Source organism: Cibotium barometz, chromosome 43, assembly GCF_041138505.1.
Source record: "Cibotium barometz isolate CiBa-2024 chromosome 43, ASM4113850v1, whole genome shotgun sequence".
Classification (NCBI taxonomy): Eukaryota; Viridiplantae; Streptophyta; class Polypodiopsida; order Cyatheales; family Cibotiaceae; genus Cibotium; species Cibotium barometz.
Window position 1 is genome coordinate 16,854,198 of NC_141088.1, and position 72,089 is coordinate 16,926,286.

The window sequence follows — 72,089 nt, forward strand, 5'->3', positions numbered from 1 at the left end:
TATTATATAGAAATGATATACATAATATACATACATGTATGCACATAGATACATGTATGTGCATTGATGATGAACATTATCAAAGGTTATCTAGAATAGAAAAAAAAAGGAATCACTCTATGGTTCCAATTAAATGTTCTAACACTATCAATAGTGTCAGAACTTAATTATGAATCTAGGCATTGTACATATGTTGTACAATGCCTAGATTGTTTGTCTTGAAGAAGCATGCTATCAATTTTTTAGATCCAATGTTTTTCATGGCATTATCTTCTACATTATAAGAAGCTCCAAGAGGGCAAGAGGGTAGAACTCTCACACACACTCACTCTCACATAAGCACTATGAAAAGAATATGAGGATAGGGTAGAGAGCTAGAGCACAAGGAGCAAGAGCACACTCTCAATCAACACTCAAGGGAATGTCCCTTTCTCTCATTAGATAAATTCACTCATATACAAGGGAGTTATAAGTTTGGGTGTCCATACCCAATAACTCATTGGGCACCCACTTATTGTCTAACCTTGTCTAGGCTAGTCTAAGCACACATTGAGTGGATGCCGGCTCTTTCACTTTTCTTGGTCATCCCTTGACTACATAATTAACAAAAATTATGCGGGAAATGTAAGTGAGGGTGGAAAAGGATATTTTAAGCGGTGCACCCATTATCTGTGCACATCCTTTAGTGACTCTGCGCTCTACTTGTGCATGCTCATGGATTGTTGTAGATTTCTTATCTCCAATGCACATGTGTGTTGTTGATGTATGTCCATGGTCTATCTTAACCTTGAAATAACACACTGCTTCACTCCGGAGCGCGCTTTGTTAGTTGATCGAGGTTGAGATTCAAGCATATGATATTGGAATGTAATTTTTGACACATAAATTGCAATCTAAATTTTAAAGTAATAGTATTTCAGTCAGTTTTTCGGCTTTCAAATGAAGTTGTAGATGAGGAGGGTATATCTATCAGAAGTCCCTCAACTTTAAATAGAGGTAAGTATGATAGCCTTTTCCTTCGAGCATATGCTTACTTTACCTTGTCATTCATACCAAGTTGCCTAGAGATACACTTCGAGGAATGTCTTAGTTTTTATTCTTAGTTGACTCGCCTTAAGTAATATTATGAGGTCAAGCATGTGTGCTTATACATTTGGTTTGTCTTGGAAACGTAAGAGCTGTATGAAGTTTCGTACCCCTAATTTCATTGCACAATACTCATGATAATAAACATTTTTCATTAGACACATGAATGTCAGAGGGAACTCGTCACGTCACTGTAGTCTAAGAGCCCAAATCATGATATGGAAGTTCTCTCTCTTAGATGACACTCCTTGACTTGGAAGGAGAGTTTTTTTGGATACTCTCAGAATCTATTAGTGTGTGTAGTGGTGCGAACACTCTAGGTGTGAACTCTCTCTTATTAAGAGATCATAAGATGAGGCTTGATGCCTATAAAAGAATTGTAAATGGTCAAAGTATTATCATACTACAATCATGCCTATTACCTCGGCTGAATTTGAAAGTGCATTCATGAAAGAATTTCATCCTAAGAATGAGATGGATCATAATTGGGAAGCATGGGACAATTGTAAGATGAGAAAAATCTCACATTGACTCAACATATCTCCAATTATAGAGAAATCATTCTCAAATTGAGAGGAATGTATGATTTTTAAAAGATTCATGGAGTAGACTCGGACTATAACCATCAAGTTAAGCAAAATGAGTTGAAAACTTTAGAAGAAGTAATTAAGTTTGCTCGACAACATTGTGGGAAAGAAAAAGCTTTCGTAGAATGCACAACAAACATCTAGTGTGTCCAAGGGTTCCAAGCATCAAGGTCAAAATAAAAGAAAGGGACCTAACCAAAAGAATCTAAGAAGTCTAAAGGACCACAGAATTTTTAGAAGCATGAAGATTTTGAAAGAGCTAAAAAAGAGAATTTATGTTTTCACTACATGGAAAAGGGTCTAAGTAAACTACAACATCCTAAGCTAAAAGAAAATGAGAAGAATCAGCGTGATCAAAGTAAAGAAAAGCAAGTGCGCACTATTCAAGTGCTCCCTCTTGAGACTCCTCATAAGTTTAAAGAGGTACAAGTTTATCATGCCGATTCTACTCATGTGTGTTGTGTCACATCATCAATGTGGGTGCCAACATTTGGACCACATGAGTTGCTTTGAATGTATGGTCACGTTAAAGGTCACAAGGTATGAGTTATGATTGATGATAGTGCCATGCACAATTTCTTGAACTAAACTTTAGTCAAGAAATTAAAGTTTTCAAAAAGCTCAAGTGACCATAAGTATGTGGTTTTTTTGATTAACGGCTATGATAAAGATGTTTGGGATACAATAGTTCATGATGTTCCATTAGTCGTTCAAGGTCATGAGATGCATTTGGATTTTCAAGTTATGCATATCACTCGAGCGGATGCTATTCTTGGTCGTAAGTGGTTATATAACATTGGTCCATCTTTGTCTAGAAGTTATTTGCATAATTCTTCTGATGGTCATTCATTATATGACTATTTTCAAAAGGCGATTCTTGAATGGGATGAGACGAACAAGAACATAACAAGGGAAGGAGGACAAGATGCTCATTCAAGCTCATCAAGCAGACACACTCCATCGGGTCAATGTCAAAGACACACAACATATACTAATGTGGAAACAACAAGTTAAATCCGTGCTCCATCTGTTCATCTAAGTAGTAGACAACTAGTGATATTGCAAGAATTCCTCGAGTGCCGACACTAAAAGACATGGAAGCAATGCTCTATGCTCAACAACTAGGATATAAAAAAAGCTTCATCACAGGACCTGCAGCTAAGAGTTATATATTGCAATTAAAAGATTTTTATCAATGTAAGCCACCACCAGGGAGAAACTAGGTTCTTTTTTCATGAACCCTTCAAATGTGTAGGAGGAAGCATGTAACATTTATGCTATATATGGTATGTAGTTTACGTAAAGACTAACTTGTGTTTTTTCTTTTTTCATGAACCCTTCAAATGTGTAGGAGGAAGCATGTAACATTTATGCTATATATGGTATCTAGTTTACGTAAAGACTAACTTGTGTTTTTTCTTTTCACAGAATTCAAGGCTTTAAGAAAAAATCAAGATATCTTCGATATGTGAATACCATATCAAAGATGATGAAATGCGACCACCGCATTTACCTATCAAAGTTGCAGAGATCTTCTACATTGAAGATGTGGCTTACATGGTTCAACCTTCATCAATCCAAGGGGCTGGGCTTGGATGATTTATACATTCAAATGTGCAAGCTGTAAGGCCCTTGTTGCACTATGGAGGGTCAAAACATTCTCATGATAATTGGATAAAATTATGTGTAGAGAATCCTAGAGCACACAATTACTCGATCATTGAGGACCCTAGTGTGTGTCCTAAGGAGGAGAGAGTTTACATTGTCGGTGATGTTCAAGATAGAAATGTGGCTCGTTATATAAATAGCTATAAGGATTACAAAGAAAGAGATAATGTGTGTTATGTATTCTCACCATCATTACCTCCATGGTACAAGCATAGAGAAAGAAATGTACATTGATTATGGCTACATTTATGTAGAAGCATTAGAAGATATCACCGCCGCTGGAGATGAACTTTTTGATGGTTATGATTTCTAATGTAATCTCAATTATAATTTATAGTTTTTTTTCAACACTACTACTTCTAAGAGGTTTTGAATGTAGAATTACTAAGTAATGATCCCTATAATCACATGGTAACGTATGTTGTATTGTAGTATTTTAAAATCTCTCCAATAGAAATATAGATTATTATTTGTTGAGCATGTTCTTCTTGCATTAGTGAAATATAGTCTAAATCAAAAGGGCAATTCTTCTCAAGTTTCACTGATATAGAATAAATTTACAAGTAATACAAGCTTCTTTCTAGTCGATTTTAATAAACATAGTCCAAATCTAGAACATTTTATTGATTTCATCTAGCCAATTTTAACAAATATAGTCCAAATCTTCGAAAGTGGGAATCGGGATTTCTTCAAATTCCCTAATGTGATGTTAACGGGATTTAGTCCATTTATGTTGATGTATGGTTTTCAACCACGAGCTCTAGTCACCATTGGACTCGAGAATCGAAGCCGTTGTCTGAGGCGTCTCCACCACCTGCCCGAACGCCTTGCCAATGGATGAAAAGAGGGGCAAGTACTCCCTACGGAGTACAGGAAAGCAGATAGTGACGGGGAAACCTGTCGCGCCTGCTAGCGGGTCAGAAGCGGGGTCGAAACCATGAGTCCATCGCGCCAGGAACGCCCGGGATGAGTGGAGGGCAATGGGGCTCCGAGCCAGCACCATCTGAGCTGCCTGGGGGGACTCGAAATCCACCTAATAGTAGCCACGTCCCAAAAAATCTACGCTGACGATCTTGGCGGGCACGCCAACAAGGCTGCCTTGCAGAAGGTCGCGAAGCTCTCTCCGCATCGGACGACTACCCACTATCTTGCAGACCAAGGAACTTGGAAGGAGAGATTTGTTGGATACTCTCAGAATCTATTAGTGTGTGTAGTGGTGCGAACACTCTAGGTTGAACTCTCTCTTATTAAGAGATCATAAGATGAGGCTTGATGCCTATAAAAGAATTGTAAATGGTCAAAGTATTATCATACTACAATCATGCCTATTACCTCGACTGAATTTGAAAGTGCATTCATGAAAGAATTTCATCCTAAGAATGAGATGGATCATAATTGGGAAGCATGGGACAATTGTAAGATGAGAAAAATCGCACATTGACTCAACATATCTCCAATCTTAAATTGAGAGGAATGTATGATTTTTAAAAGATTCATGGATTAGACTCGGACTATAACCATTAAGTTAAACAAAATGAGTTGAAAACTTTAGAAGAAGCAATTAAGTTTGCTCGACAACATTGTGGGAAAGAAAAAACGTTCGTAGAATGCAGAATAAACATCTAGTGTGTCCAAGGGTTCCAAGCATCAAGGTCAAAATAAAAGAAAGGGACCTAACCAAAAGAATCTAAGAAGTCTAAAGGACCACAAAATTTTTAGAAGCATGAAGATTTTGAAAGAGCTAAAAAAGAGAATTTATGTTTTCACTACATGGAAAAGGGTCTAAGTAAACTACAACATCCTAAGCTAAAAGAAAATGAGAAGAATCAGCGTGATCAAAGTAAAGAAAAGCAAGTGCGCACTATTCAAGTGCTCCCTCTTGAGACTCCTCATAAGTTTAAAGAGGTACAAGTTTATCATGCCGATTCTACTCATGTGTGTTGTGTCACATCATCAATGTGGGTGCTAACATTTGGACCACATGAGTTGGTTCGAATGTATGGTCACGTTAAAGGTCACAAGGTATGAGTTATGTTTGATGATAGTGCCATGCACAATTTCTTGAACTATACTTTAGTCAAGAAATTAAAGTTTTCAGAAAGCTCAAGTGACCATAAGTATGTGGTTTCTTTGATTAACGGCTATGATAAAGATGTTTGGGATACAATAGTTCATGGTGTTCCATTAGTCATTCAAGGTCATGAGATGCATTTGGATTTTCAAGTTATGCATATCACTCGAGCTGATGCTATTCTTGGTCGTAAGTGGTTATATAACATTGGTCCATCTTTGTCTAGAAGTTATTTGCATAATTCTTCTGATGGTCATTCATTATATGACTATTTTCAAAAGGCGATTCTTGAATGGGATGAGACGAACAAGAACATAACAAGGGAAGGAGGACAAGATGCTCATTCAAGCTCATCAAGCAGACACACTCCATCGGGTCAATGTCAAGGACACACAACATATACTAATCTGGAAACATTAAGTTGAATTCGTGCTCCATCTGTTCATCTAAGTAGTAGACAACTAGTGATAGTGCAAAGAATTCCTCGAGTGCCGACACTAAAAGACATGGAAGCAATTCTCTATGCTCAACAACTAGGATAAAAAAAAAGCTTCATCATCACAGGACCTGCAGCTAAGAGTTATATATTGCAATTAAAAGATTTTTATCGTCAGCCACCACCAGGGAGGAACTAGGTTCTTTTTTCATGAACCCTTCAAATATGTAGGAGGAAGCATGTAACATTTATGCTATATATGGTATGTAGTTTACGTAAAGACTAACTTGTGTTTTTTCTTTTCACAGAATTCAAGGCTTTAAGAAAAAATCAAGATATCTTCAATATGTGAATGCCATATCAAAGATGATGAAATGCGACCACCGCATTTACCTATCAAAGTTGCAGAGATCTTCTACATTGAAGATGTGGCTTACATGGTTCAACCTTCATCAATCCAAGGGGCTGGGCTTGGATTATTTATACATTCAAATGTGCAAGCTGGAAGGCCCTTGTTGCACTATGGAGGGTCAAAACATTCTCATGATAATTGGATAAAATTATGTGTAGAGAATTCTAGAGCACACAATTACTCGATCATTGAGGACCCTAGTGTGTGTCCTAAGGAGGAGAGAGTTTACATTGTCGGTGATGTTCAAGATAGAAATGTGGCTCGTTATATAAATAGCTATAAGGATTACAAAGAAAGAGAGAATGTGTGTTATGTATTCTCACCATCATTACCTCCATGGTACAAGCATAGAAAAAGAAATGTACATTGATTATGGCTACATTTATGTAGAAGCATTAGAAGATATCACCGCCGCCCGCTGGAGATGAACTTTTTGATGATTATGATTTCTAATGTAATCTCAATTATAATTTATAGTTTTTTTCAACACTACTACTTCTAAGAGGTTTTCAATGTAGAATTACTAAGTAATGATCCCTATAATCACATGGTAACCTATGTTGTATTGTAGTATTTTAAAATCTCTCCGATAGAAATATAGATTATTATTTGTTGAGCATGTTCTGCTTGCATTAGTGAAATATAGTCTAAATCAAAAGGTCCACTCAATGTGTGCTTAGACTAGCCTAGACAAGGTTAGACAATAAGTGGGTGCCCAATGAGTTATTGGGTATGGACGCCCAAACTTATAACTCCCTTGTATATGAGTGAATTTATCTAATGAGAGAAAGGGACATTCCCTTGAGTGTTGATTGAGAGTGTGCTCTTCCTCCTTGTGCTCTAGCTCTCTACCCTATCCTCATATTCTTTTCATAGTGCTTATGTGAGAGTGAGTGTGTGTGAGAGTTCTACCCTCTTGCCCTCTTGGAGCTTCTTATAATGTAGAAGATAATGCCATACAAAAACATTGGATCTAAAAATTTGATAGCATGCTTCTTCAAGACAAACAATCTAGGCATTGTACAACATATGTACAATGCCTAGATTCATAATTAAGTTCTGACACTATTGATAGTGTTAGAACATTTAATTGGAACCATAGAGTGATTTTTTTTTTCTATTCTAGATAACCTTTGATAATGTTCATCATCAATTTTCTTAGATGCACATACATGTATCTATGTGCATACATGTATGTATATTATGTATATCATTTCTATATAATATAATAGTAAGGCTTCTAAGGGCAACCATGGAATCACGATCTTCTACCCAAATGAGAAGGGTGCTGAGAGCTCTTTGTTCACCTCCCAACCATAGACAAAATAAACATATGACCCTTTTGTACATGGACTCCACTCTTTTATTAGCTAGTATGCTCTTCACATGTACCTGCCCACTCTCACTAGTGTCCGGCTAAGTCTTGAGTCCTACCGATCATTTTTCGCTCCCCTAAACACCGCCTGTGTCTTGTTTGGACGGTCGAGGTCTCTAGGCTCCCAATAATTCCATTGTCATGACATTACTCCGCCCTTAAGAGGAGTTTTCGTCCTCGAAAAAAAAATTCGAGAACCTCTTTCTGAGTGTGCTTACCTTTTCCCACATAGAACCTTCTTCTTTTATATCCTTCCACTTGACTAAACACTCCTGCGGTATAAAGTGTCGAGTTCTTTTTTCTTGGAAATCCAAGATCTTTTTTCTGGTTCGTGTGGTAAGGATGGGGGTTTTATAAGCTTTACTAGGATCTCTTGACTGACGAGATTATCGTCATCACCCAACTTCTTTTTAAGTCTACTGACGTCAAAAAGTGGCTGGACTTTAGAGCTTTCTTATTATAAAGCTAACTTATAAAAGCAGCGTACCTACTTTTTTAAGTATTGCAAATGGACCACAATACCTTGGAGATAGCTTCGGACTTCTCCCCGTTTTCAAAGATTCGGAAAGTGCAAGAACCTTTGAAAACAAATCACCTTCCTCAAAGATGATTTTTCTACGATCTTTGTTTGCATAATGTTTAGCACCGTCCTGTGCTCTCTTAAAATTATCTTTTGCAATTTTTGTCATCTTCTCGAGGACTTGAAGAAAATCTTTAATCTTTTGTATCTTTTCTTTCTCGAGTCCAATGGCTACTAGAGCTCGTGGTTGAAAACCATACATCAACATAAATGGACTAAATCCCGTTAACATCACATAAGGGAATTTGAAAAAATCCCAATTCCCACTTTCGAAGATTTGAACTATATTTGTTAAAATTGGCTAGATGAAATCAATAAAATGTTCTAGATTTGGACTATGTTTATTAAAATCGACTAGAAAGAAGCTTGTATTACTTGTAAATGTATTCTATATCAGTGAAACTTGAGAAGAATTGCCCTTTTGATTTAGACTATATTTCACTAATGCAAGAAGAACATGCTCAACAAATAATAATCTATATTTCTATCGGAGAGATTTTAAAATACTACAATACAACATAGGTTACCATGTGATTATAGGGATCATTACTTAGTAATTCTACATTCAAAACCTCTTAGAAGTAGTAGTGTTGAAAAAATCTATAAATTATAATTGAGATTACGTTAGAAATCATAATCATCAAAAAGTTCATCTCCAGCACTGATCTCTTTTCATGATTCTACATAAATGTAGCCATAATCAATGTACATTTCTTTCTCTATGCTTGTACCATGGAGGTAATGATGGTGAGAATACATAACACACATTCTCTCTTTCTTTGTAATCCTTACAACTATTTATATAACGAGCCACATTTCTATCTTGAACATCACCGACAATGTAAACTCTCTCCTCCTTAGGACACACACTAGGGTCCTCAATGATCGAGTAATTGTGTGCTCTAGGATTCTCTACACATAATTTTATCCAATTATCATGAGAATGTTTTGACCCTCCATAGTGCAACAAGGGTCTTCCAGCTTGCACATTTGAATGTATAAATAATCCAAGCCCAGCCCCTTGGATTGATGAAGGTTGAACCATGTAAGCCACATCTTCAATGTAGAAGATCTCTGCAACTTTGATAGGTAAATGCGGTGGTCGCATTTCATCATCTTTGATATGGTATTCACATATCGAAGATATCTTGATTTTTTCTTAAAGCCTTGAATTCTGTGAAAATAAAAAACACAAGTTAGTCTTTACGTAAACTACATACCATATATAGCATAAATGTTACATGCTTCCTCCTACATATTTGAAGGGTTCATGAAAAAAGAACCTAGTTCCTCCCTGGTGGTGGCTGACGATAAAAATCTTTTAATTGCAATATATAACTCTTAGCTGCAGGTCCTGTGAGATGAAGCTTTTTTTATATCCTAGTTGTTGAGCATAGAGAATTGCTTCCATGTCTTTTAGTGTCGGCACTCGAGGAATTCTTTGCACTATCACTAGTTGTCTACTACTTAGATGAACAGATGGAGCACGAATTTAACTTAATGTTTCCAGATTAGTATATGTTGTGTGTCCTTGACATTGACCCGATGGAGTGTGTCTGCTTGATGACCTTGAATGAGCATCTTGTCCTCCTTCCCTTGTTATGTTCTTGTTCGTCTCATCCCATTCAAGAATCGCCTTTTGAAAATAGTCATATAATGAATGACCATCAGAAGAATTATGCAAATAACTTCTAGACAAAGATGGACCAATGTTATATAACCACTTACGACCAAGAACAGCATCCGCTCGAGTGATATGCATAACTTGAAAATCCAAATGCATCTCATGACCTTGAATGACTAATGGAACATCATTGACTATTGTATCCCAAACATCTTTATCATAGCCGTTAATCAAAGAAACCACATACTTATGGTCACTTGAGCTTTCTGAAAACTTTAATTTCTTGACTAAAGTATAGTTCAAGAAATTGTGCATGGCACTATCATCAAACATAACTCATACCTTGTGACCTTTAACGTGACTATACATTCAAACCAACTCATGTGGTCCAAATGTTAGCACCCACATTGATGATGTGACACAACACACATGAGTAGAATCGGCATGATAAACTTGTACCTCTTTAAACTTATGAGGAGTCTCAAGAGGGAGCACTTGAATAGTGCGCACTTGCTTTTCTTTACTTTGATCACGCTGATTCTTCTCATTTTCTTTTAGCTTAGGATGTTGTAGTTTACTTAGACCCTTTTCCATGTAGTGAAAACATAAGTTCTCTTTTTTAGCTCTTTCAAAATCTTCATGCTTCTAAAAATTTTGTGGTCCTTTAGACTTCTTAGATTCTTTTGGTTAGGTCCCTTTCTTTTATTTTGACCTTGATGCTGGGAACCCTTGGACACACTAGATGTTTGTTGTGCATTCTACGAACGTTTTTTCTTTCCCACAATGTTGTCGAGCAAACTTTATTGCTTCTTCTAAAGTTTTCAACTCATTTTGCTTAACTTGATGGTTATAGTCCGAGTCTTATCCATGAATCTTTTAAAAATCATACATTCCTCTCAATTTGAGAATGTATAATTGGAGATATGTTGAGTCAATGTGAGATTTTTCTCATCTTACAATTGTCCCATGCTTCCCAATTATGATCCATCTCATTCTTAGGATGAAATTCTTTCATGAATGCACTTTCAAATTCAGCCGAGGTAATACGCATGATTGTAGTATGATAATACTTTGACCATTTACAATTCTTTTATAGGCATCAGGCCTCATCTTATGATCTCTTAATAAGAGAGAGTTCACATCTAGAGTGTTCGCACCACTACACACACTAATAGATTCTGAGAGTATCCAAAAAATCTCTCCTTCCAAGTCAAGGAGTGTCATCTAAGAGAGAGAACTTCCATATCATGATTTGGGCTCTTAGACTACAGTGACGTGATGAGTTCCCTCTGACATTCATGTGTCTAATGAAAAATGTTTATTATCATGAGTATTGTGCAATGAAATTAGGGGTACGAAACTTCATACAGCTCTTACGTTTCCAGTACAAACCAAATGTATAAGCGCACATGCTTGACCTCATAATATTACTTAAGGCGAATCAACTAAGAATAAAAACTAAGACATTCCTAGTGACATTAGACTTAACCAATGGGGAATAAATTTCCTAAGAGTTCTATACATGTGATGATGGACTCTAACATTATGTCATAGAGGTCTATTGATCATGTCCTCTATAGAACTCAAACATAAATTTTTATGCTCCTAGGTAACTTCTTTCTTTTAGTATTTCCAAATCACTCTATCACTTCTCCTTCCATCATCCGAGGCATACAAACTACTAAAAACGTGTTGCATTATCACATCAAGGGCTTTTAATGACTTTAACTTAGTATGCGTATTAATCTGAAGATCACAATGAGGTCTAGGAACCCCAAGACATTGCCACTATTAAGCTTCTCTACATGCAAGACACCGTAAAAGAGAGTGGACATTGAGCACCCATGGAACTCACACTAATCATGCAATTCTTCCTTGGTGATGAGAAGAAACAAAGTCTATAAACTTATTTGGCAGACGCTTGCGCTTGCACACCCTCGATGGTATGGATAATGCAATTTTAAATGAGGTGAATTGGTAGGTGTGCCTCAAAAGATCATGCCTCTGTGAGTAATTAAAGAAGAAATATAACCTTAGGAAGATGTGAAAAATATAATCCATATGAAGGTTGTAGAGTGGTTGGTTTTAAAAGCCTCGTTATATAATATGGAAGGTCACACATGTTAGAGTTCTCCACGCACCATCTACCGTCTCTATATATATGCCTCCCACACCCTTCCTCTATTGCAAAGTTGTTGCAGCTTTGGACAACTAGCCATACCATCTCTCTCTCTCTCTCTCTCTCTCTCTCTTGATGGATTTTACTCATGATACGTGGATGGGAGGATTCTGTCACATGGATTTTAGTGAGAGTACCAACCGAAGAGAATGCCTCACAAGAGAGTACCCATAGAGAAGGTGTTTGATGAGGGCATGCACTGAGGGGGGATATGTATAGAGAAAGCCTCAAAGGTCGAGGTGATGTGCAACTAAAGCACAAAGTTCTAAGCATTAGGTATTGGCTTCTTTCAAAACCTAGTTACACAAAGGGCAAAATAGCAATGTCATTATTCAAAAGGAATTCATGCCACTTATGAAGAATTCGCGCCACTTGTAGTTTGTTCACGCGATGACGAGAGTGTGCATGCACGGGGTAAAGTCTACGCTTTACACATTAGGTTAGGAAGATAATAATCTCAATTGGCAAGTTAGATCATACTCTGAAAATGGGATAGGCTTCATTTCAAACCTGGTTACACAATCGGAAAGATTGAAGTTTAAAAAACAATGTCTTTATTCAAAAGGAATTCATATGCCACTTGTAGTTTGTACACGATGAGGAGAGAGGCAGTCTAATAAAACTAAGAGAGGGTTTTGCGGACGCTGGCCATGAGGCTTTCCACCTCACCCTTGTCAATGCCGAAGGCTGTCTCTAGCACCTCCTCGGGCAGGGGTGGGTATGCGTCGAAGAGAGCGGCGGCGAGCTGCGAGGTGCCCGGGTTCTGGCTATTGAGGGCGGAGATGGCGAGGGCGGAGTGGTGCTTGTCGGGGTTGAGCTGGAAGTGCACGAGGCCGCGAGGGAAGACAAAGAGATCGCCGGGGGAGAGGGTCTGCTCGAAGAGGGTATTGTTGGGCGTGGCGGTGACGAAGCCCACCTTGAGCGTGCCCTCGGCCAGGAAGAGCACCTCGGTGGCACGGGGATGCACGTGGGGCGGGTTTAATCCCTTGGGGTCAAAGTCGATGCGGGCGATGGACAGGCCCTGCGTGTTGAGGGCAAAGAAATTGGCCGCACTGGCCAGGTTGACGGACACGCCCAGCCCTTTCATAGGTTGGCCGGGATGCTCAAGCATCGTGAACTTGAAGTCCGCGTCCTGCACCTCGTCGGTTGGCTTGCAGGCGAACCCGTTGAGGGTGATCATGCTGGTGTTATCGGCCACACAGAAGTCCTGCAGAGGGTCTGCATCCGCGGCCCTCACTTCTAGTATGAGCGTAGAGGAGGCCAACAGCATCACTGCGCCCAGAAGAAGCAAGCTGCTGGCTGCTGCTGCTGCTGCTGCCATGGTTTGAGGAATATTGTTGTGGGGAATGCGATGCGATGAGGAGCTTGGAAAGATTTGAGCGCGGCTGAGATGATGAGTATAGGCCTCTCCCCATAAGCTGGTATTTATGCTCTGCATGACATCCACTCGAAGGAACGAGTCCTAATATCCGCCCCAAGAAGGAACCAGTCATATCGCTCAAGAAAGAGTCCATGTGCATCGTGCCGCTTCGACCCAGTCGTTCCCGGCCAACGAGTCCTGAGGTGCCGGAAGGGAGGACGTCCCATCGATTGACGTAGTCTCCAAGTGCCGCCCATGTCAAACCGACATTCGCCGAGAACCTTGTGAGCTTTTGTTGTTCCGAATGGACACCTTCACATTCATTGGTGTCTTGTATCCTCCTCCACGTCGGACTGATGCGAATTTGAACCTTGGAAGTACTGCGGCCTTCCAATTATAAGCCCGGCATTGCGAAACTAATAGTGCTTGGGGGCCACACGGGTGTGAATTGTAACTTCCTTCATGAATCTTTTTTCATTGGGGGAGAGAGAGAGAGAGCACACACAAGAGAGGAGTTGCACCAAACAAGAATGACTGTACTATGATAATACTTTCACCATTTACAATTCTTTTATAGCCTTATCTTATGATCTCTTAATAAGAGGGACTCCACACCTAGAGTGTTAGCACCGCTAGACACACTACTAGATTCTGAGAATATCCCAAAAAAAAAAACTCCCCTTCGAAGTCAAGGAGTGTCATCTAAGAGGGAGAACTTCCATATCATGATTTGGGCTCTTAGTGATGTGACGAGTGCCCTCCGACATTCATGTGTCTAATGAAAAATGTTTATTATCATGAGTATTGTGCAATGAAATCGGGGGTACGAAACTTCATACAGTTCTTACGTTTTCACTACAAACCAAATGTATAAGCAAACGTGCCAGACCTCATAATATTACTTAAGGCGAGTCAACTAAGAATAAAAAACTAAGACATTCCTAGTGACATTACACTTAACCAATGGGGAATAAATTTCCTAAGAGTTCTATACATGTGATGATGGACTCTAACATTATGTCATAGAGGTCTATAGATCATGTCCTCTTTTGAAAGAAGAAAGATAGTACATACCATCTCTCTCTATCTTTTTGTTGATTAAAGATGACTTAATAGGCAAACTATAAAGAGAAAATATTCCATATATTGATGATTTGTTGAGTTAGTGAGCTAGAACAAAGTGAAAGTACACATGGTGCCAAGATAGGCAAGGATAGGAGAACGTGGAAGAAAGAAAGAGAGGTAACACACACAAGAGAGGAGTTGCACCAAACAAGAATGATTGTACTATGATAATACTTCCACCATTTACAATTCTGTTATAGGCATAAAGCCTCATCCCATGTTCTCTTAATAAGAGGAAGTTCACACCTAGAGTGTTCGCACAACTAGACACACTACTAGACTATGAGAATATCCACAAAAAAAAACCCTTTTGAAGTCAAGGAGTGTCATCTAAGAGAGATAACTTCAATATGATGGTTTGGGTGCTCAAGTGATGTGACTAGGGCCCTCTGACATTCATGCGCATCTCATGAAAAATGTTTATTATCATGAGTATTCTACAATGAAATTGGGGGTACGAAACTTCATACAGTTCTTACGTTTCCACTACAAACCAAATGTATAACCAAACATGCTAGACCTCATAATATTACCTAAGGCGAGTCAACTAAGAATAAAAACAAAGACACTCCTAGGGACATTACACTCAACCAATGGGGAACAAATTTTCTACAAGTTCTATTCATGTTTTGATGGACTCTAAGATCATGTCATAGAGGTCTATAGAGATCATGTCATAGATGTTCTCTGTCATCCGCTCATCTTGACTACAGAAGAGTGCCATAATACACTCCCTTGAGAACCACCTATGTCTAATATCTACGATAGTCAAAAAATAGAGGTGCTCGAAGTGTATCTCTAGGCAACTTGGTATGAACAACATGGTAAAGTAAGCAGATGCTTGAAGGCAAAGGCTATCATACTTACCTTTATTTAAAGTTGAGGGACTCCTTATAGATATAACCTCCTCATCTACAACTTCATTTGAAAGCCGAAAAACTGACTGAAATACTATAACTTTAAAATTTAGATTGCAATTTATGTGTCAAAAATTACATTCCAATATCATATGCTTGAATCTCAACCTCGATCAACTAACAGAGTGCGCTCCGGAGTGAAGGAGTGTGTTATTTCAAGGTTAAGATAGACCACGGACATACATCAACAACACACATGTGCATTGCAGATAAGAAATCTACAACAATCCATGAGCATGCACAAGTAGAGCGCAGAGTCACTAAAGGATGTGCACCGCTTAAAATATCCTTGTCCACCCTCACTTATGTGCCTAAGCAAGATTAATAGTTTGTTTCAATCATTACATTTCCCGCATAATTTTTGTTAATTATGTAGTCAAGGGATGACCAAGCCAAGTGAAAGAGCCGGCATCCACTCAATGTGTGCTTAGACTAGCCTAGACAAGGTTAGACAATAAGTGGGTGCCCAATGAGTTATTGGGTATGGACGCCCAAACTTATAACTCCCTTGTATATGAGTGAATTTATCTAATGAGAGAAAGGGACATTCCCTTGAGTGTTGATTGAGAGTGTGCTCTTCCTCCTTGTGCTCTAGCTCTCTACCCTATCCTCATATTCTTTTCATAGTGCTTATGTGAGAGTGAGTGTGTGTGAGAGTTCTACCCTCTTGCCCTCTTGGAGCTTCTTATAATGTAGAAGATAATGCCATACAAAAACATTGGATCTAAAAAATTGATAGCATGCTTCTTCAAGACAAACAATCTAGGCATTGTACAACATATGTACAATGCCTAGATTCATAATTAAGTTCTGACACTATTGATAGTGTTAGAATATTTAATTGGAACCATAGAGTGATTTTTTTTTTCTATTCTAGATAACCTTTGATAATGTTCATCATCAATTTTCTTAGATGCACATACATGTATCTATGTGCATACATGTATGTATATTATGTATATCATTTCTATATAATATAATAGTAAGGCTTCTAAGGGCAACCATGGAATCACGATCTTCTACCCAAATGAGAAGGGTGCTGAGAGCTCTTTGTTCACCTCCCAACCATAGACAGAATAAACATATGACCCTTTTGTACATGGACTCCACTCTTTTATTAGCTAGTATGCTCTTCACATGTACCTGCCCACTCTCACTAGTGTCTGGCTAAGTCTTGAGTCCTACCGATCATTTTTCGCTCCCCTAAACACCGCCCGTGTCTTGTTTGGACGGTCGAGATCTCTAGGCTCCCAATAATTCCATTGTCATGACATTACTCTGCCCTTAAGAGGAGTTTTCGTCCTCGAAAAAAAAAATCAAGAACCTCTTTCTGAGTGTGCTTACCTTTTCCCACATAGAACCTTCTTCTTTTATATCCTTCCACTTGACTAAACACTCCTGCCGTATAAAGTGTCGAGTTCTTTTTTCTTGGGAATCCAAGATCTTTTTTCTGGTTCGTGTGGTAAGGATGGGGGTTCTATAAGCTTTACTAGGATCTCTTGACTGACGAGATTATCGTCATCACCCAACTTCTTTTTAAGTCTACTAACGTCAAAAAGTGGCTGGACTTTAGAGCTTTCTTATTATAAAGCTAACTTATAAAAGCAACGTACCTACTTTTTTAAGTATTGCAAATGGACCACAATACCTTGGAGATAGCTTCGGACTTCTCCCCGTTTTCAAAGATTCGGAAAGTGCAAGAACCTTTGAAAACAAATCACCTTCCTCAAAGATGATTTTTCTACAATCTTTGTTTGCATAATGTTTAGCACCGTCCTGTGCTCTCTTAAAATTATCTTTTGCAATTTTTGTCATCTTCTCGAGGACTTGAAGAAAATCTTTAATCTTTTGTATCTTTTCTTTCTCGAGTCCAATGGCCACTAGAGCTCGTGGTTGAAAACCATACATCAACATAAATGGACTAAATCCCGTTAACATCACATTAGGGAATTTGAAAAAATCCCAATTCCCACTTTCGAAGATTTTAACTATATTTGTTAAAATTGGCTAGATGAAATCAATAAAATGTTCTAGATTTGGACTATGTTTATTAAAATCGACTAGAAAGAAGCTTGTATTACTTGTAAATTTATTCTATATCAGTGAAACTTGAGAAGAATTGCCCTTTTGATTTAGACTATATTTCACTAATGCAAGAAGAACATGCTCAACAAATAATAATCTATATTTCTATCGGAGAGATTTTAAAATACTACAATACAACATAGGTTACCATGTGATTATAGGGATCATTACTTAGTAATTCTACATTCAAAACCTCTTAGAAGTAGTAGTGTTGAAAAAAACTATAAATTATAATTGAGATTACATTAGAAATCATAATCATCAAAACGTTCATCTCCAGCACTGATATCTTTTCATGATTCTACATAAATGTAGCCATAATCAATGTACATTTCTTTCTCTATGCTTGTACCATGGAGGTAATGATGGTGAGAATACATAACACACATTCTCTCTTTCTTTGTAATCCTTACAGCTATTTATATAACGAGCCACATTTCTATCTTGAACATCACCGACAATGTAAACTCTCTCCTCCTTAGGACACACACTAGGGTCCTCAATGATCGAGTAATTGTGTGCTCTAGGATTCTCTACACATAATTTTATCCAATTATCATGAGAATGTTTTGACCCTCCATAGTGCAACAAGGGTCTTCCAGCTTGCACATTTGAATGTATAAATAATCCAAGCCCAGCCCCTTGGATTGATGAAGGTTGAACCATGTAAGCCACATCTTCAATGTAGAAGATCTCTGCAACTTTGATAGGTAAATGCGGTGGTCGCATTTCATCATCTTTGATATGGTATTCACATATCGAAGATATCTTGATTTTTTCTTAAAGCCTTGAATTCTGTGAAAAGAAAAAACACAAGTTAGTCTTTACGTAAACTACATACCATATATAGCATAAATGTTACATGCTTCCTCCTACATATTTGAAGGGTTCATGAAAAAAGAACCTAGTTCCTCCCTGGTGGTGGCTGACGATAAAAATCTTTTAATTGCAATATATAACTCTTAGCTACAGGTCCTGTGATGAAGCTTTTTTTATATCCTAGTTGTTGAGCATAGAGAATTGCTTCCATGTCTTTTAGTGTCGGCACTCGAGGAATTCTTTGCACTATCACTAGTTGTCTACTACTTAGATGAACAGATGGAGCACGAATTTAACTTAATGTTTCCAGATTAGTATATGTTGTGTGTCCTTGACATTGACCCGATGGAGCGTGTCTGCTTGATGAGCTTGAATGAGCATCTTGTCCTCCGTCCCTTGTTATGTTCTTGTTCGTCTCATCCCATTCAAGAATCGCCTTTTGAAAATAGTCATATAATGAATGACCATCAGAAGAATTATGCAAATAACTTCTAGACAAAGATGGACCAATGTTATATAACCACTTATTACGACCAAGAACAGCATCCGCTTGAGTGATATGCATAACTTGAAAATCCAAATGCATCTCATGACCTTGAATGACTAATGGAACACCATGAACTATTGTATCCCAAACATCTTTATCATAGCCGTTAATCAAAGAAACCACATACTTATGGTCACTTGAGCTTTCTGAAGACTTTAATTTCTTGACTAAAGTATAGTTCAAGAAATTGTGCATGGCACTATCATCAAACATAACTCATACCTTGTGACCTTTAACGTGACCATACATTCAAACCAACTCATGTGGTCCAAATGTTAGCACCCACATTGATGATGTGACACAACACACATGAGTAGAATCGGCATGATAAACTTGTACCTCTTTAAACTTATGAGGAGTCTCAAGAGGGAGCACTTGAATAGTGCGCACTTGCTTTTCTTTACTTTGATCACGCTGATTCTTCTCATTTTCTTTTAGCTTAGGATGTTGTAGTTTACTTAGACCCTTTTCCATGTAGTGAGAACATAAATTCTCTTTTTTAGCTCTTTCAAAATCTTCATGCTTCTAAAAATTTTGTGGTCCTTTAGACTTCTTAGATTCTTTTGGTTAGGTCCCTTTCTTTTATTTTGACCTTGATGCTTGGAACCCTTGGACACACTAGATGTTTGTTGTGCATTCTACGAACGCTTTTTCTTTCCCACAATGTTGTCGAGCAAACTTAATTGCTTCTTCTAAAGTTTTCAACTCATTTTCCTTAACTTGATGGTTATAGCCCGAGTCTAATCCATGAATCTTTTAAAAATCATACATTCCTCTCAATTTGAGATTGGAGATATGTTGAGTCAATGTGAGATTTTTCTCATCTTACAATTGTCCCATGCTTCCCAATTATGATCCATCTCATTCTTAGGATGAAATTCTTTCATGAATGCACTTTCAAATTCAGCCGAGGTAATAGGCATGATTGTAGTATGATAATACTTTGACCATTTACAATTCTTTTATAGGCATCAGGCCTCATCTTATGATCTCTTAATAAGAGAGAGTTCACACCTAGAGTGTTCGCACCACTACACACACTAATAGATTCTGAGAGTATCCAAAAAATCTCTCCTTCCAAGTCAAGGAGTGTCATCTAAGAGAGAGAACTTCCATATCATGATTTGGGCTCTTAGACTACAGTGACGTGATGAGTTCCCTCTGACATTCATGTGTCTAATGACAAAATTTTTATTATCATGAGTATTGTGCAATGAAATTAGGGGTACGAAACTTCATACAGCTCTTACGTTTCCAGTACAAACCAAATGTATAAGCACACATGATTGACCTCATAATATTACTTAAGGCGAGTCAACTAAGAATAAAAACCAAGACATTCCTAGGTGACATTAGACTTAACCCATGGGGAATAAATTTCCTAAGAGTTCTATACATGTGATGATGGACTCTAACATTATGTCATAGAGGTCTATAGATCATGTCCTCTATAGAACTCAAACATAAATTTTTATGCTCCTAGGTAAGTTCTTTCTTTTAGTATTTCCAAATCACTCTATCGCTTCTTCTTCCATCCGAGGCATACAAACTACTAAAAACGTGTTGCATTATCACATCAAGGGCTTTTAATGACTTTAACTTAGTATGCGTATTAATCTGAAGATCACAATGAGGTCTAGGAACCCCAAGACATTGCCACTATTAAGCTTCTCTACATGCAAGACACCGTAAAAGAGAGTGGACATTGAGCACCCACGGAACTCACACTAATGATGCAATTCTTCCTTGGTGATGAGAAGAAACAAAGTCTATAAACTTATTTGGCAGACGCTTGCGCTTGCACACCCTCGATGGTATGGATAATGCAATTTTAAATGAGGTGAATTGGTAGGTGTGCCTCAAAAGATCATGCCTCTGTGAGTAATTAAAGAAGAAATATAACCTTAGGAAGATGTGAAAAATATAATCCATATGAAGGTTGTAGAGTGGTTGGTTTTAAAAGCCTCGTTATATAATATGGAAGGTCACACATGTTAGAGTTCTCCACGCACCATCTACCGTCTCTATATATATGCCTCCCACACCCTTCCTCTATTGCAAAGTTGTTGCAGCTTTGGACAACTAGCCATACCATACCATCTCTCTCTCTCTCTCTCTCTCTCTCTCTCTCTTTACGGCTTTCGTGATGGATTTTACTCATGATACGTGGATGGGAGGGTTCTGTCACATGGATTTTAGTGAGAGTACCAACCGAAGAGAATGCCTCACAAGAGAGTACCCATAGAGAAGGTGTTTGTTTGAGAATGCCTCACAAGAGAGTACCCATAGAGAAACTAATAATGCTTGGGGGCCACACGGGTGTGAATTGTAACTTCCTTCATGAATCTTTTTTCATTGGGGGAGAGAGAGAGAGAGCACACACAAGAGAGGAGTTGCACCAAACAAGAATGACTGTACTATGATAATACTTTCACCATTTACAATTCTTTTATAGCCTTATCTTATGATCTCTTAATAAGAGGGACTCCATACCTAGAGTGTTAGCACCACTAGACACACTACTAGATTCTGAGAATATCCAAAAAAATCTCCCCTTCGAAGTCAAGGAGTGTCATCTAAGAGGGAGAACTTCCATATCATGATTTGGGCTCTTAGTGATGTGACGAGTGCCCTCCGACATTCATGTGTCTAATGAAAAATGTTTATTATCATGAGTATTGCGCAATGAACTTAGATGAACAGATGGAGCACGAATTTAACTTGTTGTTTCCACATTAGTATATGTTGTGTGTCCTTGACATTGACCCGATGGAGTGTGTCTGCTTGATGAGCTTGAATAAGCATCTTGTCCTCCTTCCCTTGTTATGTTCTTGTTCGTCTCATCCCATTCAAGAATCGCCTTTTGAAAATAGTCATATAATGAATGACCATCAAAAGAATTATGCAAATAACTTCTAGACAAAGATGGACCAATGTTATATAACCACTTACGACCAAGAATAGCATCCGCTCGAGTGATATGCATAACTTGAAAATCCAAATGCATCTCATGACCTTGAATGACTAATGGAACATCATGAACTATTGTATCCCAAACATCTTTATCATAGCCGTTAATCAAAGAAACCACATACTTATGGTCACTTGAGCTTTCTGAAAACTTTAATTTCTTGACTAAAGTATAGTTCAAGAAATTGTGCATGGCACTATCATCAATCATAACTCATACCTTATGACCTTTAGCGTGACCATACATTCAAACCAACTCATGTGGTCCAAATGTTGGCACCCACATTGATGATGTGACACAACACACATGAGTAGAATCGGCATGATAAACTTGTACCTCTTTAAACTTGAGGAGTCTCAAGAGGGAGCACTTGAATAGTGCGCACTTGCTTTTCTTTACTTTGATCACGCTGATTCTTCTCATTTTCTTTTAGCTTAGGATGTTGTAGTTTACTAAGACCCTTTTCCATGTAGTGAAAACATAAATTCTCTTTTTTAGCTCTTTCAAAATCTTCATGCTTCTAAAAATTTTGTGGTCTTTTAGACTTCTTAGATTCTTTTGGTTAGGTCCCTTTCTTTTATCTTAACCTTGATGCTTGGAACCCTTGGACACACTAGATGTTTGTTGTGCATTCTACGCACGCTTTTTCTTTCCGACAATGCTGTCGAAAATCTGAGCAAACTTAATTGCTTCTTCTAAAGTTTTCAACTCATTTTGCTTAACTTGATGGTTATAGTCCGAGTCTAATCCATGAATCTTTTAAAAATCATACATTCCTTTCAATTTGAGAATGTATAATTGGAGATATGTTGAGTCAATGTGAGATTTTTCTCATCTTACAATTGTCCCATGCTTCCCAATTATGATCCATCTCATTCTTAGGATGAAATTCTTTCATAAATGCACTTTCAAATTCAGCCGAGGTAATAGGCATGATTGTAGTATGATAATACTTTGACCATTTACAATTCTTTTGTAGGCATCAGGCCTCATCTTATGATCTCTTAATAAGAGAGAGTTCACACCTAGAGTGTTCGCACCACTACACACACTAATAGATTCTGAGAGTATCCAAAAAATCTCTCCTTCCAAGTCAAGGAGTGTCATCTAAGAGAGAGAACTTCCATATCATGATTTGGGCTCTTAGACTACAGTGACGTGATGAGTTCCCTCTGACATTCATGTGTCTAATGAAAAATGTTTATTATCATGAGTATTGTGCAATGAAATTAGGGGTACGAAACTTCATACAGCTCTTACGTTTCCAGTACAAACCAAATGTATAAGCGCACATGCTTGACCTCATAATATTACTTAAGGCGAGTCAACTAAGAATAAAAACTAAGACATTCCTAGTGACATTAGACTTAACCAATGGGGAATAAATTTCCTAAGAGTTCTATACATGTGATGATGGACTTTAACATTATGTCATAGAGGTCTATTGATCATGTCCTCTATAGAACTCAAACATAAATTTTTATGCTCCTAGGTAAGTTCTTTCTTTTAGTATTTCCAAATCACTCTATCACTTCTCCTTCCATCCGAGGCATACAAACTACTAAAAACGTGTTGCATTATCACATCAAGGGCTTTTAATGACTTTAACTTAGTATGTGTATTAATCTGAAGATCACAATGAGGTCTAGGAACCCCAAGACATTGCCACTATTAAGCTTCTCTACATGCAAGACACCCTAAAAGAGAGTGGACATTGAGCACCCACGGAACTCACACTAATCATGCAATCCTTCCTTAGTGATGAGAAGAAACAAAGTTTATAAACTTATTTGGCAGACGCTTGCACTCGGGGGGGGGGGGGGGGTCACTCACAAAAAAATGTGAATATCACGTGCGTTCAACAGAAGCATATTTTTAATTTATGAAACTTACAGAAATATATTTACATAAGGGTATGATTTAAAAAAATATTATATAGATAAAAAAGGGGATATTATATAGATAAAAAATTTCACAGATAAGGGATTTAAAATATAGGCCTTGAACGCACGCGATAGGGGTATTCTACATATAGTGACCCCCCCCCGAGCGCTTGCACACCCTCGATGGTATGGATAATGCAATTTTAAATGAGGTGAATTGGTAGGTGTGCCTCAAAAGATCATGCCTCTGTGAGTAATTAAAGAAGAAATATAACCTTAGGAAGATGTGAAAAATATAATCCATATGAAGGTTGTAGAGTGGTTGGTTTTAAAAGCCTCGTTATATAATATGGAAGGTCACACATGTTAGAGTTCTCCACGCACCATCTACCGTCTCTATATATATGCCTCCCACACCCTTCCTCTATTGCAAAGTTGTTGCAGCTTTGGACAACTAGCCATACCATCTCTCTCTCTCTCTCTCTCTCTCTCTCTTGATGGATTTTACTCATGATACGTGGATGGGAGGATTCTGTCACATGGATTTTAGTGAGAGTACCAACCGAAGAGAATGCCTCACAAGAGAGTACCCATAGAGAAGGTGTTTGATGAGGGCATGCACTGAGGGGGGATATGTATAGAGAAAGCCTCAAAGGTCGAGGTGATGTGCAACTAAAGCACAAAGTTCTAAGCATTAGGTATTGGCTTCTTTCAAAACCTAGTTACACAAAGGGCAAAATAGCAATGTCATTATTCAAAAGGAATTCATGCCACTTATGAAGAATTCGCGCCACTTGTAGTTTGTTCACGCGATGACGAGAGTGTGCATGCACGGGGTAAAGTCTACGCTTTACACATTAGGTTAGGAAGATAATAATCTCAATTGGCAAGTTAGATCATACTCTGAAAATGGGATAGGCTTCATTTCAAACCTGGTTACACAATCGGAAAGATTGAAGTTTAAAAAACAATGTCTTTATTCAAAAGGAATTCATATGCCACTTGTAGTTTGTACACGATGAGGAGAGAGGCAGTCTAATAAAACTAAGAGAGGGTTTTGCGGACGCTGGCCATGAGGCTTTCCACCTCACCCTTGTCAATGCCGAAGGCTGTCTCTAGCACCTCCTCGGGCAGGGGTGGGTATGCGTCGAAGAGAGCGGCGGCGAGCTGCGAGGTGCCCGGGTTCTGGCTATTGAGGGCGGAGATGGCGAGGGCGGAGTGGTGCTTGTCGGGGTTGAGCTGGAAGTGCACGAGGCCGCGAGGGAAGACAAAGAGATCGCCGGGGGAGAGGGTCTGCTCGAAGAGGGTATTGTTGGGCGTGGCGGTGACGAAGCCCACCTTGAGCGTGCCCTCGGCCAGGAAGAGCACCTCGGTGGCACGGGGATGCACGTGGGGCGGGTTTAATCCCTTGGGGTCAAAGTCGATGCGGGCGATGGACAGGCCCTGCGTGTTGAGGGCAAAGAAATTGGCCGCACTGGCCAGGTTGACGGACACGCCCAGCCCTTTCATAGGTTGGCCGGGATGCTCAAGCATCGTGAACTTGAAGTCCGCGTCCTGCACCTCGTCGGTTGGCTTGCAGGCGAACCCGTTGAGGGTGATCATGCTGGTGTTATCGGCCACACAGAAGTCCTGCAGAGGGTCTGCATCCGCGGCCCTCACTTCTAGTATGAGCGTAGAGGAGGCCAACAGCATCACTGCGCCCAGAAGAAGCAAGCTGCTGGCTGCTGCTGCTGCTGCTGCCATGGTTTGAGGAATATTGTTGTGGGGAATGCGATGCGATGAGGAGCTTGGAAAGATTTGAGCGCGGCTGAGATGATGAGTATAGGCCTCTCCCCATAAGCTGGTATTTATGCTCTGCATGACATCCACTCGAAGGAACGAGTCCTAATATCCGCTCCAAGAAGGAACCAGTCATATCGCTCAAGAAAGAGTCCATGTGCATCGTGCCGCTTCGACCCAGTCGTTCCCGGCCAACGAGTCCTGAGGTGCCGGAAGGGAGGACGTCCCATCGATTGACGTAGTCTCCAAGTGCCGCCCATGTCAAACCGACATTCGCCGAGAACCTTGTGAGCTTTTGTTGTTCCGAATGGACACCTTCACATTCATTGGTGTCTTGTATCCTCCTCCACGTCGGACTGATGCGAATTTGAACCTTGGAAGTACTGCGGCCTTCCAATTATAAGCCCGGCATTGCGAAACTAATAGTGCTTGGGGGCCACACGGGTGTGAATTGTAACTTCCTTCATGAATCTTTTTTCATTGGGGGAGAGAGAGAGAGAGCACACACAAGAGAGGAGTTGCACCAAACAAGAATGACTGTACTATGATAATACTTTCACCATTTACAATTCTTTTATAGCCTTATCTTATGATCTCTTAATAAGAGGGACTCCACACCTAGAGTGTTAGCACCGCTAGACACACTACTAGATTCTGAGAATATCCCAAAAAAAAAAACTCCCCTTCGAAGTCAAGGAGTGTCATCTAAGAGGGAGAACTTCCATATCATGATTTGGGCTCTTAGTGATGTGACGAGTGCCCTCTGACATTCATGTGTCTAATGAAAAATGTTTATTATCATGAGTATTGTGCAATGAAATCGGGGGTACAAAACTTCATACAGTTCTTACGTTTTCACTACAAACCAAATGTATAAGCAAACGTGCCAGACCTCATAATATTACTTAAGGCGAGTCAACTAAGAATAAAAAACTAAGACATTCCTAGTGACATTACACTTAACCAATGGGGAATAAATTTCCTAAGAGTTCTATACATGTGATGATGGACTCTAACATTATGTCATAGAGGTCTATAGATCATGTCCTCTTTTGAAAGAAGAAAGATAGTACATACCATCTCTCTCTATCTTTTTGTTGATTAAAGATGACTTAATAGGCAAACTATAAAGAGAAAATATTCCATATATTGATGATTTGTTGAGTTAGTGAGCTAGAACAAAGTGAAAGTACACATGGTGCCAAGATAGGCAAGGATAGGAGAACGTGGAAGAAAGAAAGAGAGGTAACACACACAAGAGAGGAGTTGCACCAAACAAGAATGATTGTACTATGATAATACTTCCACCATTTACAATTCTGTTATAGGCATAAAGCCTCATCCCATGTTCTCTTAATAAGAGGAAGTTCACACCTAGAGTGTTCGCACAACTAGACACACTACTAGACTATGAGAATATCCACAAAAAAAAACCCTTTTGAAGTCAAGGAGTGTCATCTAAGAGAGATAACTTCAATATGATGGTTTGGGTGCTCAAGTGATGTGACTAGGGCCCTCTGACATTCATGCGCATCTCATGAAAAATGTTTATTATCATGAGTATTCTACAATGAAATTGGGGGTACGAAACTTCATACAGTTCTTACGTTTCCACTACAAACCAAATGTATAACCAAACATGCTAGACCTCATAATATTACCTAAGGCGAGTCAACTAAGAATAAAAACAAAGACACTCCTAGGGACATTACACTCAACCAATGGGGAACAAATTTTCTACAAGTTCTATTCATGTTTTGATGGACTCTAAGATCATGTCATAGAGGTCTATAGAGATCATGTCATAGATGTTCTCTGTCATCCGCTCATCTTGACTACAGAAGAGTGCCATAATACACTCCCTTGAGAACCACCTATGTCTAATATCTACGATAGTCAAAAAATAGAGGTGCTCGAAGTGTATCTCTAGGCAACTTGGTATGAACAACATGGTAAAGTAAGCAGATGCTTGAAGGCAAAGGCTATCATACTTACCTTTATTTAAAGTTGAGGGACTCCTTATAGATATAACCTCCTCATCTACAACTTCATTTGAAAGCCGAAAAACTGACTGAAATACTATAACTTTAAAATTTAGATTGCAATTTATGTGTCAAAAATTACATTCCAATATCATATGCTTGAATCTCAACCTCGATCAACTAACAGAGCGCGCTCCGGAGTGAAGGAGTGTGTTATTTCAAGGTTAAGATAGACCACGGACATACATCAACAACACACATGTGCATTGCAGATAAGAAATCTACAACAATCCATGAGCATGCACAAGTAGAGCGCAGAGTCACTAAAGGATGTGCACCGCTTAAAATATCCTTGTCCACCCTCACTTATGTGCCTAAGCAAGATTAATAGTTTGTTTCAATCATTACATTTCCCGCATAATTTTTGTTAATTATGTAGTCAAGGGATGACCAAGCCAAGTGAAAGAGCCGGCATCCACTCAATGTGTGCTTAGACTAGCCTAGACAAGGTTAGACAATAAGTGGGTGCCCAATGAGTTATTGGGTATGGACGCCCAAACTTATAACTCCCTTGTATATGAGTGAATTTATCTAATGAGAGAAAGGGACATTCCCTTGAGTGTTGATTGAGAGTGTGCTCTTCCTCCTTGTGCTCTAGCTCTCTACCCTATCCTCATATTCTTTTCATAGTGCTTATGTGAGAGTGAGTGTGTGTGAGAGTTCTACCCTCTTGCCCTCTTGGAGCTTATTATAATGTAGAAGATAATGCCATACAAAAACATTGGATCTAAAAAATTGATAGCATGCTTCTTCAAGACAAACAATCTAGGCATTGTACAACATATGTACAATGCCTAGATTCATAATTAAGTTCTGACACTATTGATAGTGTTAGAACATTTAATTGGAACCATAGAGTGATTTTTTTTTTCTATTCTAGATAACCTTTGATAATGTTCATCATCAATTTTCTTAGATGCACATACATGTATCTATGTGCATACATGTATGTATATTATGTATATCATTTCTATATAATATAATAGTAAGGCTTCTAAGGGCAACCATGGAATCACGATCTTCTACCCAAATGAGAAGGGTGCTGAGAGCTCTTTGTTCACCTCCCAACCATAGATAGAATAAACATATGACCCTTTTGTACATGGACTCCACTCTTTTATTAGCTAGTATGCTCTTCACATGTACCTGCCCACTCTCACTAGTGTCCGGCTAAGTCTTGAGTCCTACCGATCATTTTTCGCTCCCCTAAACACCGCCCGTGTCTTGTTTGGACGGTCGAGGTCTCTAGGCTCCCAATAATTCCATTGTCATGACATTACTCCGCCCTTAAGAGGAGTTTTCGTCCTCGAAAAAAAAATTCGAGAACCTCTTTCTGAGTGTGCTTACCTTTTCCCACATAGAACCTTCTTCTTTTATATCCTTCCACTTGACTAAACACTCCTGCCGTATAAAGTGTCGAGTTCTTTTTTCTTGGAAATCCAAGATCTTTTCTGGTTCGTCGTGTGGTAAGGATGGGGGTTCTATAAGCTTTACTAGGATCTCTTGACTGACGAGATTATCGTCATCACCCAACTTCTTTTTAAGTCTACTGACGTCAAAAAGTGGCTGGACTTTAGAGCTTTCTTATTATAAAGCTAACTTATAAAAGCAACGTACCTACTTTTTTAAGTATTGCAAATGGACCACAATACCTTGGAGATAGCTTCGGACTTCTCCCCATTTTCAAAGATTCAGAAAGTGCAAGAACCTTTGAAAACAAATCACCTTCCTCAAAGATGATTTTTCTACAATCTTTGTTTGCATAATGTTTAGCACCGTCCTGTGCTCTCTTAAAATTATCTTTTGCAATTTTTGTCATCTTCTCGAGGACTTGAAGAAAATCTTTAATCTTTTGTATCTTTTCTTTCTCGAGTCCAATGGCCACTAGAGCTCGTGGTTGAAAACCATACATCAACATAAATGGACTAAATCCCGTTAACATCACATTAGGGAATTTGAAAAAATCCCAATTCCCACTTTCGAAGATTTTAACTATATTTGTTAAAATTGGCTAGATGAAATCAATAAAATGTTCTAGATTTGGTCTATGTTTATTAAAATCGACTAGAAAGAAGCTTGTATTACTTGTAAATTTATTCTATATCAGTGAAACTTGAGAAGAATTGCCCTTTTGATTTAGACTATATTTCACTAATGCAAGAAGAACATGCTCAACAAATAATAATCTATATTTCTATCGGAGAGATTTTAAAATACTACAATACAACATAGGTTACCATGTGATTATAGGAATCATTACTTAGTAATTCTACATTCAAAACCTCTTAGAAGTAGTAGTGTTGAAAAAAACTATAAATTATAATTGAGATTACATTAGAAATCATAATCATCAAAAAGTTCATCTCCAGCACTGATATCTTTTCATGATTCTACATAAATGTAGCCATAATCAATGTACATTTCTTTCTCTATGCTTGTACCATGGAGGTAATGATGGTGAGAATACATAACACACATTCTCTCTTTCTTTGTAATCCTTACAGCTATTTATATAACGAGCCACATTTCTATCTTGAACATCACCGACAATGTAAACTCTCTCCTCCTTAGGACACACACTAGGGTCCTCAATGATCGAGTAATTGTGTGCTCTAGGATTCTCTACACATAATTTTATCCAATTATCATGAGAATGTTTTGACCCTCCATAGTGCAACAAGGGTCTTCCAGCTTGCACATTTGAATGTATAAATAATCCAAGCCCAGCCCCTTGGATTGATGAAGGTTGAACCATGTAAGCCACATCTTCAATGTAGAAGATCTCTGCAACTTTGATAGGTAAATGCGGTGGTCGCATTTCATCATCTTTGATATGGTATTCACATATCGAAGATATCTTGATTTTTTCTTAAAGCCTTGAATTCTGTGAAAAGAAAAAACACAAGTTAGTCTTTACGTAAACTACATACCATATATAGCATAAATGTTACATGCTTCCTCCTACATATTTGAAGGGTTCATGAAAAAAGAACCTAGTTCCTCCCTGGTGGTGGCTGACGATAAAAATCTTTTAATTGCAATATATAACTCTTAGCTACATGTCCTGTGATGAAGCTTTTTTTATATCCTAGTTGTTGAGCATAGAGAATTGCTTCCATGTCTTTTAGTGTCGGCACTCGAGGAATTCTTTGCACTATCACTAATGTCTACTACTTAGATGAACAGATGGAGCACGAATTTAACTTAATGTTTCCAGATTAGTATATGTTGTGTGTCCTTTACATTGACCCGATGGAGTGTGTCTGCTTGATGACCTTGAATGAGCATCTTGTCCTCCTTCCCTTGTTATGTTCTTATTCGTCTCATCCCATTCAAGAATCGCCTTTTGAAAATAGTCATATAATGAATGACCATCAGAAGAATTATGCAAATAACTTCTAGACAAAGATGGACCAATGTTATATAACCACTTATTACGACCAAGAACAGCATCCGCTCGAGTGATATGCATAACTTGAAAATCCAAATGCATCTCATGACCTTGAATGACTAATGGAACATCATTGACTATTGTATCCCAAACATCTTTATCATAGCCGTTAATCAAAGAAACCACATACTTATGGTCACTTGAGCTTTCTGAAAACTTTAATTTCTTGACTAAAGTATAGTTCAAGAAATTGTGCATGGCACTATCATCAAACATAACTCATACCTTTTGACCTTTAACGTGACCATACATTCAAACCAACTCATGTGGTCCAAATGTTAGCACCCACATTGATGATGTGACACAACACACATGAGTAGAATCGGCATGATAAACTTGTACCTCTTTAAACTTATGAGGAGTCTCAAGAGGGAGCACTTGAATAGTGCGCACTTGCTTTTCTTTACTTTGATCACGCTGATTCTTCTCATTTTCTTTTAGCTTAGGATGTTGTAGTTTACTTAGACCCTTTTCCATGTAGTGAGAACATAAATTCTCTTTTTTAGCTCTTTCAAAATCTTCATGCTTCTAAAAATTTTGTGGTCCTTTAGACTTCTTAGATTCTTTTGGTTAGGTCCCTTTCTTTTATTTTGACCTTGATGCTTGGAACCCTTGGACACACTAGATGTTTGTTGTGCATTCTACGAACGCTTTTTCTTTCCCACAATGTTGTCGAGCAAACTTAATTGCTTCTTCTAAAGTTTTCAACTCATTTTCCTTAACTTGATGGTTATAGCCCGAGTCTAATCCATGAATCTTTTAAAAATCATACATTCCTCTCAATTTGAGATTGGAGATATGTTGAGTCAATGTGAGATTTTTCTCATCTTACAATTGTCCCATGCTTCCCAATTATGATCCATCTCATTCTTAGGATGAAATTCTTTCATGAATGCACTTTCAAATTCAGCCGAGGTAATAGGCATGATTGTAGTATGATAATACTTTGACCATTTACAATTCTTTTATAGGCATCAGGCCTCATCTTATGATCTCTTAATAAGAGAGAGTTCACACCTAGAGTGTTCGCACCACTACACACACTAATAGATTCTGAGAGTATCCAAAAAATCTCTCCTTCCAAGTCAAGGAGTGTCATCTAACAGAGAGAACTTCCATATCATGATTTGGGCTCTTAGACTACAGTGAGGTGATGAGTTCCCTCTGACATTCATGTGTCTAATGAAAAATGTTTATTATCATGAGTATTGTGCAATGAAATTAGGGGTACGAAACTTCATACAGCTCTTACGTTTCCAGTACAAACCAAATGTATAAGCACACATGATTGACCTCATAATATTACTTAAGGCGAGTCAACTAAGAATAAAAACCAAGACATTCCTAGGTGACATTAGACTTAACCCATGGGGAATAAATTTCCTAAGAGTTCTATACATGTGATGATGGACTCTAACATTATGTCATAGAGGTCTATAGATCATGTCCTCTATCGAACTCAAACATAAATTTTTATGCTCCTAGGTAAGTTCTTTCTTTTAGTATTTCCAAATCACTCTATTGCTTCTTCTTCCATCCGAGGCATACAAACTACTAAAAACGTGTTGCATTATCACATCAAGGGCTTTTAATGACTTTAACTTAGTATGCGTATTAATCTGAAGATCACAATGAGGTCTAGGAACCCCAAGACATTGCCACTATTAAGCTTCTCTACATGCAAGACACCCTAAAAGAGAGTGGACATTGAGCACCCACGGAACTCACACTAATCATGCAATCCTTCCTTGGTGATGAAAAGAAACAAAGTCTATAAACTTATTTGGCAGACGCTTGCACACCCTCGATGGTATGGATAATGCAATTTTAAATGAGGTGAATTGGTAGGTGTGCCTCAAAAGATCATGCCTCTGTGAGTAATTAAAGAAGAAATATAACCTTAGGAAGATGTGAAAAATATAATCCATATGAAGGTTGTAGAGTGGTTGGTTTTAAAAGCCTCATTATATAATATGGAAGGTCACACATGTTAGAGTTCTCCACGCACCATCTACCGTCTCTATATATATATGCCTCCCACACCCTTCCTCTATTGAAAAGTTGTTGCAGCTTTGGACAACTAGCCATACCATCTCTCTCTCTCTCTCTCTCTCTCTCTCTCTCTCTCTCTCTCTTTACGGCTTTCGTGATGGATTTTACTCATGATACGTGGATGGGAGGGTTCTGTCACATGGATTTTAGTGAGAGTACCAACCGAAGAGAATGCCTCACAAGAGAGTACCCATAGAGAAGGTGTTTGATGAGGGCATGCACTGAGGGGGATATGTATAGAGGAAGCCTCAAAGGTCGAGGTGTTGTGCAACTAAAGCACAAAGTTCTAAGCATTAGGTATTGGCTTCTTTCAAAACCTAGTTACCCAAAGGGCAAAATAGCAATGTCATTATTCAAAAGGAATTCATGCCACTTATGAAGAATTCGTGCCACTTGTAGTTTGTTCACGCGATGACGAGAGTGTGCATGCACGGGGTAAAGTCTACGCTTTACACATTAGGTTAGGAAGATAATAATCTCAATTGGCAAGTTAGATCATACTCTGAAAATGGGATAGGCTTCATTTCAAACCTGGTTACACAATCGGAAAGATTGAAGTTTAAAAAACAATGTCTTTATTCAAAAGGAATTCATATGCCACTTGTAGTTTGTACACGATGAGGAGAGAGGCAGTCTAATAAAACTAAGAGAGGGTTTTGCGGACGCTGGCCATGAGGCTTTCCACCTCACCCTTGTCAATGCCGAAGGCTGTCTCTAGCACCTCCTCGGGCAGGGGTGGGTATGCGTCGAAGAGAGCGGCGGCGAGCTGCGAGGTGCCCGGGTTCTGGCTATTGAGGGCGGAGATGGCGAGGGCGGAGTGGTGCTTGTCGGGGTTGAGCTGGAAGTGCACGAGGCCGCGAGGGAAGACAAAGAGATCGCCGGGGGAGAGGGTCTGCTCGAAGAGGGTATTGTTGGGCGTGGCGGTGACGAAGCCCACCTTGAGCGTGCCCTCGGCCAGGAAGAGCACCTCGGTGGCACGGGGATGCACGTGGGGCGGGTTTAATCCCTTGGGGTCAAAGTCGATGCGGGCGATGGACAGGCCCTGCGTGTTGAGGGCAAAGAAATTGGCCGCACTGGCCAGGTTGACGGACACGCCCAGCCCTTTCATAGGTTGGCCGGGATGCTCAAGCATCGTGAACTTGAAGTCCGCGTCCTGCACCTCGTCGGTTGGCTTGCAGGCGAACCCGTTGAGGGTGATCATGCTGGTGTTATCGGCCACACAGAAGTCCTGCAGAGGGTCTGCATCCGCGGCCCTCACTTCTAGTATGAGCGTAGATGAGGCCAACAGCATCACTGCGCCCAGAAGAAGCAAGCTGCTGGCTGCTGCTGCTGCTGCCATGGTTTGAGGAATATTGTTGTGGGGAATGCGATGCGATGAGGAGCTTGGAAAGATTTGAGCGCGGCTGAGATGATGAGTATAGGCCTCTCCTCATAAGCTGGTATTTATGCTCTGCATGACATCCACTCGAAGGAACGAGTCCTAATATCCGCTCCAAGAAGGAACCAGTCATATCGCTCAAGAAAGAGTTCATGTGCATCGTGCCGCTTCGACCCAGTCGTTCCCGGCCAACGAGTCCTGAGGTGCCGGAAGGGAGGACGTCCCATCGATTGACGTAGTCTCCAAGTGCCGCCCATGTCAAACCGACATTCGCCGAGAACCTTGTGAGCTTTTGTTGTTCCGAATGGACACCTTCACATTCATTGGTGTCTTGTATCCTCCTCCACGTCGGACTGATGCGAATTTGAACCTTGGAAGTACTGCGGCCTTCCAATTATAAGCCCGGCATTGCGAAACTAATAATGCTTGGGGGCCACACGGGTGTGAATATTGTAACTTCCTTCATGAATCTTTTTTCATTGGGGGAGAGAGAGAGAGAGCACACACAAGAGAGGAGTTGCACCAAACAAGAATGACTGTACTATGATAATACTTTCACCATTTACAATTCTTTTATAGCCTTATCTTATGATCTCTTAATAAGAGGGACTCCACACCTAGAGTGTTAGCACCGCTAGACACACTACTAGATTCTGAGAATATCCCAAAAAAAAAAACTCCCCTTCGAAGTCAAGGAGTGTCATCTAAGAGGGAGAACTTCCATATCATGATTTGGGCTCTTAGTGATGTGACGAGTGCCCTCCGACATTCATGTGTCTAATGAAAAATGTTTATTATCATGAGTATTGTGCAATGAAATCGGGGGTACAAGTGTGGCACTACTCATAGCATATATATCAATATTTGGGACAACGACTTCGCCTGCGAGCTCCGCCTCTCCCCCCCCCCCGTGCTTCTCGCCGTCGCGCCCCCCTCTCCCCCCCGCCAGTCCCCCGCATTCTCCTCCGTCCTCTCCCCCTGCCTCCTTCATTGCGCCCTTCCTCGCCTTTTCTCCCCCGCCTTCTGCCTCGCATCGCTCCCCCGCCTCCTTCCTCGTTACCTCCCCCGCCTTCTTCCCCCCGCCTTATCCTCCTCCGCCTCCTTCCACGCTGGACAGGCACCTACCCGCACTTATGCTCCAGTCAGGGATAGGCGGCCAGCAGGTCCCACCCCGATGGACGAGGATTCAGACTCAGTGCCCGTTGAGGCCGCTGGTGGAGCCTCCCACGTGGAGACCCCGCTCTCGCCTCCCCCGCGGGGGGCCCCGCCCCGTCCTTGGAGCAGATTCCTGAGGATCCCGGGCCGCACTCTGCGACCCCCGGCTCCCCTTCCCCTCACCCGGAGAGCACTCCTTCCACCCCCCCTCTCCCCTCTCCCCCCAGCCCCCCCTCCCGCCTCCCCCGGCGGCCCCCCGTGACACCTATCCTCTGGCAGATGCCTCTCCATCCTCTCCTCGCTCTCCCCCCTCCTCCTCGCCGCGAGCCCCCATCCCTCCCTCGGCCTCTCCAGGATACTTCGCCAGACCACCCACTGCCCCGGGGCAGCGCAGCTGGGTAGGCCAGAGTTCAGTCCAGCGGCTGTTCCACCGCCACTCCGGGCCGGTGGAGATGGCGATCCTAGCTTCGCCCGCCTCCACAGAGTTCTCTCCAAGCCTCCCCTAGGGGGCCCCGCGAGTGATGGGGCTACCAGTGGATTACGGTTTTTTCAGGTGCCTCCAGCTGCTGGCCCGTTCGAGACACTGGTCGCGCCCTTGCGAGTTTGCATGGTGTGCCATCCCTCTCGTTCTCCTTCAGTGGTGAGCAGCATGGTGGCCTTCTCCTTTCCTCTCAGTGTTGCCCCAGACATAGCATGGGATTGCAACTCTGTAGAGGAAGTTTTGCGTGATCAGATACTGGAGTTTTCTCACCACTTCAGCGACTTGGGGCTCACGGACCTATTGCGATTACACTCAGTCCGCATGAGCTTGTTTGGTATAGAAGATTGGCGGCGGATCCGGTCCACACCTCAGTTGAGGCGGTGCTACTGATTCTCCTCCATGCTGCCCCGAGGGTGCAGCCGACCTTTAGATACATATATGCAAAGGATTGGTCTCACGCCTATGCCTTGGACAGGGCGAAGGCGGAGTGGGGCTGGACACAGAGACAGGTCACCCTCTTTTTGGAGAGACTCCGCACCCGGACAGACAGTGACTATTCTCCCTCCAAGCCGGCGCCCAAGACTCACAGAGTGGAGGGCAAATCATCCGGGCTGGCTGAGAGGGGTGAGCTAGTGGTGGCGGCTGCTTCACTTGCCATAGCTCATCCATGAGGATCCTCTCATGGAACATCCAGGGTCTCGGTGGACATCGCTGCTACATTGGTCGGGGCAAACTTCGCCAGGATATCTAGAGGGCTCTCGTTGGAGGACCCATAGATATCCTTTTCATCCAGGAGCACCACCTTTCTGTCGGGCGTACCCGCACCTGCGGGAAGATCTTGCCAGGCAGGAGTCACACTTTTTGGTCACTGGCATATGGCTCCCATGGGAACCAGGGTGGAGTATGCATCTCAGTCAGCGAGCAGCTTCTATCCAAGGTTGTGGACTCTGGCACTCTGATCCAGGGTCAAGCGCAGTGGATCATCCTTCGGGTTGGGGAAGACCGCATTGGCTTCTCAACTTCTACGCCCCTAATGGGGCGACCGGGAGAGCCGAGTTCTGGAGCACCATTAGGCAGTCCCTCCCCTTGGCAGACCACTGGTGCCTAGGAGGGGATTGCAACATGCTGGAGGATGCAGAGGATAGGATGGGGGGCAGCCAGGAGACCATTCATGGGCAGGAGCTCGCTGCCTGGGAGGAACTAGTGCTTCAGGTGAGAGGCCAGGATCCGTGGACTCTCCCGGAGTTTGGTAGGTTGCAGGGGAGTCTATCTTTTTCGCGCTCAGATATACAGGCCACAGGAGTTAACCTTTCCCGCATTGACAGGTTTTACATTGATGAGTGGGCTTGTGATAGAGGTGGCACTGTGGGCATACTTACAGGCTCCTCGTTTTAAGACCACTTTCCAGTGCTTTTCCAGATCGAGGACCCTACGAGAGAAGAGCGGGGCCAGAGCGTCTGAATTCCAGATTGTCTCATAGAGGAGCCCGAGATTGCGATCAGAGTTGAGCAGGTCTGGCAGGAGCTGCAGTTCAGGAGAGGAACGGCAGCCAGCAATCTTGCCAGTGGCTTGCAGGAGATCAGTCGGATGCTCAGACAGGCTGCCTTGGACCGTCTGGAGGCCTTCAGAGAGCAGGAGAGGAGCCTACGAAGGAGTCTAGCGTCCCTCCAGAGACTCCAGGAGAGGGATCCTACGAGCCCTTGGATCTCAGAGCAGATGGAGTGAGCTCGCACTGATGAGATCAGATCCATCATCGAGGAGAGGAGGGTGGAGTTCCGATTCCATGCTCGGGCTTCTTTTTGGACACAGGCTGGAGATAGAGTGATTCAAGATTTCTTTGAGGCGACAGGGCCTCGCTTCAGACGAGAGGGTCTCAGGCGTCTTCGGCAGGCTGATGGCCATGGATCCCCCTAGGGTTCGGGCGATAGCCACAAATTTTTACAGGGATCTTCTCTCTGCTGAGCCAGCAGATGACAGGGTGAGAGAGGCTCCGGAGGCAGTCTGGAGCTTCACGAGACCGGTTGTGCCGGCCCATTTGCAGCACTCCCTTCTCTCCCCCTTTTCGGATACGGAACTGGAGGAGGCTCTTCAGGCATTACCTCGGGGCAAATGCCTAGGAGAGGACGGTCTCTCAGTGGCTTTCTTCCAGAGGTATTGGGGCCTATTACATAGGGGCTTCAGATTGGCATTCCAGGAGATTATGGAGTCGGGAGTCATGCCGGACAGCATGGCAGAGGGGTTGATTCACTTGATCCCCAAAGAGGGAGGAGACAGACTGGAGATTAGACAGTGGAGACTGATCACTTTGCTAGGCACGGCCTACAAGGTCCTAGCTAAGGCGATCAGCAGGCAGCTTCAGCCTCACCTTTCGGACATCATCCACTCCACGCAGACAGGCTTCATCCAGGATAGGAGCATTCTGGATAACATTTTCTCTTTCTGGGAGGCTACAGCTTTGGCTAGATTTCGGCAAGAGGATCTGGCAGTGCTCCTTCTCGACTTCGAGAAGGCATATGATCGGGTGGACTGGGCCTTCTTGGAAGGCACTATGGAGAGGATGGGCTTCCCCCCTCAGTGGATCCATGGGGTCTCTGCACTCTACACATCGGCTCATAGCCAGGTGTGCTGATACAGGGCGTGCGCGGAGAGAGGTTCCAACTCTCGCGCTCGGTGCGGCAGGGGTGACCCTTGGCGCCCTTTCTTTTTCTTTTTGTGGCGGAGGCCATGAGCACTTTTTTGACGGCACAGGATACAGGTTTGCGGGGCCTCCAGCTTCCTATCCGCACCTCGGAGGAGCTCCTAGACTCGGAGTTTGTGGATGACATTGCTGTCTATCTTCAGGGAGGTGAGGAGAACCTCCGCCGCTTCGCCTCAGCCATGGACAGGTTTTGTAGAGCTTCGGGTGCTTTGATCAAAACTGGCACAAGTCGTGTGGGTTGTGGGTCAGTTCTATGCCCCCCCGACTTGGAGGCCAGTTGATGGTTTTCAGTGGCTGTCCCCCGGCACTACAGTGCATTATTTGGGATGCTATGTGGGCATTGACATATCTCCGGAGCAGTAGATAGCCCCCCTTCTTCTGAGCATTCGGAAGAAGCTTCTGTATTGGAGTACCGCTCGTTTATCTCTGGTTGGCCGAGTAGTTGTGGCCAACCAAGTTCTGCTTGCTACCATGTGGTACATCACTTCTTGCTGGGCCTTCTCGCGGGCGTGCATTGGCCAGGTGCAGAGGCTCATCAGGAACTTTCTTTGGTCCGGTGGCGACGGGCGGCCCGCCAGGGCCAAGGTGGCATGGGCTGTGATCACTCAGCCGAGGGAGAGAGGCGGCCTGGGCATTGTTGATCCTATTTGCCAAAGCCGAGCTTTGCTTGGCAAGTTGGTAGTTCGTGGCCTCCTGCCAGGCGTTGAGCCGTGGTGGAAGGAGTTTCTTGTTTCGAGGATGCTCAGCCGCACTCCTTCTCTTAGCGGCCCTTGGACCCCCAGCATCAAGTGGATCTTTACAAAGCAGCGATCCAGGGGAGTAGGCCTTGGCTTTGAGGAGCGTTTTGCAACTAGCCTTCTGAGGGCCTGGGCGCATCTGAGGCCGTCACTCTTCCAGACTCCCCTGGGCACCGATGAGGAGCGCCTGAGGCAGCCATTGATCTGGAACCCCTTGATTCGACTTCCCAGCGGCCATATGGTTGGATCGCGGCCTCACGTGTCGTGGGGCCCGTTGAGCTCCGGCCCAGCCCAATCCCTAGACGACTGGATATGTTTTCAGCAGCTGCCTCTAGAGGCTCAGGAGAGGAGACTCAGTGGGATGAGGGGCAGAGAGTCGATGAGATAGGACATTGAGGCGGCCATCCCTCGGGAGTGGCGGACCCCAGTACAGGACCCTCCACCTGCACAGTGGATGGGTGTCTTTACTCGGCATGAGATCCTTCTAGCGGTCTGCGGCACAGCAGAGAGAGTCGCCCCACTCACTTTCGAGGTGGGAGAGGGTGGCCAGCTTCAGAGGACACGACTAGATTTGGATGGGCTCCAGGGTTGTATTCTTCAGAGGGTGCGGGTGGTCGGCTTTCATCAGAGACAGTGGCATGTAGACCCCTCACCGGCCTCGATAGGGGAGGACTGTTCTTGGAGATTATGGGCTTGGGACAGCAGGCCTCTTATTCGCCTTCATCAGTGGGATCCAGGTGAGTGGTTTTGGCAAGATCCCTACTCGGCCCCCACCAGCCCAGGCATCCCCTTTTTTCAGTACACAGCGAGGCTAGGGCGGCGGATTCAGAGGCACAGGATAGCGAGCACCCCGGCGGCCGAGCATTGGCGGCGACGACAGGGGCTCTCCTCTGCCTTTCTTAGGGACTTCTCGCAGGGCCTTTGGGCCAGCTTCTGGCCCCGGAAGGTGACGCTTTTTCTGTGGCTCACAACACATAGAGGACTGGCTCTGGGGGCTTGGCTAGCTTTCGGCAGACACCCAGCGTCCTGCCCTTGTCGGTGCGGCCATGCACAGGAGTCGCAGCGGCACTGCTTATGGGATTGCCCACAGGCACAGCAGGTCTGGCAGCGCGCTCTCACGATGGTTTTCGTAGGCTCACCAGGTGAGATGCTGGTGACGTGGGGTGCAGTGGCTTGGGCCACGGACAGCGGCCCGGCCCTTGGATATGAGGACATCCCTGGCAGTGCGACCATCCAGGTCTGTGACAGGGCGATGGCGGTGGTTCCGACGCCAGACTTCTCTTCGGCAGCCCCTCAGGAGGGGGTCGGGCACAGATGGGAGATGATCAGCAGCATGACGGCTTGGCACATATGGAGAGCCCGATGCAGGGAGGCCATTGACCGCTAGGCGACTCCACCGGCGGAGGTCATACAGGCCCTCTGGGTGGACATCATTCACACCTTGAGAGGACACTGGAACTCCAGGGCGACTCGGACCGCATGAGAGGGCGCCGCAAGGCTTTCCTCCGCACGTGGCAGCCTGGCCCTTTCCCCACCGCGAGGGGCAAGGATGTCACTTGGCACTATAGGCCTCCAGTTTGGCTTTTCTCACCTCCCACATGTTCTACTAGGTAGCCCCCCCCAGAGAGCGGCCAGCCAACCACGGGGGTGGAGCTCAGGTGTTCACTGTGTTTTTATCCCTCCTTGCGAGGTGAGCTTTGTAGCCTTATGGCGTTTTCTCATTAACTAATAGAAGGATCGTTTTTTCGAGAAAAAAAAAAAAAAGAAATCGGGGGTACGAAACTTCATACAGTTCTTACGTTTTCACTACAAACCAAATGTATAAGCAAACGTGCCAGACCTCATAATATTACTTAAGGCGAGTCAACTAAGAATAAAAAACTAAGACATTCCTAGTGACATTACACTTAACCAATGGGGAATAAATTTCCTAAGAGTTCTATACATGTGATGATGGACTCTAACATTATGTCATAGAGGTCTATAGATCATGTCCTCTTTTGAAAGAAGAAAGATAGTACATACCATCTCTCACTATCTTTTTGTTGATTAAAGATGATAGGCAAACTATAAAGAGAAAATATTCCATATATTCATGATTTGTTGAGTTAGTGAGCTAGAACAAAGTGAAAGTACACATGGTGCCAAGATAGGCAAGGATAGGAGAACGTGGAAGAAAGAAAGAGAGGTAACACACACAAGAGAGGAGTTGCACCAAACAAGAATGATTGTACTATGATAATACTTCCACCATTTACAATTCTGTTATAGGCATAAAGCCTCATCCCATGTTCTCTTAATAAGAGGAAGTTCACACCTAGAGTGTTCGCACAACTAGACACACTACTAGACTATGAGAATATCCAAAAAAAAACCCTTTTGAAGTCAAGGAGTGTCATCTAAGAGAGATAACTTCAATATGATGGTTTGGGTGCTCAAGTGATGTGACTAGGGCCCTCTGACATTCATGCGCATCTCATGAAAAAAGTTTATTATCATGAGTATTCTACAATGAAATTGGGGGTACGAAACTTCATACAGTTCTTACGTTTCCACTACAAACCAAATGTATAACCAAACATGCTAGACCTCATAATATTACCTAAGGCGAGTCAACTAAGAATAAAAACAAAGACACTCCTAGCGACATTACACTCAACCAATGTGCACCGCTTAAAATATCCTTGTCCACCCTCACTTATGTGCCTAAGCAAGATTAATAGTTTGTTTCAATCATTACATTTCCCGCATAATTTTTGTTAATTATGTAGTCAAGGGATGACCAAGCCAAGTGAAAGAGCGGGCATCCACTCAATGTGTGCTTAGACTAGCCTAGACAAGGTTAGACAATAAATGGGTTATTGGGTATGGACGCCCAAACTTATAACTCCCTTGTATATGAGTGAATTTATCTAATGAGAGAAAGGGACATTCCCTTGAGTGTTGATTGAGAGTGTGCTCTTGCTCCTTGTGCTCTAGCTCTCTACCCTATCCTCATATTCTTTTCATAGTGCTTATGTGAGAGTGAGTGTGTGTGAGAGTTCTACCCTCTTGCCCTCTTGGAGCTTCTTATAATGTAGAAGATAATGCCATACAAAAACATTGGATCTAAAAAATTGATAGCATGCTTCTTCAAGACAAACAATCTAGGCATTGTACAACATATGTACAATGCCTAGATTTATAATTAAGTTCTGACACTATTGATAGTGTTAGAAAATTTAATTGGAACCATAGAGTGATTTTTTTTTTCTATTCTAGATAACCTTTGATAATGTTCATCATCAATTTTCTTAGATGCACATACATGTATCTATGTGCATACATGTATGTATATTATGTATATCATTTCTATATAATATAATAGTAAGGCTTCTAAGGGCAACCATGGAATCACGATCTTCTACCCAAATGAGAAGGGTGCTGAGAGCTCTTTGTTAACCTCCCAACCATAGACAAAATAAACATATGACCCTTTTGTACATGGAATCCACTCTTTTATTAGCTAGTATGCTCTTCACATGTACCTGCCCACTCTCACTAGTGTCCGGCTAAGTCTTGAGTCCTACCGATCATTTTTCGCTCCCCTAAACACCGCCCGTGTCTTGTTTGGACGGTCGAGGTCTCTAGGCTCCCAATAATTCCATTGTCATGACATTACTCCGCCCTTAAGAGGAGTTTTCATCCTCGAAAAAAAAATTCGAGAACCTCTTTCTGAGTGTGCTTACCTTTTCCCACATAGAACCTTCTTCTTTTATATCCTTCCACTTGATTAAACACTCCTGCGGTATAAAGTGTCGAGTTCTTTTTTCTTGGAAATCCAAGATCTTTTCTGGTTCGTGTGGTAAGGATGGGGGTTCTATAAGCTTTACTAGGATCTCTTGACTGACGAGATTATCGTCATCACCCAACTTCTTTTTAAGTCTACTGACGTCAAAAAGTGGATGGACTTTAGAGCTTTCTTATTATAAAGCTAACTTATAAAAGCAACGTACCTACTTTTTTAAGTATTGCAAATGGACCACAATACCTTGGAGATAGCTTCGGACTTCTCCCCGTTTTCAAAGATTCGGAAAGTGCAAGAACCTTTGAAAACAAATCACCTTCCTCAAAGATGATTGTTCTACGATCTTTGTTTGCATAATGTTTAGCACCGTCCTGTGCTCTCTTAAAATTATCTTTTGCAATTTTTGTCATCTTCTCGAGGACTTGAAGAAAATCTTTAATCTTTTGTATCTTTTCTTTCTGGAGTCCAATAGCCACTAGAGCTCGTGGTTGAATACCATACATCAACATAAATGGACTAAATCCCGTTAACATCACATTAGGGAATTTGAAAAATCCCAATTCCCACTTTCGAAGATTTGAACTATATTTGTTAAAATTGGCTAGATGAAATCAATAAAATGTTCTAGATTTGGACTATGTTTATTAAAATCGACTAGAAAGAATCTTGTATTACTTGTAAATTTATTCTATATCAGTGAAACTTGAGAAGAATTGCCCTTTTGATTTAGACTATATTTCACTAATGCAAGCAGAACATGCTCAACAAATAATAATCTATATTTCTATCGGAGAGATTTTAAAATACTACAATACAACATAGGTTACCATGTGATTATAGGGATCATTACTTAGTAATTCTACATTGAAAACCTCTTAGAAGTAGTAGTGTTGAAAAAAACTATAAATTATAATTGAGATTACATTAGAAATCATAATCATCAAAAAGTTCATCTCCAGCGGCGGCGGTGATATCTTCTAATGCTTCTACATAAATGTAGCCATAATCAATGTACATTTCTTTTTCCATGCTTGTACCATGGAGGTAATGATGGTGAGAATACATAACAAACATTCTCTCTTTCTTTGTAATCCTTATAGCTATTTATATAACGAGCCACATTTCTATCTTGAACATCACCGACAATGTAAACTCTCTCCTCCTTAGGACACACACTAGGGTCCTCAATGATCGAGTAATTGTGTGCTCTAGGATTCTCTACACATAATTTTATCCAATTATCATGAGAATGTTTTGACCCTCCATAGTGCAACAAGGGCCTTCCAGCTTGCACATTCGAATGTATAAATAATCCAAGCCCAGCCCCTTGGATTGATGAAGGTTGAACCATGTAAGCCACATCTTTAATGTAGAAGATCTCTGCAACTTTGATAGGTAAATGCGGTGGTCGCATTTCATCATCTTTGATATGGTATTCACATATCGAAGATATCTTGATTTTTTCTTAAATCCTTGAATTCTGTGAAAAGAAAAAACACAAGTTAGTCTTTACGTAAACTACATACCATATATAGCATAAATGTTACATGCTTCCTCCTACATATTTGAAGGGTTCATGAAAAAAGAACCTAGTTCCTCCGTGGTGGTGGCTGACGATAAAAATCTTTTAATTGCAATATATAACTCTTAGCTGCAGGTCCTGTGATGAAGCTTTTTTTTATATCCTAGTTGTTGAGCATAGAGAATTGCTTCCATGTCTTTTAGTGTCGGCACTCGAGGAATTCTTTGCACTATCACTAGTTGTCTACTACTTAGATGAACAGATGGAGCACGAATTTAACTTAATGTTTCCAGATTAGTATATGTTGTGTGTCCTTGACATTGACCCGATGGAGTGTGTCTACTTGATGAGCTTGAATGAGCATCTTGTCCTCCTTCCCTTGTTATGTTCTTGTTCGTCTCATCCCATTCAAGAATCACCTTTTGAAAATAGTCATATAATGAATGACCATCAGAAGAATTATGCAAATAACTTCTAGACAAAGATGGACCAATGTTATAGAACCACTTACAACCAAGAACAGCATCCGCTCGAGTGATATGCATAACTTGAAAATCCAAATGCATCTCATGACCTTGAATGACTAATGGAACATCATTGACTATTGTATCCCAAACATCTTTATCATAGCCGTTAATCAAAGAAACCACATACTTATGGTCACTTGAGCTTTCTGAAAACTTTAATTTCTTGACTAAAGTATAGTTCAAGAAATTGTGCATGGCACTATCATCAAACATAACTCATACCTTGTGACCTTTAACGTGACCATACATTCAAACCAACTCATGTGGTCCAAATGTTAGCACCCACATTGATGATGTGACACAACACACATGAGTAGAATCGGCATGATAAACTTGTACCTCTTTAAACTTATGAGGAGTCTCAAGAGGGAGCACTTGAATAGTGCGCACTTGCTTTTCTTTACTTTGATCACGCTGATTCTTCTCATTTTCTTTTAGCTTAGGATGTTGTAGTTTACTTAGACCCTTTTCCATGTAGTGAAAACATAAATTCTCTTTTTTAGCTCTTTCAAAATCTTCATGCCTCTAAAAATTTTGTGGTCCTTTAGACTTCTTAGATTCTTTTGGTTAGGTCCCTTTCTTTTATTTTGACCTTGATGCTTGGAACCCTTGGACACACTAGATGTTTGTTGTGCATTCTACGAACGCCTTTTCTTTCCCACAATGTTGTCGAGCAAACTTAATTGCTTCTTCTAAAGTTTTCAACTCATTTTGCTTAACTTGATGGTTATAGTCCGAGTCTAATCCATGAATCTTTTAAAAATCATACATTCCTCTCAATTTGAGAATGATTTCTCTATAATTGGAGATATATTAAGTCAATGTGAGATTTTTCTCATCTTACAATTGTCCCATGCTTCCCAATTATGATCCATCTCATTCTTAGGATGAAATTCTTTCATGAATGCACTTTCAAATTCAGCCGAGGTAATAGGCATGATTGTAGTATGATAATACTTTGACCATTTACAATTCTTCTATAGGCATCAAGCCTCATCTTATGATCTCTTAATAAGAGAGAGTTCACACCTAGAGTGTTCGCACCACTACACACACTAATAGATTCTGAGAGTATCCAAAAAAACTCTCCTTCCAAGTCAAGGAGTGTCATCTAAGAGAGAGAACATCCATATCATGATTTGGGATCTTAGACTACAGTGACGTGACGAGTTCCCTCTGACATTCATGTGTCTAATGAAAAATGTTTATTATCATGAGTATTGTGCAATGAAATTAGGGGTACGAAACTTCATACAGCTCTTACGTTTCCAGTACAAACCAAATGTATAAGCACACATGCTTGACCTCATAATATTACTTAAGGCGAGTCAACTAAGAATAAAAACTAAGACATTCCTAGTGACATTAGACTTAACCAATGGGGAATAAATTTCCTAAGAGTTCTATACATGTGATGATGGACTCTAACATTATGTCATAGAGGTCTATAGATCATGTCCTCTATAGAACTCAAACATAAATTTTTATGCTCCTAGGTAAGTTCTTTCTTTTAGTATTTCCAAATCACTCTATCACTTCTTCTTCCATCCGAGGCATACAAACTACTAAAAACGTGTTGCATTATCACATCAAGGGCTTTTAATGACTTAAGCTTTAACTTAGTATGCGTATTAATCTGAAGATCACAATGAGGTCTAGGAACCCCAAGACATTGCCACTATTAAGCTTCTCTACATGCAAGACACCCTAAAAGAGAGTGGACATTGAGCACCCACGGAACTCACACTAATCATGCAATCCTTCCTTGGTGATGAAAAGAAACAAAGTCTATAAACTTATTTGGTAGACGCTTGCACACCCTCGATGGTATGGATAATGCAATTTTAAATGAGGTGAATTGGTAGGTGTGCCTCAAAAGATCATGCCTCTGTGAGTAATTAAACAAGAAATATAACCTTAGGAAGATGTGAAAAATATAATCCATATGAAGGTTGTAGAGTGGTTGGTTTTAAAAGCCTCATTATATAATATGGAAGGTCACACATGTTAGAGTTCTCCACGCACCATCTACCGTCTCTATATATATGCCTCCCACACCCTTCCTCTATTGAAAAGTTGTTGCAGCTTTGGACAACTAGCCATACCATCTCTCTCTCTCTCTCTCTCTCTCTCTTTACGGCTTTCGTGATGGATTTTACTCATGATACGTGGATGGGAGGGTTCTGTCACATGGATTTTAGTGAGAGTACCAACCGAAGAGAATGCCTCACAAGAGAGTACCCATAGAGAAGGTGTTTGATGAGGGCATGCACTGAGGGGGGATATGTATAGAGGAAGCCTCAAAGGTCGAGGTGTTGTGCAACTAAAGCACAAAGTTCTAAGCATTAGGTATTGGCTTCTTTCAAAACCTAGTTACACAAAGGGCAAAATAGCAATGTCATTATTCAAAAGGAATTCATGCCACTTATGAAGAATTCGTGCCACTTGTAGTTTGTTCACGCGATGAGTGACGAGAGTGTGCATGCACGGGGTAAAGTCTAAGGTTTACACATTAGGTTAGGAAGATAATAATCTCAATTGGCAAGTTAGATCATACTCTGAAAATAGGATAGGCTTCATTTCAAACCTGGTTACACAATCGGAAAGATTGAAGTTTAAAAAACAATGTCTTTATTCAAAAGGAATTCATATGCCACTTGTAGTTTGTACACGATGAGGAGAGAGGCAGTCTAATAAAACTAAGAGAGGGTTTTGCGGACGCTGGCCATGAGGCTTTCCACCTCACCCTTGTCAATGCCGAAGGCTGTCTCTAGCACCTCCTCGGGCAGGGGTGGGTATGCGTCGAAGAGAGCGGCGGCGAGCTGCGAGGTGCCCGGGTTCTGGCTATTGAGGGCGGAGATGGCGAGGGCGGAGTGGTGCTTGTCGGGGTTGAGCTGGAAGTGCACGAGGCCGCGAGGGAAGACAAAGAGATCGCCGGGGGAGAGGGTCTGCTCGAAGAGGGTATTGTTGGGCGTGGCGGTGACGAAGCCCACCTTGAGCGTGCCCTCGGCCAGGAACAGCACCTCGGTGGCACGGGGATGCACGTGGGGCGGGTTTAATCCCTTGGGGTCAAAGTCGATGCGGGCGATGGACAGGCCCTGCGTGTTGAGGGCAAAGAAATTGGCCGCACTGGCCAGGTTGACGGACACGCCCAGCCCTTTCATAGGTTGGCCGGGATGCTCAAGCATCGTGAACTTGAAGTCCGCGTCCTGCACCTCGTCGGTTGGCTTGCAGGCGAACCCGTTGAGGGTGATCATGCTGGTGTTATCGGCCACACAGAAGTCCTGCAGAGGGTCTGCATCCGCGGCCCTCACTTCTAGTATGAGCGTAGAGGAGGCCAACAGCATCACTGCGCCCAGAAGAAGCAAGCTGCTGGCTGCTGCTGCTGCTGCCATGGTTTGAGGAATATTGTTGTGGGGAATGCGATGCGATGAGGAGCTTGGAAAGATTTGAGCGCGGCTGAGATGATGAGTATAGGCCTCTCCTCATAAGCTGGTATTTATGCTCTGCATGACATCCACTCGAAGGAACGAGTCCTAATATCCGCTCCAAGAAGGAACCAGTCATATCGCTCAAGAAAGAGTCCATGTGCATCGTGCCGCTTCGACCCAGTCGTTCCCGGCCAACGAGTCCTGAGGTGCCGGAAGGGAGGACGTCCCATCGATTGACGTAGTCTCCAAGTGCCGCCCATGTCAAACCGACATTCGCCGAGAACCTTGTGAGCTTTGAAGCCGCATATCGTTCACTGTTCCGAATGGACACCTTCACATTCATTGGCGTCTTGTATCCTCCTCCACGTCGGACTGATGCGAATTTGAACCTTGGAAGTACTGCGGCCTTCCAATTATAAGCCCGGCATTGCGAAACTAATAATGCTTGGGGGCCACACGGGTGTGAATATTGTAACCTCCTTCATGAATCTTTTTTCATTGGGGGAGAGAGAGAGAGAGCACACACAAGAGAGGAGTTGCACCAAACAAGAATGACTGTACTATGATAATACTTTCACCATTTACAATTCTTTTATACCCTTATCTTATGATCTCTTAATAAGAGGGACTCCACACCTAGAGTGTTAGCACCGCTAGACACACTACTAGATTCTGAGAATATCCCAAAAAAAAAAAACTCCCCTTCGAAGTCAAGGAGTGTCATCTAAGAGAGAGAACTTCCATATCATGATTTGGGCTCTTAGTGATGTGACGAGTGCCCTCCGACATTCATGTGTCTAATGAAAAATGTTTATTATCATGAGTATTGTGCAATGAAATCGGGGGTACAAGTGTGGCACTACTCATAGCATATATATCAATATTTGGGACAACGACTTCGCCTGCGAGCTCCGCCTCTCCAGCCCCCCGCTGCTTCTCGCCGTCGCGCCCCCCTCTCCCCCCCGCCAGTCCCCCGCATTCTCCTCCGTCCTCTCCCCCTGCTTCCTTCATTGCGCCCTTCCTCGCCTTTTCTCCCCCGCCTTCTGCCTCGCATCCTCCCCCGCCATCGCTCCCCCGCCTCCTTCCTCGTTACCTCCCCCGCCTTATCCTCCTCCGCCTCCTTCCACGCTGCCTCTCCCGCCATTCCCCCCCCGCTTGCTTCCTTCCCCCGACTTCTCTTCCCCCGCCTCTCTACCCCCCTCGCCTTCGTCTCCTCCGCCTCTCTTCTCTCCCCTCGCCACCTCTCCCCCCTCCGCCTTCTCCTCCGCTGCGCGTTTTTTGTTTTTTGTTTTTTTGTTTTTTTTTGTTTTTTTTTGTTTTTTGTTTTTGTTTTTGTTTTTGTTTTTTGTTTTTTTTTGTTTTTTTTTTCCTCCGCCTTCTCCCTCTCCTCCCCTTCCGTCTCGCCCCTCCCCCCACCGCTAGCTCCCCCCCGCCTCAGCTCCCCCCTTCCCCCCCCGCCCCGCCCCCGCTATCCTGTAGCCCTCCGCCTCTCCTTTTCCTCGCAGGGCTGTGTCCCTCCCGTTGGTGACCCTCGGTTTCTGGCCTTTTCCCTCTGGAGGACTCCATGGAAGCCGCTCCGACTACCCCTGCCGATTCCGGTCTCCGTCTGGAGTTCACAGCTGAAGATCTTCAGTTGTTTGTTTCCACAGTATCCGCTCTTGAGGCCTCCTCCTTGGTCTGCAAGATAGTGGGTAGCCGTCCGATGATGCGGAGAGAGCTTCGCGACCTTCTGCAAGGCAGCCTTGTTGGCGTGCCCGCCAAGATCGTCAGCGTAGATTTTTTGGGACGTGGCTACTACCAGGTGGATTTCGAGTCCTCCCAGGCAGCTCAGATGGTGCTGGCTCGGAGCCCCATTGCCCTCCGCTCATCCCGGGCATCCTGGCGCGATGGACTCATGGTTTCGACCCCGCTTCTGACCCGCTAGCAGGCGCGACAGGTTTCCTCGTCACTATCTGCTTTCCTGGACTCCGTAGGGAGTACTTGCCCCTCTTGTCATCCATTGGCAAGGCGTCCGGGCAAGTGGTGGAGACGCCTCAGACAACGGCTTCTCAGTGATTGCTCGGGCAGCAGGACTCTCGGCCATTCGTGTTGTGGTTCCGTCACCGGAGTCCCTCCCGAAGACGATCCTCCTCCCTTGTCTTTCTCGAGGACATCTGATACAGCGCGTGGAGTATTCGGGCCTCCCCGGCCAGTGTTACACATGTCGGGAGATGGGCCATCTCGCACGTGCCTGTCCCTGCAAGGGGGTTCATCCTTCACGCTATGCCGCCTCTGGACCCCCTGCAGGAGACCCGAGTGGTGGCCATCCACCTCAGAGACCCCTCACCCGGAGAGCACTCCTTCCACCCCCCCTCTCCCCCCAGTTCCCCCCTCCCGCCTCCCCCGGCGGCCCCCCCTGACACCTATCCTCTGGCAGATGCCTCTCCATCCTCTCCTCGCTCTCCCCCCTCCTCCTCGCCGCGAGCCCCCATCCCTCCCTCGGCCTCTCCAGGATACTTCGCCAGACCACCCACTGCCTCGGGGCAGCGCAGCTGGGTAGGCCAGAGTTCAGTCCAGCGGCTATTCCACCGCCACTCCGAGCCGGTGGAGATGGCGATCCTAGCTTCGCCCGCCACCACAGAGTTCTCTCCAAGCCTCCCCTGGTGGGGGGCCCCCGCCGCAGGTGATGGGGCTACCAGTGGATTACGGTTTTTTCAGGTGCCTCCAGCTGCTGGCCCGTTCGAGACACTGGTCGCGCCCTTGCGAGTTTGCATGGTGTGCCATCCCTCTCGTTCTCCTTCAGTGGTGAGCAGCATGGTGGCCTTCTCCTTTCCTCTCAGTGTTGCCCCAGACATAGCATGGGATTGCAACTCTGTAGAGGAAGTTTTGCGTGATCAGATACTGGAGTTTTCTCACCACTTCAGCGACTTGGGGCTCACGGACCTATTGCGATTACACTCAACCCGCATGAGCTTGTTTGGTATAGGAGATTGGCGGCGGATCCGGTCCACACCTCAGTTGAGGCGGTGCTACTGATTCTCCTCCATGCCGCCCCGAGGGTGCAGCCGACCTTTAGATACATATATGCAAAGGATTGGTCTCACGCCTATGCCTTGGACAGGGCGAAGGCGGAGTGGGGCTGGACACAGAGACAGGTCACCCTCTTTTTGGAGAGACTCCGCACCCGGACAGACAGTGACTATTCTCCTTCCAAGCCGGCGCCCAAGACTCACAAAGTGGAGGGCAGATCATCCGGGCTGGCTGAGAGGGGTGAGCCAGTGGTGGCGGCTGCTTCACTTGCCATAGCTCATCCATGAGGATCCTCTCATGGAACATCCAGGGTCTCGGTGGACATCGCTGCTACATTGGTCGGGGCAAACTTCGCCAGGATATCCAGAGGGCTCTCGTTGGAGGACCCATAGATATCCTTTTCATCCAGGAGCACCACCTTTCTGCGTGCCGGGCGTACCCGCACCTGCGGGAAGATCTTGCCAGGCAGGAGTCACACTTTTTGGTCACTGGCATATGGCTCCCATGGGAACCAGGGTGGAGTATGCATCTCAGTCAGCGAGCAGCTTCTATCCGAGGTTGTGGACTCTGGCACTCTGGTCCAGGGTCAAGCGCAGTGGATCATCCTTCGGGTTGGGGAAGACCGCATTGGCTTCCTCAACTTCTACGCCCCTAATGGGGCGACCGGGAGAGCCGAGTTCTGGAGCACCATTAGGCAGTCCCTCCCCTTGGCAGACCACTGGTGCCTAGGAGGGGATTGCAACATGCTGGAGGATGCAGAGGACAGGATGGGGGGCAGCCAGGAGACCATTCATGGGCCGGAGCTCGCTGCCTGGGAGGAACTAGTGCTTCAGGTGAGAGGCCAGGATCCGTGGACTCTCCCGGAGTTTGGTAGGTGGGAGGGGAGTCTATCTTTTTCGCGCTCGGATATACAGGCCACAGGAGTTAACCTTTCCCGCATTGACAGGTTTTACATTGATGAGTGGGCTTGTGATAGAGGTGGCACTGTGGGCATACTTGCAGGCTCCTCGTTTTAAGACCACTTTCCAGTGCTTCTCTAGATCGAGGACCCTACGAGAGAAGAGCGGGGCTAGAGCGTCTGAATTCCAGATTGTCTCATAGAGGAGCCCGAGATTGCGATCAAAGTTGAGCAGGTCTGGCAAGAGCTGCAGTTCAGGAGAGGAACGGCAGCCAGCAATCTTGCCAGTGGCTTGCACGAGATCAGTTGGATGCTCAGACAGGCTGCCTTGGACCGTCTGGAGGCCTTCAGAGAGCAGGAGAGGAGCCTACGAAGGAGTCTAGCGTCCCTCCAGAGACTCCAGGAGAGGGATCCTACGAGCCCTTGGATCTCAGAGCAGATGGAGTCAGCTCGCACTGATGAGATCAGATCCATCGTCGAGGAGAGGAGGGTGGAGTTCCGATTCCATGCTCGGGCTTCTTTTTGGACACAGGCTTGAGATAGAGTGATTCAAGATTTCTTTGAGGCGACAGGGCCTCGCTTCAGACGAGAGGGTCTCAGGCGTCTTCGGCAGGCTGATGGCCAGGTTGTGGTGGATCCCCCTAGGGTTCGGGCGATAGCCACAAATTTTTACAGGGATCTTCTCTCTGCTGAGCCAGCAGATGACAGGGTGAGAGAGGCTCCGGAGGCAGTCTGGAGCTTCACGAGACCGGTTGTGCCGGCCCATTTGCAGCACTCCCTTCTCTCCCCCTTCTCGGATACGGAATTGGAGGAGGCTCTTCAGGCATTACCTCGGGGCAAATGCCTAGGAGAGGACGGTCTCTCAGTGGCTTTCTTCCAGAGGTATTGGGGCCTATTACATAGGGGCTTCAGATTGGCATTCCAGGAGATTATGGAGTCGGGAGTCATGCCGGACAGCATGGCAGAGGGGTTGATTCACTTGATCCCCAAAGAGGGAGGAGACAGACTGGAGATTAGACAGTGGAGACCGATCACTTTGCTAGGCACGGCCTACAAGGTCCTAGCTAAGGCGATCAGCAGGCGGCTTCAGCCTCACCTTTCGGACATCATCCACTCCACACAGACAGGCTTCATCCAGGATAGGAGCATTCTGGATAACATTTTCTCTTTCTGGGAGGCTACAGCTTTGGCTAGATTTCGGCAGGAGGATCTGGCAGTGCTCCTTCTCGACTTCGAGAAGGCATATGATCGGGTGGACTGGGCCTTCTTGGAAGGCACTATGGAGAGGATGGGCTTCCCCCCTCAGTGGATCCGTGGGGTCTCTGCACTCTACACATCGGCTCATAGCCAGGTGTGCTGATAGAGGGCATGCGCGGAGAGAGGTTCCAACTCTCGCGCTCAGTGCGGCAGGGGTGCCCCTTGGCGCCCTTTCTTTTTCTTTTTGTGGCGGAGGCCATGAGCACTTTTTTGACGGCACAGGATACAGGTTTGCGGGGCCTCCAGCTTCCTATCCGCACCTCGGAGGAGCTCCTAGACTCGGAGTTTGTGGATGACATTGCTGTCTATCTTCAGGGAGGTGAGGAGAACCTCCGCCGCTTCGCCTCAGCCATGGACAGGTTTTGCAGAGCTTCGGGTGCTTTGATCAAAACTGGCACAAGTCGTGTGGGTTGTGGGTCAGTTCTATGCCTCCCCGACTTGGAGGCCAGTTGATGGTTTTCAGTGGCTGCCCCCCGGCACTACAGTGCGTTATTTGGGATGCTACGTGGGCATTGACATATCTCCGGAGCAGCAGATAGCCCCCCTTCTTCTGAGCATTCGGAAGAAGCTTCTGTATTGGAGTATCGCTCGTTTATCTCTGGTTGGCCGAGTAGTTGTGGCCAACCAAGTTCTGCTTGCTACCATGTGGTACATCACTTCTTGCTGGGCCTTCTCGCGGGCGTGCATTGGCCAGGTGTGCAGGGGCTCATCAGGAACTTTCTTTGGTCCGATGGCGACGAGCGGCCCGCCAGGGCCAAGGTGGCATGGGCTGTGATCACTCAGCCGAGGGAGAGAGGCGGCCTGGGCATTGTTGATCCTATTTGCCAAAGCCGAGCTTTGCTTGGCAAGTTGGTAGTTCGTGGCCTCCTGCCAGGCGCTGAGCCGTGGTGGAAGGAGTTTCTTGTTTCCAGGATGCTCAGCCGCACTCCCTTTCTTAGCGGCCCTTGGACCCCCAGCATCAGGTGGATCTTTACAGAGCAGCGATCCAGAGGAGTAGGCCTTGGCTTTGAGGAGCGTTTTGCAACTAGCCTTCTGAGGGCCTGGGCGCATCTGAGGCCGTCACTCTTCCAGACTCCCCGGGCACCGATGAGGAGCGCCTCAGGCAGCCATTGATCTGGAACCCCTTGATTCGACTTCCCAGCGGCCATATGGTTGGATCGCGGCCTCACGTGTCGTGGGGCCCGTTGAGCTCCGGCCCAGCCCAGTCCCTAGACGACTGGATATGTTTTCAGCAGCTGCCTCTAGAGGCTCAGGAGAGGAGACTCAGTGGGATGAGGGGCAGAGAGTCGATGAGATAGGACATTGAGGCGGCCATCCCTCGGGAGTGGCGGACCCCAGTACACGACCCTCCACCTCCACAGTGGATGGGTGTCTTTACTCGGCATGAGATCCTTCTAGCGGTCTGCGGCACAGCGGAGAGAGTCGCCCCACTCACTTTCGAGGTGGGAGAGGGTGGCCAGCTTCAGAGGACACGACTGGATTTGGATGGGCTCCAGGGTTGTATTCTTCAGAGGGTGCGGGTGGTCGGCTTTCATCAGAGACAGTGGCATGTAGACCCCTCACCGGCCTCGATAGGGGAGGACTGTTCTTGGAGATTATGGGCTTGGGACAGTAGGCCTCTTATTCGCCTTCATCAGTGGGATCCAGGTGAGTGGTTTTGGCGAGATCCCTACTCGGCACCCACCAGCCCAGGCATCCCCTTTTTTCAGTACACAGCGAGGCTAGGGCGGCGGATTCAGCGGCACAGGATAGCGAGCACCCCGGCAGCCGAGCATTGGCGGCGACAGGGGCTCTCCCCTGCCTTTCTTAGGGACTTCTGGCAGTGCCTTTGGGCCAGCTTCCGGCCCCGGAAGGTGACGCTTTTTCTCTGGCTCACAACGCATAGAGGACTGGCTGTGGGGGCTTGGCTAGCTTTCGGCAGACACCCAGCGTCCTGCCCTCGTCGGTGCGGCCATGCACAGGAGTCGCAGCGGCACTGCTTATGGGATTGCCCACAGGCACAGCAGGTCTGGCAGCGCGCTCTCACGATGGTTTTCGCAGGCTCACCAGGTGAGATGCTGGTGACGTGGGGTGCAGTGGCTTGGGCCACGGACAGCGGCCCGGCCCTTGGATATGAGGACATCCCTGGCAGTGCGACCATCCAGGTCTCTGACAGGGCGATGGCGGTGGTTCCGACGCCAGACTTCTCTTCGGCAGCCCCTCAGGAGGGGGTCGGGCACAGATGGGAGATGATCAGCAGCATGACGGCTTGGCACATATGGAGAGCCCGATGCAGGGAGGCCATTGACCGCCAGGCGACTCCACCGGCGGAGGTCATACAGGCCCTCTGGGTGGACATCATTCACACCTTGAGAGGACACTGGAACTCCAGGGCGACTCGGACCGCATGAGAGGGCGCCGCAAGGCTTTCCTCCGCACGTGGCAGCCTGGCCCTTTCCCCACCGCGAGGGGCGAGGATGTCACTTGGCACTATAGGCCTCCAGTTTGGCTTTTCTCACCTCCCACATGTACTACTAGGTAGCCCCCCCCAGAGAGCAGCCAGCCAACCATGGGGGTGGAGCTCAGGTGTTCACTGTGTTTTTATCCCTCCTTGCGAGGTGAGCTTTGTAGCCTTATGGCGTTTTCTCATTAACTAATAGAAGGATCGTTTTTCCGGGAAAAAAAAAAGAAGAAATCGGGGGTACGAAACTTCATACAGTTCTTACGTTTTCACTACAAACCAAATGTATAAGCAAACGTGCCAGACCTCATAATATTACTTAAGACGAGTCAACTAAGAATAAAAAACTAAGACATTCCTAGTGACATTACACTTAACCAATGGGGAATAAATTTCCTAAGAGTTCTATACATGTGATGATGGACTCTAACATTATGTCATAGAGGTCTATAGATCATGTCCTCTTTTGAAAGAAGAAAGATAGTACATACCATCTCTCACTATCTTTTAGTTGATTAAAGATGATAGGCAAACTATAAAGAGAAAATATTCCATATATTCATGATTTGTTGAGTTAGTGAGCTAGAACAAAGTGAAAGTACACATGGTGCCAAGATAGGCAAGGATAGGAGAACGTGGAAGAAAGAAAGAGAGGTAACACGCACAAGAGAGGAGATGCACCAAACAAGAATGATTGTACTATGATAATACTTCCACCATTTAGAATTCTGTTATAGGCATAAAGCCTCATCCCATGTTCTCTTAATAAGAGGAAGTTCACACCTAGAGTGTTCGCACAACTAGACACACTACTAGACTATGAGAATATCCAAAAAAAAACCCTTTTGAAGTCAAGGAGTGTCATCTAAGAGAGATAACTTCAATATGATGGTTTGGGTGCTCAAGTGATGTGACTAGGGCCCTCTGACATTCATGCGCATCTCATGAAAAATGTTTATTATCATGAGTATTCTACAATGAAATTGGGGGTACGAAACTTCATACAGTTCTTACGTTTCCACTACAAACCAAATGTATAACCAAACATGCTAGACCTCATAATATTACCTAAGGCGAGTCAACTAAGAATAAAAACAAAGACACTCCTAGCGACATTACACTCAACCAATGTGCACCGCTTAAAATATCCTTGTCCACCCTCACTTATGTGCCTAAGCAAGATTAATAGTTTGTTTCAATCATTACATTTCCCGCATAATTTTTGTTAATTATGTAGTCAAGGGATGACCAAGCCAAGTGAAAGAGCGGGCATCCACTCAATGTGTGCTTAGACTAGCCTAGACAAGGTTAGACAATAAATGGGTTATTGGGTATGGACGCCCAAACTTATAACTCCCTTGTATATGAGTGAATTTATCTAATGAGAGAAAGGGACATTCCCTTGAGTGTTGATTGAGAGTGTGCTCTTGCTCCTTGTGCTCTAGCTCTCTACCCTATCCTCATATTCTTTTCATAGTGCTTATGTGAGAGTGAGTGTGTGTGAGAGTTCTACCCTCTTGCCCTCTTGGAGCTTCTTATAATGTAGAAGATAATGCCATACAAAAACATTGGATCTAAAAAATTGATAGCATGCTTCTTCAAGACAAACAATCTAGGCATTGTACAACATATGTACAATGCCTAGATTCATAATTAAGTTCTGACACTATTGATAGTGTTAGAACATTTAATTGGAACCATAGAGTGATTTTTTTTTTCTATTCTAGATAACCTTTGATAATGTTCATCATCAATTTTCTTAGATGCACATACATGTATCTATGTGCATACATGTATGTATATTATGTATATCATTTCTATATAATATAATAGTAAGGCTTCTAAGGGCAACCATGGAATCACGATCTTCTACCCAAATGAGAAGGGTGCTGAGAGCTCTTTGTTCACCTCCCAACCATAGACAAAATAAACATATGACCCTTTTGTACATGGAATCCACTCTTTTATTAGCTAGTATGCTCTTCACATGTACCTGCCCACTCTCACTAGTGTCCGGCTAAGTCTTGAGTCCTACCGATCATTTTTCGCTCCCCTAAACACCGCCCGTGTCTTGTTTGGATGGTCGAGGTCTCTAGGCTCCCAATAATTCCATTGTCATGACATTACTCCGCCCTTGAGAGAAGTTTTCATCCTCGAAAAAAAAATTCGAGAACCTCTTTCTGAGTGTGCTTACCTTTTCCCACATAGAACCTTCTTCTTTTATATCCTTCCACTTGACTAAACACTCCTGCCGTATAAAGTGTCGAGTTCTTTTTTCTTGGAAATCCAAGATCTTTTCTGGTTCATGTGGTAAGGATGGGGGTTCTATAAGCTTTACTAGGATCTCTTGACTGACGAGATTATCGTCATCACCCAACTTCTTTTTAAGTCTACTGAGGTCAAAAAGTGGATGGACTTTAGAGCTTTCTTATTATAAAGCTAACTTATAAAAGCAACGTACCTACTTTTTTAAGTATTGCAAATGGACCACAATACCTTGGAGATAGCTTCGGACTTCTCCCCGTTTTCAAAGATTCGGAAAGTGCAAGAACCTTTGAAAACAAATCACCTTCCTCAAAGATGATTGTTCTACGATCTTTGTTTGCATAATGTTTAGCACCGTCCTGTGCTCTCTTAAAATTATCTTTTGCAATTTTTGTCATCTTCTCGAGGACTTGAAGAAAATCTTTAATCTTTTGTATCTTTTCTTTCTGGAGTCCAATAGCCACTAGAGCTCGTGGTTGAAAACCATACATCAACATAAATGGACTAAATCCCGTTAACATCACATTAGGGAATTTAAAAAATCCAAATTCCCACTTTCGAAGATTTGAACTATATTTGTTAAAATTGGCTAGATGAAATCAATAAAATGTTCTAGATTTGGACTATGTTTATTAAAATCGACTAGAAAGAATCTTGTATTACTTGTAAATTTATTCTATATCAGTGAAACTTGAGAAGAATTGCCCTTTTGATTTAGACTGTATTTCACTAATGCAAGCAGAACATGCTCAACAAATAATAATCTATATTTCTATCGGAGAGATTTTAAAATACTACAATACAACATAGGTTACCATGTGATTATAGGGATCATTACTTAGTAATTCTACATTGAAAACCTCTTAGAAGTAGTAGTGTTGAAAAAAACTATAAATTATAATTGAGATTACATTAGAAATCATAATCATCAAAAAGTTCATCTCCAGCGGCGGCGGTGATATCTTCTAATGCTTCTACATAAATGTAGCCATAATCAATGTACATTTATTTTTCTATGCTTGTACCATGGAGGTAATGATGGTGAGAATACATAACACACATTCTCTCTTTCTTTGTAATCCTTATAGCTATTTATATAACGAGCCACATTTCTATCTTGAACATCACCGACAATGTAAACTCTCTCCTCCTTAGGACACACACTAGGGTCCTCAATGATCGAGTACTTGTGTGCTCTAGGATTCTCTACACATAATTTTATCCAATTATCATGAGAATGTTTTGACCCTCCATAGTGCAACAAGGGTCTTCCAGCTTGCACATTTGAATGTATAAATAATCCAAGCCCAGCCCCTTGGATTGATGAAGGTTGAACCATGTAAGCCACATCTTCAATGTAGAAGATCTCTGCAACTTTGATAGGCAAATGCGGTGGTCGCATTTCATCATCTTTGATATGGTATTTACATATCGAAGATATCTTGATTTTTTCTTAAAGCCTTGAATTCTGTGAAAAGAAAAAACACAAGTTAGTCTTTACGTAAACTACATACCATATATAGCATAAATTTTACATGCTTCCTCCTACATATTTGAAGGGTTCATGAAAAAAGAACCTAGTTCCTCCCTGGTGGTGGCTGACGATAAAAATCTTTTAATTGCAATATATAACTCTTAGCTGCAGGTCCTGTCATGAAGCTTTTTTTATATCCTAGTTGTTGAGCATAGAGAATTGCTTCCATGTCTTTTAGTGTCGGCACTCGAGGAATTCTTTGCACTATCACTAGTTGTCTACTACTTAGATGAACAGATGGAGCACGAACTTAACTTAATGTTTCCAGATTAGTATATGTTGTGTGTCCTTGACATTGACCCGATGGAGTGTGTCTGCTTGATGAGCTTGAATGAGCATCTTGTCCTCCTTCCCTTGTTATGTTCTTGTTCGTCTCATCCCATTCAAGAATCGCCTTTTGAAAATAGTCATATAATGAATGACCATCAGAAGAATTATGCAAATAACTTCTAGACAAAGGTGGACCAATGTTATATAACCACTTATGACCAAGAACAGCATCCGCTTGAGTGATATGCATAACTTGAAAATCCAAATGCATCTCATGACCTTGAATGACTAATGGAACATCATTGACTATTGTATCTCAAACATCTTTATCATAGCCGTTAATCAAAGAAACCACATACTTATGGTCACTTGAGCTTTTTGAAAACTTTCATTTCTTGACTAAAGTATAGTTCAAGAAATTGTGCATGGCACTATCATCAAACATAACTCATACCTTGTGACCTTTAACGTGGCCATACATTCAAACCAACTCATGTGGTCCAAATGTTAGCACCCACATTGATGATGTGACACAACACACATGAGTAGAATCGGCATGATAAACTTGTACCTCTTTAAACTTATGAGGAGTCTCAAGAGGGAGCACTTGAATAGTGCGCACTTGCTTTTCTTTACTTTGATCACGCTGATTCTTCTCATTTTCTTATAGCTTAGCATGTTGTAGTTTACTTAGACCCTTTTCCATGTAGTGAAAACATAAATTCTCTTTTTTAGCTCTTTCAAAATCTTCATGCTTCTAAAAATTTTGTGGTCCTTTAGACTTCTTAGATTCTTTTGGTTAGGTCCCTTTCTTTTATTTTGACCTTGATGCTTGGAACCCTTGGACACACTAGATGTTTGTTGTGCATTCTACGAACGCTTCTTCTTTCCCACAATGTTGTCGAGCAAACTTAATTGCTTCTTCTAAAGTTTTCAACTCATTTTGCTTAACTTGATGGTTATAGTCCGAGTCTACTCCATGAATCTTTTAAAAATCATACATTCCTCTCAATTTGAGAATGATTTCTCTATAATTGGAGATATATTAAGTCAATGTGAGATTTTTCTCATCTTACAATTGTCCCATGCTTCCCAATTATGATCCATCTCATTCTTAGGATGAAATTCTTTCATGAATGCACTTTCAAATTCAGCCGAGGTAATAGGCATGATTGTAGTATGATAATACTTTGACCATTTACAATTCTTCTATAGGCATCAAGCCTCATCTTATGATCTCTTAATAAGAGAGAGTTCACACCTAGAGTGTTCGCACCACTACACACACTAATAGATTCTGAGAGTATCCAAAAAAACTCTCCTTCCAAGTCAAGGAGTGTCATCTAAGAGAGAGAACATCCATATCATGATTTGGGATCTTAGACTACAGTGACGTGACGAGTTCCCTCTGACATTCATGTGTCTAATGAAAAATGTTTATTATCATGAGTATTGTGCAATGAAATTAGGGGTACGAAACTTCATACAGCTCTTACGTTTCCAGTACAAACCAAATGTATAAGCACACATGCTTGACCTCATAATATTACTTAAGGCGAGTCAACTAAGAATAAAAACTAAGACATTCCTAGTGACATTAGACTTAACCAATGGGGAATAAATTTCCTAAGAGTTCTATACATGTGATGATGGACTCTAACATTATGTCATAGAGGTCTATAGATCATGTCCTCTATAGAACTCAAACATAAATTTTTATGCTCCTAGGTAAGTTCTTTCTTTTAGTATTTCCAAATCACTCTATCACTTCTTCTTCCATCCGAGGCATACAAACTACTAAAAACGTGTTGCATTATCACATCAAGGGCTTTTAATGACTTAAGCTTTAACTTAGTATGCGTATTAATCTGAAGATCACAATGAGGTCTAGGAACCCCAAGACATTGCCACTATTAAGCTTCTCTACATGCAAGACACCCTAAAAGAGAGTGGACATTGAGCACCCACGGAACTCACACTAATCATGCAATCCTTCCTTGGTGATGAAAAGAAACAAAGTCTATAAACTTATTTGGCAGACGCTTGCACACCCTCGATGGTATGGATAATGCAATTTTAAATGAGGTGAATTGGTAGGTGTGCCTCAAAAGATCATGCCTCTGTGAGTAATTAAACAAGAAATATAACCTTAGGAAGATGTGAAAAATATAATCCATATGAAGGTTGTAGAGTGGTTGGTTTTAAAAGCCTCATTATATAATATGGAAGGTCACACATGTTAGAGTTCTCCACGCACCATCTACCGTCTCTATATATATGCCTCCCACACCCTTCCTCTATTGAAAAGTTGTTGCAGCTTTGGACAACTAGCCATACCATCTCTCTCTCTCTCTCTCTCTCTCTCTCTCTTTACGGCTTTCGTGATGGATTTTACTCATGATACGTGGATGGGAGGGTTCTGTCACATGGATTTTAGTGAGAGTACCAACCGAAGAGAATGCCTCACAAGAGAGTACCCATAGAGAAGGTGTTTGATGAGGGCATGCACTGAGGGGGGATATGTATAGAGGAAGCCTCAAAGGTCGAGGTGTTGTGCAACTAAAGCACAAAGTTCTAAGCATTAGGTATTGGCTTCTTTCAAAACCTAGTTACACAAAGGGCAAAATAGCAATGTCATTATTCAAAAGGAATTCATGCCACTTATGAAGAATTCGTGCCACTTGTAGTTTGTTCACGCGATGAGTGACGAGAGTGTGCATGCACGGGGTAAAGTCTAAGGTTTACACATTAGGTTAGGAAGATAATAATCTCAATTGGCAAGTTAGATCATACTCTGAAAATGGGATAGGCTTCATTTCAAACCTGGTTACACAATCGGAAAGATTGAAGTTTAAAAAACAATGTCTTTATTCAAAAGGAATTCATATGCCACTTGTAGTTTGTACACGATGAGGAGAGAGGCAGTCTAATAAAACTAAGAGAGGGTTTTGCGGACGCTGGCCATGAGGCTTTCCACCTCACCCTTGTCAATGCCGAAGGCTGTCTCTAGCACCTCCTCGGGCAGGGGTGGGTATGCGTCGAAGAGAGCGGCGGCGAGCTGCGAGGTGCCCGGGTTCTGGCTATTGAGGGCGGAGATGGCGAGGGCGGAGTGGTGCTTGTCGGGGTTGAGCTGGAAGTGCACGAGGCCGCGAGGGAAGACAAAGAGATCGCCGGGGGAGAGGGTCTGCTCGAAGAGGGTATTGTTGGGCGTGGCGGTGACGAAGCCCACCTTGAGCGTGCCCTCGGCCAGGAACAGCACCTCGGTGGCACGGGGATGCACGTGGGGCGGGTTTAATCCCTTGGGGTCAAAGTCGATGCGGGCGATGGACAGGCCCTGCGTGTTGAGGGCAAAGAAATTGGCCGCACTGGCCAGGTTGACGGACACGCCCAGCCCTTTCATAGGTTGGCCGGGATGCTCAAGCATCGTGAACTTGAAGTCCGCGTCCTGCACCTCGTCGGTTGGCTTGCAGGCGAACCCGTTGAGGGTGATCATGCTGGTGTTATCGGCCACACAGAAGTCCTGCAGAGGGTCTGCATCCGCGGCCCTCACTTCTAGTATGAGCGTAGAGGAGGCCAACAGCATCACTGCGCCCAGAAGAAGCAAGCTGCTGGCTGCTGCTGCTGCTGCCATGGTTTGAGGAATATTGTTGTGGGGAATGCGATGCGATGAGGAGCTTGGAAAGATTTGAGCGCGGCTGAGATGATGAGTATAGGCCTCTCCTCATAAGCTGGTATTTATGCTCTGCATGACATCCACTCGAAGGAACGAGTCCTAATATCCGCTCCAAGAAGGAACCAGTCATATCGCTCAAGAAAGAGTCCATGTGCATCGTGCCGCTTCGACCCAGTCGTTCCCGGCCAACGAGTCCTGAGGTGCCGGAAGGGAGGACGTCCCATCGATTGACGTAGTCTCCAAGTGCCGCCCATGTCAAACCGACATTCGCCGAGAACCTTGTGAGCTTTGAAGCCGCATATCGTTCACTGTTCCGAATGGACACCTTCACATTCATTGGCGTCTTGTATCCTCCTCCACGTCGGACTGATGCGAATTTGAACCTTGGAAGTACTGCGGCCTTCCAATTATAAGCCCGGCATTGCGAAACTAATAATGCTTGGGGGCCACACGGGTGTGAATATTGTAACCTCCTTCATGAATCTTTTTTCATTGGGGGAGAGAGAGAGAGAGCACACACAAGAGAGGAGTTGCACCAAACAAGAATGACTGTACTATGATAATACTTTCACCATTTACAATTCTTTTATACCCTTATCTTATGATCTCTTAATAAGAGGGACTCCACACCTAGAGTGTTAGCACCGCTAGACACACTACTAGATTCTGAGAATATCCCAAAAAAAAAAAACTCCCCTTCGAAGTCAAGGAGTGTCATCTAAGAGAGAGAACTTCCATATCATGATTTGGGCTCTTAGTGATGTGACGAGTGCCCTCCGACATTCATGTGTCTAATGAAAAATGTTTATTATCATGAGTATTGTGCAATGAAATCGGGGGTACAAGTGTGGCACTACTCATAGCATATATATCAATATTTGGGACAACGACTTCGCCTGCGAGCTCCGCCTCTCCAGCCCCCCGCTGCTTCTCGCCGTCACGCCCCCCTCTCCCCCCCGCCAGTCCCCCGCATTCTCCTCCGTCCTCTCCCCCTGTTTCCTTCATTGCGCCCTTCCTCGCCTTTTCTCCCCCGCCTTCTGCCTCGCATCCTCCCCCGCCATCGCTCCCCTGCCTCCTTCCTCGTTACCTCCCCCGCCTTATCCTCCTCCGCCTCCTTCCACGCTGCCTCTCCCGCCATTCCCCCCCCGCTTGCTTCCTTCCCCCGACTTCTCTTCCCCCGCCTCTCTACCCCCCTCGCCTTCGTCTCCTCCGCCTCTCTTCTCTCCCCCCGCCACCTCTCCCCCCTCCGCCTTCTCCTCCGCTGCGCGTTTTTTGTTTTTTTTTTGTTTTTTTTGTTTTTTTTTGTTTTTTGTTTTTGTTTTTTGTTTTTTTTCCTCCGCCTTCTCCCTCTCCTCCCCTTCCGTCTCGCCCCTCCCCCCACCGCTAGCTCCCCCCCGCCTCAGCTCCCCCCTCCCCCCCCCCCCCGCCCCGCCCCCGCTATCCTGTAGCCCTCCGCCTCTCCTTTTCCTCGCAGGGCTGTGTCCCTCCCGTTGGTGACCCCCGGTTTCTGGCCTTTTCCCTCTGGAGGACTCCATGGAAGCCGCTCTGACTACCCCTGCCGATTCCGGTCTCCGTCTGGAGTTCACAGCTGAAGATCTTCAGTTGTTTGTTTCCACAGTATCCGCTCTTGAGGCCTCCTCCTTGGTCTGCAAGATAGTGGGTAGCCGTCCGATGCGGAGAGAGCTTCGCGACCTTCTGCAAGGCAGCCTTGTTGGCGTGCCCGCCAAGATCGTCAGCGTAGATTTTTTGGGACGTGGCTACTACCAGGTGGATTTCGAGTCCTCCCACGCAGCTCAGATGGTGCTGGCTCGGAGCCCCATTGCCCTCCGCTCATCCCGGGCATCCTGGCGCGATGGACTCATGGTTTCGACCCCGCTTCTGACCCGCTAGCAGGCGCGACAGGTTTCCCCGACACTATCTGCTTTCCTGGACTCCGTAGGGAGTACTTGCCCCTCTTGTCATCCATTGGCAAGGCGTTCGGGCAAGTGGTGGAGACGCCTCAGACAACGGCTTCTCAGTGATTGCTCGGGCAGCAGGACTCCCGGCCATTCGTGTTGTGGTTCCGTCACCGGAGTCCCTCCCGAAGACGATCCTCCTCCCTTGTCTTTCTCGAGGACATCTGATACAGCGCGTGGAGTATTCGGGCCTCCCCGGCCAGTGTTACACATGTCGGGAGATGGGCCATCTCGCACGTGCCTGTCCCTGCAAGGGGGTTCATCCTTCACGCTATGCCGCCTCTGGACCCCCTGCAGGAGACCCGAGTGGTGGCCATCCACCTCAGAGACCCCTCACCCGGAGAGCACTCCTTCCACCCCCCCTCTCCCCCCAGTTCCCCCCTCCCGCCTCCCCCGGCGGCCCCCCCTGACACCTATCCTCTGGCAGATGCCTCTCCATCCTCTCCTCGCTCTCCCCCCTCCTCCTCGCCGTGAGCCCCCATCCCTCCCTCGGCCTCTCCAGGATACTTCGCCAGACCACCCACTGCCTCGGGGCAGCGCAGCTGGGTAGGCCAGAGTTCAGTCCAGCGGCTATTCCACCGCCACTCCGAGCCGGTGGAGATGGCGATCCTAGCTTCGCCCGCCACCACAGAGTTCTCTCCAAGCCTCCCCTGGTGGGGGGCCCCCGCCGCAGGTGATGGGGTATCAGTGGATTACGGTTTTTTCAGGTGCCTCCAGCTGCTGGCCCGTTCGAGACACTGGTCGCGCCCTTGCGAGTTTGCATGGTGTGCCATCCCTCTCGTTCTCCTTCAGTGGTGAGCAGCATGGTGGCCTTCTCCTTTCCTCTCAGTGTTGCCCCAGACATAGCATGGGATTGCAACTCTGTAGAGGAAGTTTTCCGTGATCAGATACTGGAGTTTTCTCACCACTTCAGTGACTTGGGGCTCACGGACCTATTGCGATTACACTCAGCCCGCATGAGCTTGTTTGGTATAGGAGATTGGCGGCGGATCCGGTCCACACCTCAGTTGAGGCGGTGCTACTGATTATCCTCCATGCCGCCCCGAGGGTGCAGCCGACCTTTAGATACATATATGCAAAGGATTGGTCTCACGCCTATGCCTTGGACATGGCGAAGGCGGAGTGGGGCTGGACACAGAGACAGGTCACCCTCTTTTTGGAGAGACTCCGCACCCGGACAGACAGTGACTATTCTCCCTCCAAGCCGGCGCCCAAGACTCACAAAGTGGAGGGCAGATCATCCGGGCTGGCTGAGAGGGGTGAGCCAGTGGTGGCGGCTGCTTCACTTGCCATAGCTCATCCATGAGGATCCTCTCATGGAACATCCAGGGTCTCGGTGGACATCGCTGCTACATTGGTCGGGGCAAACTTCGCCAGGATATCCAGAGGGCTCTCGTTGGAGGACCCATAGATATCCTTTTCATCCAGGAGCACCACCTTTCTGCCGGGCGTACCCGCACCTGCGGGAAGATCTTGCCAGGCAGGAGTCACACTTTTTGGTCACTGGCATATGGCTCCCATGGGAACCAGGGTGGAGTATGCATCTCAGTCAGCGAGCAGCTTCTATCCGAGGTTGTGGACTCTGGCACTCTGGTCCAGGGTCAAGCGCAGTGGATCATCCTTCGGGTTGGGGAAGACCGCATTGGCTTCCTCAACTTCTACGTCCCTAGTGGGGCGACCGGGAGAGCCGAGTTCTGGAGCACCATTAGGCAGTCCCTCCCCTTGGCAGACCGCTGGTGCCTAGGAGGGGATTGCAACATGCTGGAGGATGCAGAGGACAGGATGGGGGGCAGCCAGGAGACCATTCATGGGCCGGAGCTCGCTGCCTGGGAGGAACTAGTGCTTCAGGTGGGAGGCCAGGATCCGTGGACTATCCTGGAGTTTGGTAGGTTGCAGGGGAGTCTATCTTTTTCGCGCTCGGATATACAGGCCACAGGAGTTAACCTTTCCCGCATTGACAGGTTTTACATTGATGAGTGGGCTTGGGATAGAGGTGGCACTGTGGGCATACTTGCAGGCTCCTCGTTTTAAGACCACTTTCCAGTGCTTCTCCAGATTGAGGACCCTACGAGAGAAGAGCGGGGCCAGAGCGTCTGAATTCCAGATTGTCTCATAGAGGAGCCCGAGATTGCGATTAGAGTTGAGCAGGTCTGGCAGGAGCTGCAGTTTAGGAGAGGAACGGCAGCCAGCAATCTTGCTAGTGGCTTGCAGGAGATCAGTCGGATGCTCAGACAGGCTGCCTTGGACCGTCTGGAGGCCTTCAGAGAGCAGGAGAGGAGCCTACGAAGGAGTCTAGCGTCCCTCCAGAGACTCCAGGAGAGGGATCCTACGAGCCCTTGGATCTCAGAGCAGATGGAGTCAGCTCGCACTGATGAGATCAGATCCATCGTCGAGGAGAGGAGGGTGGAGTTCCGATTCCATGCTCGGGCTTCTTTTTGGACACAAGCTGGAGATAGAGTGATTCAAGATTTCTTTGAGGCGACAGGGCCTCGCTTTAGACGAGAGGGTCTCAGGCGTCTTCGGCAAGCTGATGGCCAGGTTGTGGTGGATCCCCCTAGGGTTCGGGCGATAGCCACAAATTTTTACAGGGATCTTCTCTCTGCTGAGCCAGCAGATGACATGACAGGGTGAGAGAGGCTCCGGAGGCAGTCTGGAGCTTCACGAGACCGGTTGTGCCGGCCCATTTGCAGCACTCCCTTCTCTCCCCCTTCTCGGATACGGAACTGGAGGAGGCTCTTCAGGCATTACCTCAGGGCAAATGCCTAGGAGAGGACGGTCTCTCAGTGGCTTTCTTCCAGAGGTATTGGGGCCTATTACATAGGGGCTTCAGATTGGCATTCCAGGAGATTATGGAGTCAGGAGTCATGCCGGACAGCATGGCAGAGGGGTTGATTCACTTGATCCCCAAAGAGGGAGGAGACAGACTGTGGGTGGAGATTAGACAGTGGAGACCGATCACTTCGCCGTCTGATGCGGAGAGAGCTTCGCGACCTTTTGCAAGGCAGCTTTGTTGGCGTGCCCGCCAAGATCGTCAGCGTAGATTTTTTGGGACGTTGCTACTACCAGGTGGATTTCGAGTCCTCCCAGGCAGCTCAGATGGTGCTGGCTCGGAGCCCCATTCGACCCCGCTTCTGACCCGCTAGCAGGCGCGACAGGTTTCCCCGTCACTATCTGCTTTCCTGGACTCCGTAGGGAGTACTTGCCCCTCTTGTCATCCATTGGCAAGGCGTTCGGGCAAGTGGTGGAGACGCCTCAAACAACGGCTTCTCAGTGATTGCTCGGGCAACAGGACTCCCGGCCATTCGTGTTGTGGTTCCGTCACCGGAGTCCCTCCCGAAGATGATCCTCCTCCCTTGTCTTTCTCGAGGACATCTGATACAGCACGTGGAGTATTCGGGCCTCCCCGGCCAGTGTTACACATGTCGGGAGATGGGCCATCTCGCACGTGCCTGTCCCTGCAAGGGGGTTCATCCTTCACGCTATGCCGCCTCTGGACCCCCTGCAGGAGACCCGAGTGGTGGCCATCCACCTCAGAGACCCCTCACCCGGAGAGCACTCCTTCCACCCCCCCTCTCCCCCCATTTCCCCCCTCCCGCCTCCCCCGGCGGCCCCCCCTGACACCTATCCTCTGGCAGATGCCTCTCCATCCTCTCCTCGCTCTCCCCCCTCCTCCTCGCCGCGAGCCCCCATCCCTCCCTCGGCCTCTCCAGGATACTTCGCCAGACCACCCACTGCCCCGGGGCAGCGCAGCTGGGTAGGCCAGAGTTCAGTCCAGCGGCTGTTCCACCGCCACTCCGGGCCAGAGGAGATGGCGATCCTAGCTTCGCCCGCCACCACAGAGTTCTCTCCAAGCCTCCCCTGGTGGGGGGCCCCCGCGAGCGATGGGGCTACCAGTGGATTACGATTTTTTCAGGTGCCTCCAGCTGCTGGCCCGTTCGAGACACTGGTCGCGCCCTTGCGAGTTTGCATGGTGTGCCATCCCTCTCGTTCTCCTTCAGTGGTGAGCAGCATGGTGGCCTTCTCCTTTCCTCTCAGTGTTGCCCCAGACATAGCATGGGATTGCAACTCTGTAGAGGAAGTTTTGCGTGATCAGATACTGGAGTTTTCTCACCACTTCAGCGACTTGGGGCTCACAGACCTATTGCGATTACACTCAGCCCGCATGAGCTTGTTTGGTATAGGAGATTGGCGGCGGATCCGGTCCACACCTCAGTTGAGGCGGTGCTACTGATTCTCCTCCATGCCGCCCCGAGGGTGCAGCCGACCTTTAGATACATATATGCAAAGGATTGGTCTCACGCCTATGCCTTGGACAGGGCGAAGGCGGAGTGGGGTTGGACACAGAGACAGGTCACCCTCTTTTTGGAGAGACTCCGCACCCGGACAGACAGTGACTATTCTCCCTCCAAGCCGGCGCCCAAGACTCACAAAGTGGTGGAGGGCAGATCATCCGGGCTGGCTGAGAGGGGTGAGCCAGTGGTGGCGGCTGCTTCACTTGCCATAGCTCATCCATGAGGATCCTCTCATGGAACATCCAGGGTCTCGGTGGACATCGCTGCTACATTGGTCGGGGCAAACTTCGCCAGGATATCCAGAGGGCTCTCGTTGGAGGACCCATAGATATCCTTTTCATCCAGGAGCACCACCTTTCTGCCGGGCGTACCCGCACCTGCGGGAAGATCTTACCAGGCAGGAGTCACACTTTTTGGTCACTGGCATATGGCTCCCATGGGAACCAGGGTGGAGTATGCATCTCAGTCAGCGAGCAGCTTCTATCCGAGGTTGTGGACTCTGGCACTCTGGTCCAGGGTCAAGCGCAGTGGATCATCCTTCGGGTTGGGGAAGACCGCATTGGCTTCCTCAACTTCTACGCCCCTAATGGGGCGACCGGGAGAGCCGAGTTGTGGAGCACCATTAGGCAGTCCCTCCCCTTGGCAGACCGCTGGTGCCTAGGAGGGGATTGCAACATGCTGGAGGATGCAGAGGACAGGATGGGGGCAGCCAGGAGACCATTCATGGGCCGGAGCTCGCTGCCTGGGAGGAACTAGTGCTTCAGGTGAGAGGCTAGGATCCGTGGACTCTCCCGGAGTTTGGTAGGTGGCAGGGGAGTCTATCTTTTTTGCGCTCGGATATACAGGCCACAGGAGTTAACCTTTCCCGCATTGACAGGTTTTTCATTGATGAGTGGGCTTGTGATAGAGGTGGCACTGTGGGCATACTTGCAGGCTCCTCGTTTTAAGACCACTTTCCAGTGCTTCTCCAGATTGAGGACCCTACGAGAGAAGAGCGGGGCTAGAGCATCTGAATTCCAGATTATCTCATAGAGGAGCCCGAGATTGCGATCAGAGTTGAGCAGGTCTGGCAGGAGCTGCAGTTCAGGAGAGGAACGGCAGCTAGCAATCTTGCCAGTGGCTTGCAGGAGATCAGTCGGATGCTCAGACAGGCTGCCTTGGACCGTCTGGAGGCCTTCAGAGAGCAGGAGAGGAGCCTACGAAGGAGTCTAGCGTCCCTCCAGAGACTCCAGGAGAGGGATCCTACGAGCCCTTGGATCTCAGAGCAGATGGAGTCAGTTCGCACTGATGAGATCAGATCCATTGTCGAGGAGAGGAGGGTGGAGTTCCGATTCCATGCTCGGGCTTCTTTTTGGACACAGGCTGGAGATAGAGTGATTCAAGATTTCTTTGAGGCAACAGGGCCTCGCTTCAGACGAGAGGGTCTCAGGCGTCTTCGGCAGGCTGATGGCCAGGTTGTGGTGGATCCCCCTAGGGTTCGGGCGATAGCCACAAATTTTTACAGGGATCTTCTCTCTGCTGAGCCAGCAGATGACAGGGTGAGAGAGGCTCCGGAGGCAATCTGGAGCTTCACGAGACCGGTTGTGCCGGCCCATTTGCAGCACTCCCTTCTCTCCCCCTTCTCGGATACGGAACTGGAGGAGGCTCTTCAGGCATTACCTCGGGGCAAATGCCTAGGAGAGGACGGTCTCTCAGTGGCTTTCTTCCAGAGGTATTGGGGCCTATTACATA

At 44.7% G+C, this 72,089-nt stretch overlaps 5 pseudogenes; all 5 read right to left on the reverse strand.

Moving 5' to 3' along the window:
- Positions 1–12,640: 12,640 nt before the first annotated feature.
- LOC147613609 (germin-like protein 8-2 pseudogene) lies at positions 12,641–13,339 on the reverse strand (annotated as a pseudogene).
- An 11,430-nt stretch (positions 13,340–24,769) lies between these two features.
- On the reverse strand, positions 24,770–25,468 carry LOC147613610 (germin-like protein 8-2 pseudogene; annotated as a pseudogene).
- Positions 25,469–33,692: 8,224 nt separating this feature from the next.
- On the reverse strand, positions 33,693–34,388 carry LOC147613611 (germin-like protein 8-2 pseudogene; annotated as a pseudogene).
- Positions 34,389–48,033: 13,645 nt separating this feature from the next.
- LOC147613612 (germin-like protein 8-5 pseudogene) lies at positions 48,034–48,591 on the reverse strand (annotated as a pseudogene).
- A 14,782-nt stretch (positions 48,592–63,373) lies between these two features.
- Positions 63,374–63,931, reverse strand: LOC147613613 (germin-like protein 8-5 pseudogene; annotated as a pseudogene).
- Positions 63,932–72,089: the final 8,158 nt, after the last annotated feature.